This window comes from Arachis hypogaea, chromosome 19, assembly GCF_003086295.3.
Source record: "Arachis hypogaea cultivar Tifrunner chromosome 19, arahy.Tifrunner.gnm2.J5K5, whole genome shotgun sequence".
Classification (NCBI taxonomy): Eukaryota; Viridiplantae; Streptophyta; class Magnoliopsida; order Fabales; family Fabaceae; genus Arachis; species Arachis hypogaea.
In genome coordinates this window covers 119,723,658-119,784,605 of record NC_092054.1, presented here as the reverse complement: position 1 = coordinate 119,784,605, position 60,948 = coordinate 119,723,658, and the positions used below count along the sequence as shown (strand labels likewise).

General features: G+C 39.3%; 1 non-coding gene across 1 annotated transcript; it reads right to left on the bottom strand.

Annotated features, from left to right (window-relative positions):
- Nucleotides 1–11,449: 11,449 nt before the first annotated feature.
- LOC112781733 (small nucleolar RNA R71) lies at nt 11,450–11,557 on the bottom strand. The gene has a single exon (XR_003192492.1). It is a non-coding gene; the product is annotated as a small nucleolar RNA R71 (small nucleolar RNA).
- Nucleotides 11,558–60,948: the final 49,391 nt, after the last annotated feature.

The window sequence follows — 60,948 nt, the reverse complement described above, 5'->3', positions numbered from 1 at the left end:
TTTCCGGATGAGCAACTCTTTGCCATTCAGGAGGCACCATGGTTTGCAGACATTGCAAATTATAAAGTCGTGAGGTTCATACCCAATGAGTACAGCAGAGTACAAAGAAAAAAACTAATTTCTGATGCAAAGTACTACCTATGGGATGAGCCATACCTCTTTAAGAGATGTGCAGACGGAATGATCCGCAGATGTGTACCTAGAGAGGAGGCACAGAAGATCCTGTGGCATTACCATGGATCACAGTATGGAGGACATTTTGGAGGTTAGCGAACAGCCACTAAGGTCCTCCAATGTGGCTTCTACTGGCCTACTATCTATAAAGATGCCCGAGAGTTTGTGCGTAACTGTGACAGTTGCCAAAGAGCTGGTAACTTGCCTCATGGTTACGCCATGCCTCAACAAAGGATCTTAGAGATTGAGTTGTTTGATGTATGGGGCATTGACTTCATGGGTCCTTTCCCACCATCATACTCAAACACTTACATTCTGGTGGCTATAGACTACGTATCTAAATGAGTAGAAGCAATTGCCACACCCACTAATGATACTAAGACTATGCTGAAGTTCCTCCAGAAACATATTTTCAGCAGATTTGGTGTTCCCAGAGTACTAATCAGTGATGGGGGCACTCATTTCTGCAATAAACAGCTTTACTCTGCTATGGTCAGATATGGAATTAGCCACAAAGTAGAAACTCTGTATCATCCACAGATAAATGGGCAGGCCGAAGTCTCTAACAGAGAACTAAAGAGAATCCTGGAACGGATTGTAATTGCCCGTAGAAAGGATTGGGCAAAAAGCTTGGATGATGCTTTGTGGGCATACAGAACAGCATTCAAGACTCCTATAGGAACCTCTCCATACTAGCTTGTGTATGGCAAGGCCTATCATCTGCCCATGGAACTGGAACATAAGGCCTACTGGGCAACCAGATTCCTAAACATGGATGCTAAGTTAGCTGGAGAAAAAAGATTGCTCCAGCTGAATGAGCTAGAGGAATTCAGACTCAATGCTTTTGAAAATGCAAAAATTTATAAGGAAAAAGCAAAAAGGTGGCATGACAAGAAACTGTCATCTAGAGTCTTTGAGCCAGGACAGAAGGTTCTGCTATTTAACTCTAGACTTAGATTATTCCCCGGGAAATTAAAATCCCGGTGGAGAGGACCATATGTGATTACAAGTGTGTCACCATATGGATATGTTGAGCTTCAGGATATTGATTCTGACAAAAAGTTCATTGTTAATGGACAGAGAATCAAACACTATCTTGAAAGCAACTTTGAGCAAGAATGCTCAAAACTGAGACTAGAATAAAACTCAGTCAAGGTCCAGCTAAAGACAATAAAGAAGCGCTTGTTGGGAGGCAACCCAATTTTATTATATCTATTTATTTTCTATTATTATTTTATGTTTTCTGTAGGTTGATGATCATGTGAAGTCACAAAAACAACTGAAAAAGCAAAAACAGAATGAAAAACAGTATGAAAAATAGCACACCCTGGAGGAGAAGCCTACTGGCGTTTAAACGCCAGTAAGGACAGCAGAATGGGCATTAAACGCCAAGTCTGGCACCATTCTGGGCGTTTAACGCCAGAAATGCACACCAGACTAGCATTTAACGGCAGAAAAGGGCAAGAAACTGGCGTGAAACGCCAGAACTGGGCAGCAACCTAGCGTTTAACGCCAGGATTGGCAGCAAAGGGCGTTTTGCAAGCCTAATTGGTGCAGGGATGAGAAATCCTTGACACCTCAGGATCTGTGGACCCCACAGGATCCCCACCAACCTTAACTCACTCTCTCACCTCTTCACACCTTTTTATAATACTCTTTCCCAAATAACCTCCACCAATTACCTCCATTACTCTTCCAAAACCATCATACAACCCACCTACACCCACCAACTCAAATTCAAACCATCACTCCTTCCTTTTCCACATCATAACCACCTAAAACCCCTTGGCCGAATAATTCACACACCTCCATCTCCTCCATCTCTTCTTCTTCTCCTCCTTTCTTTATTCTTTTGCTCGAGGACGAGCAAACCTTTTAACTTTGGTGTGGAAAAGCTCAGCTTTTTTTGTTTTTTCATAACCATTTATGGCACCTAAGGCCGGAGAAACCTATAGAAAGAGGAAAGGAAAGGCAATTGCTTCCACCTTCAAGTCATGAGAGATGGAGAGATTCATCTCAAAGGTCCATCAAGACCACTTCTATAAAGTTGTGGCCAAGACTCCTCATTGAAGAGGACAAGCCCATCACTATGAAAAGGATGGAGCAAACAAGAGAGCCCACTCATGGACCTCAACAAGAGCATGAGGAAAATCCTCATCATGAAATCCCTGAGATGCTTCAAGGGATGCATTTTTCTCCACAAAACTATTGAGAGCAAATTAACACCTCCCTAGGAGAATTAAGTGCCAATATGGGACAACTAAGGGTGGAGCACCAAGAGCATTCCATCCTCCTTCACGAAATTAGAGAAGATCAAAGAGTCATGAGAGAGGAGCAACAAAGGCAAGGAAGAGACATTGAGGAGCTCAAGCACTCCATAAGATCTTCAAGAGGAAGAACTAGCCGCCATCACTAAGGTGGACCCGTTCTTTAATCTCCTTGTTCTTTATTTTCTATTTTTCGAATTTTTATGCTTTATGTTTATCTATGCTTATGTCTTTATTACATGATCACTAGTGTCTAAGTGTCTATGCCTTAAAAGCTATGAATATGAATCCATCACCTTTCTTAAATGAAAAATGTTTTTAATTGCAAAAAGAAAAAGAAGTACATGAATTTCAAATTTTAAAACAGATTAATTATTTTGATGTGGTGGCAATACTTTTTGTTTTTCTGAATGAATGCTTGAACAGTGCATATTTTTGAATTTGTTGTCCATGAATGTTAAAATTGTTGGCTCTTGAAAGAATGATGGAAAAGGAGAAATATTATTGATGATCTGAAAAATCATAAAAAGGATTCTTGAAGCAAGAAAAAGCAGTGAATAGAAAAAAAAAAGAGAAAGAAAAGAAAAAAAAAAGAAAAAAAAGGCAAGCAGAAAAAGTCAATAGCCCTTTAAACCAAAAGGCAATGGTAAAATAAAAAGGATCCAAGGCTTTGAGCATCAGTGGATAGGAGGGCCCATAGGAATAAAATCCTGGCCTAAGCGGCTAAACCAAGCTGTCCCTAACCATGTGCTTGTGGCGTGAAGGTGTCAAGTGAAAACTTGAGACTGAGCGGTTAAAGTCGTGGTCCGAAGCAAAAAAAGAGTGTGCTTAAGAGCTCTGGACACCTCTAATTGGGGACTCTAGCAAAGCTGAGTCACAATCTGAAAAGGTTCACCCAGTTATGTGTCTTTGGCATGTATGTATCCGGGGGTAATACTGGAAAACAAAGTGCTTAGGGTCACGGCCAAGACTCATAAAGTAACTGTGTTCAAGAATCAACATACTGAACTAGGAGAATCAATAACACTATCTAAAATCTGAGTTCTTATAGATGCCAATCATTCTAAACTTCAAAGGATAAAGTGAGATGCCAAAACTGTTCAGAAGCAAAAAGCTAATAGCCCCGCTCATCTAATTAAGACTGATCTTCATAGATGTTTTTGGAATTCATTGTATATTCTCTTCTTTTTATCCTACTTTGTTTTTAGTTGCTTGGGGACAAGCAACAATTTAAGTTTGGTGTTGTGATGAGCGGATAATTTATACGCTTTTTGGCATTATTTTTAGTATGTTTTTAGTATATTTTAGTTAGTTTTTATTATGTTTTTATTAGTTTTTATTCAAAAGTCATATTTCTGGACTTTACTATGAGTTTGTGTATTTTTCTGTGATTTCAGGTATTTTTTGGCTGAAATTGAGGGACCTGAGCAAAAATATGATTCAGAGGCTGAAAAAGGACTGCAGATGCTGTTGGATTCTGTCCTCCCTGCACTCGAAGTTGATTTTCTGGAACTATAGAAGCCCAATTGGCACGCTCTTAATTGCGTTGGAAAGTAGACATCCTGGGCTTTCCCGCAATATATAATAGTCCATAATTTACCCACGATTTGATGGCCCAAACTGGCGTTCCAAGTCAGCATAGAAATTCTGGCGTCAAAACGCCAGAACTGGCATAAAAGCTGGAGTTAAACGCCCAAACTGGCACAAAAGCTGGCGTTTAACTCCAAGAAAAGTCTCTACACATGAAAGCTTCAATGCTCAGCCCAAGCACACACCAAGTGGGCCCCCAGAAGTGGATTTTTACACTAAACACCCTAGCTTACTCATTTTCTGTAACCCTAGGTCACTAGTTTATTATAAAAACCACTTTTAGTGATTCATTTTGTACCTCATGACATTCTACACATTTCATATTGTATCTTCTACGGCATGAGTCTCTAAACCCCATTGTTGGTGGTGAGGAGCTCTGCTGTTCTTCATGAATTAATGCAATTACTACTGTTTTCCATTCTATCACGCTTGCTTCTATTCTAAGATATTCATTCGCACTTCAACCTGATGAATGTGATGATCCGTGACACTCATCATCATTCTCACCTATGAACGCGTGCCTGATAACCACCTCCGTTCTACATGCAATCAAGCTTGAATGTGTACCTCTTGAGTTTCTAATCTAAAATTGGAACCTTCGTGGTATAGGCTAGAATTACTGACGGCCATTCCTGAGATTCGGAAAGTCTAAACCTTGTCTGTGGTATTCCGAGTAGGATCTGGGAAGGGATGACTGTGACGAGCTTCAAACTCGCGAGTGTTGGGCGTGTGACAAATGTAAAAGGATCAATGGATCCTATTCCAACATGATCGAGAACCAACAGCTGATTAGCCGTGCGGTGACAGCGCATTTGGAACATTTTCACTGAGAGGATGGGAAGTAGCCATTGACAACGGTGATGCCCAACATAAAGCTTGCCATGGAAGGAGCCTTGCGTGTATGAAGAAGAAGACAGTAGGAAAGCAGAGATTCAGAAGACAAAGCATCTCCGAAACCTCAACCTGTTCTTTATTACTGCATAACAAGTATTTATTTCATGATCTTTTACTTTTTACAATTAAATCTGAGAATTATTGATATCCTGACTAAGAGTTACAAGATAACCATAGCTTGCTTCAAGCCGACAATCTCTGTGGGATTGACCCTTACTCACGTAAGGTATTACTTGGACGACCCAGTGCACTTGCTGGTTTGTTGTGCGGAGTTGCAAAAGTGTGATTGTAATTTCGTGCACCACCTATGCCCTCATACTCACCTCCTGGCGACTTCGATCATATTTTCAAGCCCACACCATCAGAGTACGGACTAATCAACCCATGAAAGCCATATTGCAGAAAACAGCCTTGGTAAGAAGAATCCTACAATAGGCAATCGAGTTGTCCGAATTCGACCTCAAGTACGAAGCTCGTATCGCTATCAAATTCCAGTACTTGGCCGACTTCATCGCAGAGTACACAGACACCCTGGGGACCCCGGTGGAATGGAACCTCTACGTTGACGGCTCATCGAACAAAGCCAGAAGTAGAGCAGGCATTATCCTAGAAAGCGACCAAGGGACCCAACCCGAACTCTCCTTAAGATTCGAGTTCCCCGCCTAAAATAATCAAGCAGAGTATGAAGCGCTACTGGCTGGTTTGAAGCTGGCTAGGGAGGTCGGAGCCCAAAAGCTTACCATATTCAGCGATTCACAAGTAATCACCTCGCAAATAGAAGGAAGCTGCCAGGAAAAGGATCCCACTATGAAAAAGTACCTAGACAAGACCAAAGAACAGCTCGGGAACTTTAGGGATTACGAGATCCGACATATACCTCGGGAGCAAAACACCTAAGCTGACGCATTTTCAAAACTTGCTAGCACCAAACTAGGGGGCAACAATAGAAGCCTCATCCAAGAAACCATACAGCACTCATCGACCTCAAGGGAAGAGAAGGTCTTAAGCATATCAGACCAGGACCAAGGATGGATGACCCCTATAATCAACTACCTCAAGTTCGAAAAGCTCCCTACAGAAAAGAAGGATGCAAAGAGGCTCGTACGGGAAGCACAATACTACACTTTGGTACACGATGTTCTGTACAGGAGAGGAGTTTCATCACCCCTCCTAAAATGCATCCCGATTTCTGCCATAAAGGAAGTCATGGAAGAAGTCCACAGCGAAATGTGTGGCAACCACCTCGGAGCACAGGCACTATCCAAAAAGATACTCCGAGCCGGCTTCTACTGGCCGACCTTACAAAAGGAAGCGACCGAGTTCATCAAAACGTGCCCTCCATGCCAGAAGCACACTTCCACATCACCCCACCCGAAGAGCTCATTTGCATCACCTCACCCTGGCCGTTCGCAAAGTGGGGGCTCGACCTCCTTGGATCATTCCCCCAGGGATCAGGACCAGTCAAATTCCTCATTGTAGGAATAGATTACTTCACAAAGTGGATTGAGGTAGAGCTATTGGCCGCCGCAACTACCCAGAGAAGTTGAAAGTTCCTGTATAAAAATATCATCACGAGGTTTGGGGTTTCATACTCCATCACCACGGACAATGGGACTCAGTTCACCGACAAGGGCTTCAAGAACCTGGTAGCTGATCTAAAACTCAAGCACCAGTTCACTTCGGTGGAACTCCCACAAGCCAACAAACAGGCGGAGGCCGCCAACAAAGTCATATTGGACAGGCTAAAGCGTCAATTACAGGATGCGAAAGGAGCCTGGGCTGAAGAGCTCCCCCAAGTCCTATGGGCGTACTGGACAACCCCACACTCCACCACGGGGGAATCACCCTTCCGACTTGCTTACGGAATGGAGGCAATGATCCCCGTAGAAGTAGGTGAAAGATTCCCAAGGGTAATCTTCTACAACGAGGACGCCAACTCCTGAGCACAAAAGGAACAACTCAACCTGCTTCCAGAAGTCCGAGAAAGAGCTCGGATCAGAGAGGAAGCCCTGAAGCGTCGAATGGCCTCAAGGTACAACTCGAAGGTAATCCAACGAAGCTTCGCTACCAATGATCTCATCCTAATCTAAAATGACATATGATCAGGATGGTCAGGAGAAGGAAAGCTAGCGGCCAACTGGAAAGGACTGTACCGGATTACAGAAGTACTAGGAAAAGGTTACTACAAGGTGGCTGACCTCCAAGGGCGTGAGCTCCCGAGGTTGTAGCACGCCTGTAACCTAAGAAGGTACTATAGCTAGAGAAAGGTCTTGAGCCAAGGTGTGTTCTTTTCCCACTAAAGGGTTTTTTAATGAGGCACCAGACTAAAACCTGAAGGTGGCCCGACTTGCAGGGTAACCCCATAGATGTATATTCTCTCATTTACCTTTTTCGATTCATTGCATTTTATTCTGATAAAAACAGAGATTCCTCAAAAAAAGTTTCCTTCCAAGGAGCATTAATTTACGCCCGAAAAAATGCAAAAATCATTGCCCGATCAAAAAAGGTCGGCAAGGTGAAGCGACGACGTCCAAATTAATGTGAGAAGTTATAAAAGCAACTCGTATAAAGCGACTTGACGAGGTCAGATAAAAAATGGGATTGCAAAAAATAACTTGAAAAGGCCTGACAGAGAAGTCGGACCATCTAAAGGATTACTAAAAAAGGAACAACACCTTCCTAACCATGCGAAGGTAAAAAAAAGGGGGTTGAGAAACCTAGTGTTAAAGTTGCTAAGTGATGAGCGGATAATTTATACGCTTTTTGGCATTGTTTTTAGGTAGTTTTTAGTATGTTTTAGTTAGTTTTTTATTATATTTTTATTAGTTTTTAAATAAAAATCACATTTCAGGACTTTACTATGAGTTTGTGTGTTTTTTTATGATTTCAGGTATTTTTTGGCTGAAATTTAGGGACCTGAGCAAAAATCTGATTCAGAGGCTGAAAAAGGACTGCAGATGCTGTTGGATTCTGACCTCCCTGCACTCGAAGTAGATTTTCTGGAGCTACAAAAGCCCAATTGGCGCGCTCTTAATTGTGTTGGAAAGTAGACATCCTGGGCTTTCCAAGAATATATAATAGTTTATACTTTGTCCAAGATTTAATGGCCCAAACCGGCGTTCCAAGTCAGCATAGAAATTCTGGCGTCAAAACGCCAGAACTGGCATAAAAGCTGGAGTTAAACGCCCAAACTGGCATAAAAGCTGGCGTTTAACTCCAAAAAAAGTCTCTAACGTGAAAGCTTCAAGGCTCAGCCCAAGCACATACCAAGTGGGCCCGGAAGTGGATTTCTGCATCATTTACTTATTTCTATAAACCCTAGGCTACTAGTTCTCTATAAATAGGACCTTTTGCTATTGTATTTTCGTCTTGGTTATTCTGGTTCCCCCTCTGGGGCCGAAGCCAATGAACACTATTTTCACTTATGTATTTTCAACGGTGGAGTTTCTACACCCCATAGATTAAGGTGTGGAGCTCTGCTGTTCCTCATGAATTAATGCAAAGTACTATTGTTTTTCTATTCAACTCAAGGCTATTTCTTCTCTAAGATACACACTCGTTCTTCAACCTGACGAATGTGATGATCCGTTACACTCATCATCATTTTCACCTATGAACGCGTGCCTGAAAACCACTTCCGTTCTACTTGCAATAGCTTGAGTGCGTATCTCTTAGCCTCTTGGTTCATGACGCATGGTTGCCTCGCCTGACAAACGAGCCTTCCATTCCGTGAGATCAGAGTCTTCGTGGTATAGGCTAGAATCAATTGGCAGCATTCTTGAGATCTGGAAAGTCTAAACCTTGTCTGTGGTATTCCGAGTAGGATCTGGGAAGGGATGACTGTGACAAGCTTCAAACTCACGAGTGTTGGGCGTAGTGACAGATGCAAAAGGATCAATGGATCCTATTCCAACATGATCGAGAACCAACAGCTGATTAGCCGTGCGGTGACAGCGCATTTGGACCATTTTCACTGGAGGACGGAAGGTAGCCGTTGACAACGGTGAAACTCAACAAAAGCTTGCCATGGAAAGGAGTATGAATGATTGGAAGAAGGCAATAGGAAAGAAGAGGTTCAGAAGGAACAAAGCATCTTCATACGCTTATCTGAAATTCTCACCAATGAATTACATAAGTATCTCTATCCTATTTTATGTTTTATTCATCTTTTAATTATCAATTCTCCATAACCATTTGAATCTGCCTGACTGAGATTTACAAGATGACCATAGCTTGCTTCAAGCCGACAATCTCCGTGGGATCGACCCTTACTCACGTAAGGTTTATTACTTGGACGACCCAGTGCACTTGCTGGTTAGTTGTGCGGAGTTGTGATAAAGAGTTGAGATTACAATTGTGCATACCAAGTTGTTGGCGCCATTGATGATCACAATTTCGTGCACCAAGTTTTTGGCACCGTTGCCGGGGATTGTTCGAGTTTGGACAACTGACGGTTCATCTTGTTGCTTAGATTAGGTAACTTTATTTTGTTTGTATTCTTCAGAATTTTTAAGAATGAATTCTAGAGTTTCAGATGATGTTTTTATCATCATAAAAGCTGATTAATTCTCATCAATTTGACTGTTGTATGTAATGTCCTGCTGAAGCTTGGCTAGCCATGTCTAATCTTTTTAGACTAAAGCTTTAGACTAACATTGCGTGATTCCTGGAATTATTATTAAGAATTTTGAAATCTTTATTTTCTTTTCCAAATAATTTTCGAAAAATTACAAAAAAATTTATAAAATCTTAAAATAAAAAATATTTTGTTTCTTGTTTGAGTCTAGTATCTAATTTTAAGTTTGGTGTCAATTGCATTCTTCTAATTTTCGAAAATTACATGCATTATGTTCTTCATTGATCTTCAAGTTATTCTTGATGATTTCCTTGCTCTGATCTTTAAATTCTCTTGTTTTGTGTCCTTTTGTTGTTTCTCATATGCATTTTCAAATTGTTATAGTCGTTAGTATACAAACTTCTAAGTTTGGTGTCTTGCATGCATTGTTGATTTAATCTTAGTTTTCCATGATTAGTTGCATTTTGATTATTTCTCATCATTAAAAATTCAAAATATCTTTAAAATTGTGTCTTTTCAAGTCAATAATACAGGAAATTGAAGATTCAGAACATGCAGCAGAGGAATTACAGAGAAAAAGCTGGGCGCTCAAAACGCCCAGTGAAGAAGGAAAACTGGCGTTTAAATGCCAGCCAGGGTACCTGGCTGGGCGTTAAACGCCCAAAAAGGTAGTATTTTGGGCTTAAATGCCAGAATGGATACCATTCTGGGCGTTTAACGCCAGGATGGCACAAGAGGAAAGATTTTGTTTTTAATTCAAATCTTTTTCAAATTTTCATAATTTTTCAAAATCAAATTTTTTCAAATGATATCTTTTCAATCATATCTTTTCAAAATCAATTTCTTTCCATTTTTTTCCATTTTCGAAAATCCTTGCTACAATTAATGATTTAATTCAAAATTTTCAAGTTGTTACTTGCCTATTAAGAAATGATCAAATCTTAAATTCTAGAATCATGTCTTTTAATTTCTTGTTAGTCAAGTAATCAACTTTAATTCAAAAACTTTCTTTTTTTTATTCGATTTTCAATCATATCTTCTCAATCACATCTTTTTCAAAATAATTTTCAATCATATCTTTTTTATTTCTAATTTCAAAATCTTTTTCAAAATCAATTAACTATTACCTCAATTTCAATTTTCGAAAATCATCAACCATTTTTTTTAAAATTTCTTTTAATTATTTCAAAATCTTTTTAATTTATTTTTGAAAATTCTTCCCCTCTTCTTACATCCTTCTATTTAAGGACTAACACTCCTTCACTATCGGCAATTCGGACTCTCTCTATAAGTTCGAATTCTCTCCTCTCTACCTCCTCCTTCTATTCTTCTTTTCCTATGACACCTCAAGGAATCTCTATACTATGACATAGAGGATTCCATACTTTCCTCTTCTCTCTTTCATATGAGCAGGAGCAAGGACAAGGGCATTCTTGTTGAAGCTGATCCTGAACCTGAAAGGACCTTGAAGAGAAAGCTAAGAGAAGCTAAAGTACAACTCTCTGTAGAGGACCTAATAGAAATTTTCAAACAAGAAGAAGCCATGGCAGCCGAAAAAAACAACAATGCCAACAATGCAAGGAAGGTGCTTGGTGACTTTACTGCACCTGTTCCCGACTTCTATGGGAGAAGCATCTCTATCCCTGGAATTGGAGCAAACAACTTTGAGCTTAAGCCTCAATTAGTTTCTCTAATGCAAAAGAATTGCAAGTTTCATGGACTTCCATTAGAAGATCCTAATCAGTTCTTAGCTGAATTCTTGCAAATTTGTGATCCTATTAAGACCAATAGGGTTGACCCTGAGGTCTAAAGACTTATGCTCTTCCCTTTTGCTGTAAGAGACAGAGCTAGGACATGATTGGACTCACAACCTAAAGAAAGCCTGAACTCTTGGGAAAAGCTAGTTAATCCCTTCTTGGCAAAGTTCTTTCCACCTCAAAAATTGAGTAAGCTTAGAGTGAAAGTCCAAACCTTCAGACAAAAGAAAGGTGAATCCCTCTATGAAGCTTGGGAAAGATACAAGAAATTGATCAGAAGGTGTCCTTCTGACATGCTTTCAGAATGGAGCATCATAGGTATCTTCTATGATGGTCTGTCTGAACTGTCCAAGATGTCATTGGACAGCTCTGCTGAAGGATCTCTTCATCTGAAGAAGACGCCTGCAGAAGCTCAGGAACTCATTGAAATGGTTGCAAATAACCAATTCATGTACACTTTTGAAAGGAATCCTGTGAATAATGGGACAAATCAGAAGAAAGGAGTTCTTGAGATTTATACTCTGAATGCCATATTGGCTCAGAACAAAATATTGACTCAGCAAGTCAATATGATTTCTCAGAGTCTGTCTGGCATGCAAGCAGCAACAGGCAGTACTAAAGAAGCCTCATTTGAAGAAGAAGCTTATGATCCTGAGAACCCAGCAATAGAAGAGGTAAATTACATGGGAGAACCATATAGAAACACCTATAATCCTTCATGGAGAAATCATCCAAATCTCTCATGGAAGGACCAACAGAGGCCTCAATAAGGCTTCAACAACAGAAATGGTGGAAGAAATAGGTTTAGCAATAGCAAGCCTTTTCTATCATCTTCTCAGCAACAGACAGAGAATTCTAAGCAGAGCCACTCTGACTTAGCAACTGTAGTCTCTGATCTAATTAAAACTACTCAAAGTTTCATGACTGAAACAAGATCCTCCATTAGAAATTTGGAGGCACAAGTGGGTCAGCTGAGTAAGAAAGTTACTGAACTCCCTCCTAGTACTCTCTCAAGCAATACAAAAGAGAACCCAAAGAGAGAATGCAAGGCCATAAACACGTCCCACATGGCCGAATGCATAGAGGAGGGAAAGGCAGTGATTTCCACTGAGGAAGACCTCAATGGACGTCCACTGGCCTCCAAGGAGTTCCCTAATGAGGAACCATGGGAATCTGAGGCTCACACTAAGACCATAGAGATTCCATTGAATTTACTTCTGCCATTCATGAGCTCTGATGAGTATTCTTCCTCTGAAGAGGATGAAGATGTTACTGAAGAGCAAGTTGCTAAGTACCTTGGAGCAATCATGAAGTTAAATGCCAAGTTATTTGGTAATGAGACTTGGGAGGATGAACCCCCCTTGCTCACCAAAGAACTGGATGACTTGACTAGGCAGAGATTACCTCAAAAGAGACAGGATCCTGGAAAGTTCTCAATACCTTGTACCACAAGCACCATGACCTTTGAGAAGGATCTGTGTGACCTAGGGTCAAGCATAAACCTCATGCCTCTCTCTATAATGGAGAAGCTATGGATCCTTAAGGTACAAGCTGCAAGAATCTCACTAGAGATGGCAGATAATTCAAGGAAACAGGCTTATGGACTTGTAGAGGATGTCTTGGTAAAGGTTGAAGACCACTACATCCCTGTTGATTTCATAAACCTAGACACTGGGAAGTGTATGGATGAATCCATCATCCTTGGCAGACCCTTTCTAGCCACAGCAAAAGCTGTGATTGATGTTGACAGAGGAGAATTGGTCCTTCAAGTGAATGAGGACTCCCTTGTGTTTAAGGCTCAAGGATCTCCCTCTGTAACCATGGAGAGGAAGTATGAAAAGCTTCTCTCAATGCAGAGTCAAATAGAGCCCCCACATTCAAACTCTAAGTTTAGTGTTGGGAGGCCATCATCATGCTCTGAGTATCTGTGAGGCTCCATGAGAGCCCACTATCAAGCTATTGACATTAAAGAAGCGCTTGTTGGGAGGCAACCCAATTTTATTATATCTATTTATTTTCCATTGTTATTTTATGTTTTCTGTAGGTTGATGATCATGTGAAGTCACAAAAAAAACTGAAAAAGCAAAAAACAAAATGAAAAATAATATTAAAAATAGCACACCCTAGAGGAGAGACTTGTTGGCATTTAAACGCCAGTAAGGGTAGCAGAATGGGCGTTAAACGCCCAGTCTGGCACCATTCTGGGAGTTTAACGCCAAAAATGGGCACCAGACTGGCGTTAAACCCCAGAAAAGGGCACAGAACTGGCGTTTAAACGCCAGAAAGGGGAGAAAAGCTGGCGTTAAACGCCAGAAATGGGCAGCAACCTGGCGTTTAACGCCAGGATTGGCAATCAAGGGGGTGTTTACACGCAACATGGTGCAGGGATGAGAAATCCTTGACACCTCAGGATCTGTGGACCCCACAGGATCCCCACCAACTTTATCTCTCTCTCTCTTCTTCACACCTTTCCATAACACCCTTCCTCAAATACCCTTCACCAATCACCTCAATACCTCTTCCCCAAATACCCCTCACCTATCAAATCCTATCCTCTTCTCCATAATCTCTTCACCAATGCACATCCATCTCCACCTACCTCACCATTCAAATTCAAACCAATTTCCCTCCCAAACCCACCCATACATGGCCGAACCTACCCCTCTCTCCACTCCTATATAAACCAATCTTCACTCCTTCATTTTCACACATCATACACCCTACTCACCCCCTTGGCCGAAACACTAACCCCCCTCCATCTCCTCTATTTCTTCTTCCTCTACTCTCTTCTTTCTTCTTTTGCTCGAGGACGAGCAAACCTTCTAAGTTTGGTGTGGTAAAAGCATTATTTTTTGTTTTTCCATAACCATTTATGGCACCAAAGGCCGGAGAAACCTCTAGAAAGAGGAAAGGGAAGGCAAAAGCTTCCACTTCCGAGTCATGGAAGATGGAGAGATTCATCTCAAGGGTACATCAAGACCAATTCTATGAAGTTGTGGCCAAGAAGAAGGTGATCCCCGAGGTCCCTTTCAAGCTCAAAAAGGGTGAATATCCAGAGATCCGACATGAGATTCGAAGAAGAGGTTGGGAAATTCTCACCAACCCCATTCAACAAGTCGGGAAATGCCTAAGAATTGGCTTACAATGGTTCGGAAAAAATTCCTAGATTTCAGTCCGGAAAATGTAAGGTTAGCATTCAACTTGCCCATGATACAAGGAAACGCACACCCCTACACTAGAAGGGTCAACTTTGATCAAAGGTTGGACCAAGTCCTCACAGACATTTGTGAAGAGGGCGCTCAATGGAAGAGAGATTCAAGAGGGAAGCCGGTTCAACTAAGAAGGCATAACCTCAAGCCTGTGGCTAGGGGATGGTTGGAGTTCATCCAATGCTCAATCATTCCCACTAGCAACCGGTCTGAAGTTACTATAGACCGGGCTATCATGATCCATAGCATCATGATTAGAGAGGAAGTAGAAGTTCATGAGGTTATATCCCTAGAACTCTATAAGGTGGCGGACAAGTCCTCTACTTTGGTAAGGTTAGCCTTCCCTCATCTCATTTGTCACCTCTGCAATTCGGCTGGAATTGACATAGAGGAAGACATCCTCATTGATGAGGACAAACCCATCACTAAGAAAAGGATGGAGCAAATAAGAGATCCCACTCATGGGCAAGAGCATGAGGAAATTCCTCATCATGAAATCCCTGAGATGCCTCAAGGGATGCATTTTCCTCCACAAAAATATTGGGAGCAAATCAACACCTCCCTAGGAGAATTAAGCTCTAATATGGGACAACTAAGGGTGGAACACCAAGAGCATTCCATCCTCCTCCATGAAATTAGAGAAGACCAAAGAGTCATGAGGGAGGAGCAACAAAGGCAAGGAAGCGACATTGAGGAGCTAAAGCACTCCATAAGATCTTCAAGAGGAAGAACTAGCCGCCATCACTAAGGTGGATCCGTTCTTTAATTTCCTTGTTCTTTATTTTCTATTTTTCGAAAATTATGCTTTTTGTTTTGTTTATGTTTGTGTCTTTATTACATGATCATTAGTGTCTTAGTGTCCATGCCTTAAAGCTACGAATGTCCTATGAATCCATCACCTTTCTTAAATGAAAAATATTTTTAATTGCAAAAGAAAAAGAAATACATGAATTTTGAATTTTAAAATAGTTTAATTATTTGATGTGGTGGCAATACTTTTTGTTTTCTGAATGAATGCTTGAACAGTGCATATTTTTTGAATTTTTTGTTTAAGAATGTTAAAATTGTTGGCTCTTGAAAGAATGATGGAAAAGGAGAAATGTTATTGATGATCTAAAAAATCATAAAAATTATTCTTGAAGCAAGAAAAAGCAGTGAAAGGCTTGCAGAAAAAAAATATATATGCGAAAAAAAAGAGAAAGAGAAAGAAAAAGCAAGCAGAAAAAGCCAATAGCCCTTTAAACCAAAAGGCAAGGGTAAAATAAAAAGGATCCAAGGCTTTGAGTATCAGTGGATAGGAGGGTCTACAGGAATAAAATCCTGACCTAAGCAGCTAAACCAAGCTGTCCCTAAGTGAAAAGCTTGAGACTGAGCGATTAAAGTCGTGGTCCAAAGCAAAAGAGTGTGCTTAAGAGCTCTGGACACCTCTAATTGGGGACTCTAGCAAAGCTGAGTCACAATCTGAAAAGGTTCACCCAGTTATATGTCTGTGGCATTTATGTATCCGGTGGTAATACTGAAAAACAAAATGCTTAGGGTCACGGCCAAGACTCATAAAGTAACTGTGTTCAAGAATTAACATACTGAACTAGGAGAATCAATAACACTATCTAAATTCTGAGTTCCTATAGATGCCAATCATTCTAAACTTCAAAGGATAAAGTGAGATGCCAAAACTGTTCAGAAGCAAAAAGCTAATAGCCCTGCTCATCTAATTAAGACTAATCTTCATAGATGTTTTTGGAATTTATTGTATATTCTCTTCTTTTTATCCTACTTTGTTTTTGGTTGCTTGGGGACAAGCAACAATTTAAGTTTGGTGTTGTAATGAGCGGATAATTTATACGCTTTTTGGCATTGTTTTTAGGTAGTTTTTAGTATGTTTTAGTTAGTTTTTATTATATTTTTATTAGTTTTTAAATAAAATCAAATTTCTGGACTTTACTATGAGTTTGTGTGTTTTTCTATGATTTCAGGTATTTTCTGGCTGAAATTGAGGGACCTGAGCAAAAATCTGATTCAGAGGCTGAAAAAGGACTACAGATGCTGTTGGATTCTGACCTCCTTGCACTCGAAGTGGATTTTCTGGAGCTACAGAGGCCCAATTGGCGCTTTCTCAATTGCGTTGGAAAATAGACATCCTAGGCTTTCCAGCAATATATAATAGTCCATACTTTATCCGAGATTTGATGGCCAAAACCGGCGTTCCAAGTTAGCATGGAAATTCTGGCGTCAAAACGCCAAAACTGGCATAAAAGCTGGAGTTAAACGCCCAAACTGGCACAAAAGCTGGCGTTTAACTCCAAAAAAAGTCTCTACATGTGAAAGCTTCAATACTCAGCCCAAGCATACAACAAGTGGGCCCGGAAGAAGATTTCTGCATCATTTACTTATTTCTGTAAATCCTAGGCTACTAGTTCTCTATAAATAGAACCTTTTGCTATTGTATTTTCATCTTGGTCTTTATGGTTCCCCCTCTGGGGCCGAAGCCAATGAACACCATTATCACTTTTGTATTTTCAACGGTGGAGTTTCTACACCCCATAGATTAAGGTGTGGAGCTCTGCTGTTCCTCATGAATTAATGCAAAGTACTATTGTTTTTCTATTCAACTCAAGCCTATTTCTTCTCTAAGATATACACTCGTTCTTCAACCTGATGAATGTGATGATCCGTGACACTCATCATCATTCTCACCTATGAACACGTGCCTGACAACCACTTCTGTTTTACTTGCAATAGCTTGAGTGCGTATCTCTTAGCCTCCTGGTTCATGACGCATGGTTGCCTCGCCTGACAACCGAGCCTTCCATTCCGTGAGATCAGAGTCTTCATGGTATGGGCTAGAATCAATTGGCAGCATTATTGAGACCCAGAAAGTCTAAATCTTGTCTGTGGTATTCCGAGTAGGATCTGGGAAGGGATGACTGTGACGAGCTTCAAACTCGTGAATGTTGGGCATAGTAACAAACGCAAAAGGATCAATGGATCCTATTCCAACATGATCGAGAACCAACAACTGATTAGCCGTGCGGTAATAGCGCATTTGGACCATTTTCACTGAGAGGACGGGAGGTAGCCATTGACAACGGTGAAACCCAACATAAGCTTACCATGGAAAGGAGTATGAATGATTGGAAGAAGGCAATAGGAAAGCAGAGGTTCAGAAGGAACAAAGCATCTTCATACGCTTATCTGAAATTCTCACCAATGAATTACATAAGTATCTCTATCCTATTTTATGTTTTATTCATCTTTTAATTATCAATTCTCCATAACCATTTGAATCTGCCTGACTGAGATTTACAAGATGACCATAGCTTGCTTCAAGCCGACAATCTCCGTGGGATCGACCCTTACTCACGTAAGGTTTATTACTTGGACGACCCAGTACACTTGCTGGTTAGTTGTGCGGAGTTGTGATAAAGAGTTGAGATTACAATTGTACGTACCAAGTTGTTGGCGCCATTGATGATCACAATTTCGTGCACCACTAAGCTAAAAGGTAGGAGTCCGAAAAGGACGCTACTTAAAATGGTAAAGGCAATAAATCAAAGCCAAAAGTCGTCCAATTAAACTAAAAAAGGTTCTAGATAAGAACACTACCTAGAAAGTTATTGGGAACTGACTAAAGGCCTGCAACACCAAACATCGAGATGCAAGAATGAAATAACCAAAAAAGCAGAATAAAGCAATTCGGGAATAACACAGCTAGAAGAAGTGCAGACCAATACTCGAAAGGTAGAAGTTCATAAAAGAACACTAGCTCAAGATCGTTAAGAAAGATGTTGGCTAGAAAAGACCAAAACCTAACTTTAACGCATGGCTAGGCTAAAAAAAAGCAGAAAATCCACAACAGGAAGAAGACCAGAAAAGCGGTGAAACAGCAACCAAAGGATAGAAGCATTTCTTAGAAGCCAACCAACACACTACCAGAATAGACAAAACAAAAGTTTCAAAAAATTAAAGCATTAAAAACTCAAAGGTTACCTAATAGCAACCCAAGAGTGAAGGTGTTTTGATTAAAAACTAAAGGTTACTGGGGAACAACTATAAGTGTCAGACAGTTATCCAAAAAATTACAATACAAAGAGTTCAAAGGTCCACAGTTCGGACCATACTAACACATAATCACAGGAGCAATAAGAAAGAGAAGTCACAAGGGGTCCAGTTTCGCTCCCGTCGCCGCATCCTGAGGAGCAGGAGGAATGACTGAAATCGGGACAGCTCCGACAACACCATCAGGGCCATTCAAGATCTCCACATCGGGGTTGGCCTCAGGTCAGGATGTCTCAACAAAAGGAGTCACAGAAGCCTTGACAGGATGATCCGGAGTAGGAGTCTCATCTTCATCAGGGGCTGGTACAATCTTACCATCCTCAACAACGTTATCCACACTGAACAAGGTAAGATCGGCGTCTAGAGCAAGCACCCGAGCTTGAGCCTTCAAGTTCTCGCACAGGGCGGTCATGCCATTTACTATGTGCCCCTGTAACTCAGCATAGTCATGATAAGAGGATTGAAGCTTTTCCTTCACCTCAAGAAGCTCCCCATAAGTCCGAGTATAACCCTCTTTAGCCTTCTTCACCATCTCCTCTGCCAAGTTGGCAGCCGCCTCTGCCACAGTAGCCCGGGCTTTCTCCTCCTTCTCCAAAGACAGTTCCAGCCCAACATTCTTTACCTCTAGCTCAAGCCTCAATCCATTTACCCTATCATAATCAGTCTTAGCTTTTCCAAGAAAGGGACTAGTAGCGTTGATCGGAGTTTTCTTGAATTCCCTCGACAGAGCAGTGCTAAGGTTAGCCATCCAGATACTGTTGCAGGATATAAAATCAAGATGGTGTAGAATGGACACATCATCAGTCGAAACAAAGCCATACAGAGCAATATGCTCCGCAGCAAAGGCCACACCGTCAAAATCCTTATCATTAAGATCATAACTCCAACAGTTCTTAGCCTCTTGGGAGAAGGCCCAGATGAAGAAGGGGAAGAGGCAGCACCAGAAGTCCCAAGAGGTGGATCAGTTGAGGCCACCCGAACTTGAGGGGTCGGAATAATCTTCCTCGGACCTTGAGGTCCCGAGTTCGGCTTCTTCGGTAGGACTTGGGAAGAACCCTCCCCCAACATCTTTTTTATGCAAATTATGGGCGGCCACTACCTTCTTGGTCTTGCGGAAGACCTTCATTGAATCAGAGCTGGAAACCATATCTGAAAAAGAAAAAACACAAAAACAGTTATATAGTGGATGACGACAAAACCATAACAAACTAAAAGAGAAGTCGGGCACTACCTAGCTTGGAACGGAGAAGAGCAGGATCCCCTAAAAACTTTTTTGTATTAAAATGAGGAGGCTCCCCTCAGTGCTCCTTCAAAACACCCACAAAGGCCCTCTCCACCTCATCAAAACTCTCTAAAGAATACTTAAGAACTACAGGGTCCTTTTGCCACCAAAGAGAAAAGGTGGGTTCATTGTTCTCATCCAGAAAAAAGGGGTGAGCATCCTCAATGGCCCGGACTTTGAAATAAAAGTTTTTTGAAATCGTGGAAGGAATCATCAAAAATAGAAAAGACTTTCTACCCTGGGTAGCCCAGAAAGAAATCCAAGAAGCCTTCTTCTTAGCCGCCTCAGGCTTGGTCAGCACGAACAAAAAAAGGAATAGATAGAGGGAAGGTCAGACACCTAACTCATGACACAATAGCTGGAAAATCTTCGTTAAAGCCTAAGAGTTGGGATGAAGCTGAGAAGGGGCAAGATTACAGTTCCAAAGGATGTCGGTCTCAAACTCAGTAAAAGGAAGGGTAACACCTAACTTAGTAAATAAGCAATCATATGCATAAAAGAAAGGGCGCTCTGCCCGATTTAAGGGGGGGGGGAACTGACCCTCTCCTCGGGGTCGGGCGACACCAACTCATAGTCCTTCTCATCCTCCCTATTCCCACAAACCTATGATACCTCCTAAATTTTTCACAATATTCCCGATCCGCTACAGTAGCACATCCTAATACCACAGAATCTAACCAGTCAGCCATACCAGGGGAAACCTTTGTAGACATTTCAACAATATTTCTATGAGTAGACATAGAAACTACACCTACAACAAGAAAACAAAAAGACGTCACTACCAAACAACTAGGCTAAAATAGGAAAAGAGAAGAAATAGCCATCAAACAGCAAAGGGCGCCCCAAGGTTCACAAAAAACAAAGAACACCATTGTAAGCTGGAGGCACCCTTTGAAGGCAGTACAAACACAGAAAGAAAGCACAAGGGGTTAAAAGAAAACCCAAAAGCCCTAGCATTTTCAACAGCAGTAAGAAGAAAGATCAAAACTTTAGAGGAAATGAAAACATGCAACGCCGGAAGCAAATCACAAAACAAAGAATCAGGAGAAACGCGAAATAAGTAAAGACAAGTACCAACCTGGGAAGAAGAAGCAACGGTGACAAGCGAACAGCAAATCCGCGGATGATCCATACCAACAATTGCCTCGAAGCTTTGAAGAGAAGGAAAACTTGGGGCAAAACTAAAGAACAAAACAAAAGAAAGTCCCTTCCTTAGAGAACAAAAGAAAGACAGATAGAAGCGAAAGAGAAGAGAGAAAATGCCCCCTACGATTTTTGAACAAAAGACTAAGAGGGAAGAGAAATGGAAAATGAATAAAATGCCCAAATTAATAGGCATTAAAGGCGCTCGCACAACTAAGAAAACTGCTACGCTTGAAAATGACGCGGTATTTAAAGGCGAAACGCTTCGTGTTCTGAAATAAAATTAAATACGCAAAACCCACCCGAAAAGAAACAGCCAGGACGTAACCAGACAATGCTTGAGCATAACTTTTCCAAAAGATGTTGAAGCTTGAGATAAGCATGACCTCATGAAAAGGATGAAGCTCAAGCAGGGGCACTGTTCATACACTATTCCGAGTTGTAGGGTCGGGACGACTGAAGACAAAAGGGCCGACCTCCTGAAAGGTTGGCCTGCTACCAACCTCTTTGACTAGAGCTCGGACAATCTCCCCAGAGGGCAAGGAAGCCCAAAGAGAAGAACCACCACCTACTAAAAGGCGGTTGGCCAATGATACGATCTCACCCACAGAAGATAAGAAAAGATAACAAACTTATCTCAAAGGAAGATCGTCAAACACCACTATAAATACAATGGAGCACCCAGGTATAACTCATACTCTAATTTTACAAAAAACCTGCCTAAAGCCCGTACTGACTTAAGCATCGGAGTCTCTTGCAGGTACCACCATCCTCCGGTGAATGAAGATCGGCTACACCACACACTCCGGAAAGTCGGGAACGACAGGTTCAATCAAACCAGAAGATCTCGTTCGAGATCGACCTCAACGTTTCAGGTAACCCTCGGAACAGGGCGCTATACAGAAACGTGAAATTCAGGCTCGTATGAAACATAGAGGCGGGTCCACAGCGTGCTCCATATGAAGACTCTGTCCCGCGTCGGGTCCTCATCTCTCAAGATAAGACAAAACTCGTAGAACTCCTCTACCAATCCCATCTGGGGAGGGGGAAAAGAAAGAAAATAAGGGTGAGAACCTAGAGTTCTCAGCAAGGTAAAAAGAGAACCTAAGGTTTTTGTCTCTAAGTTGTCATGAAACAGAAAAAGAACAAACACAGAAACACCGGGCACAAATATATATACAACAAGTAAATAGTATAAACAATTAGGAAATGGAAATAAATAATTCACAGGAAGTTCATATGCGCAAACAAGATAATGCATGCCTGTCCCTAGCGCAGGCCATGAGCTCATGCGTCGGTTGTCTACCCGCAACCGTACGTTACTCGGGGCGAACCCCGAATATGGTTTCTTTACCGTGTCAGTCAGGCACAATTATCATCATGGGCGAACCTATGTCAGTTAGGATATCTTGGCATCACAATAAGAAATAGGATGTCAATTAGGCGAACATTCCTACATTAGCAACCTTAAGCTATCAGTTAGGCAGGAACTTTCGCATTAGCAATTGGCACAAGGCCCATTCAATATACAATTCTCAATTTTTTGTTTCATTCATTGTTTCTCATTTTATTTTATTTTCATTATACCTCCACATCACCAATTACATACACACACCTCCGCATCGCCACTTTATTATACGTACCTCTGCATAACCATTTAATTACACAACCCTCCACATCACCATTTAACGTTAATTCTTTTAGAAAAAGTCTACCCTTTTCTTTTCATTTAACTATGGTCATGTATGCTGCCAAATCTGGACATACCGCTTTGGATTGAAATAAAAGTTTTACCATATTTGGATTAGAATTAGATTTGATAACAAACTTAATAAAAATCTGCTGCTGCACCTAAGAAGATTCAGGAAAATATTGCAGGCAGCTCTATTTTTGAAAAATCTATGATAAATTCAATTCTAATCCGTTTCTTCTAGATTTTGGTGAGGATACAACCAACACCCCTAAGTTTGTTTTAGGTTCATAGAACCTCATTTGGTTAATTAAATATCAATTGGAAATGATGTCCTGTTTCTTTAAACTGGTTTTGAATTTCCTGCGAACAGCCTAACTTCCAAGAGACATTACTAAATCTACAAAATAGCTATGGATATGAAATTTATAATCACTTAAATTGGGCTTATAGATCTTTAAATTCTCTTTGAAATCAACTCAAAATGTCAAATAAATCAAAAGTTATAGTGGCCGGAAGTTGATACTACAGAACCAGAAAACCAGAAAATTCTACAGCAACCACTAAATTGCAAAAATTCACATCTTCCAAACCACTTGACCAAATACCATGAAATTTTTATAGAGAAATCTTAACTTCTTGAAGTTTGATAGAAAAATAATTTGGATCGAAAATCATGCCTAAATTGCTCCCTATTTTTATTTTAAGTTGCTGCCAAATATGTAGAAAATTCTGCACTATATCAAACATAACAATTTTATATACACTGATCATCATTCAAACACTTAAAAAAACTATATTTATTATCAATCAAGCATATGATAATTCATCAATTCTCATCAGCAGGCACAGTCACAAGAATAACAATCTAACTGTCCTATCCCTTACTTGGTGGTGTCGAAAATCGAAGGGCTTTGCTCTTAAGCTCACTTGCTCGGCTACAACACCTAATGCATCATAATTTAATTTTATTCATCATCATCATTTTGGCTTTGAGGCCGAACCCATGATCATAGGAAGAGGAAAGATGAAGCACTCACCTCCTCAAGCTAGATGGTTCGGTGGTTCGAGGAGTTAGAAAAAATGCCATTGAGCTACACAAACTGGAAGAAAAAATAAGGTTGGGCTGCCTGGTGATGGTGAAAACCAAATTGAACAAAGGAAAAGAAACCGAAGCTAGCTTACCTAGTGAAGAATTCCAAAACAACAAAGGTTGATAGGAAGGTGTGAACTATATTGCTTTAAGCTCCTATGGAGGTCGACAGGGTTGGAGAAGGTTGCATGTTGACTGTGTTCTTCTGCTGAGTCACTCTCGGTCTTCTCTCTTTCTCCCATCTTTGAATTAGATGATATGTTTTGTAAGTGGTGGTATGAGTTAAAGGGGGGATAGGTGTGGGCTCTATATACGTTTCAAATCTCAGGGGAAAAGATGAAGTAACACATGTGCTTAGGATTAGTGACTAAGCATTCACTAAGTTAATTGACCATGAGGTGTAATCATGGTTTGGGAGGGGATGCTATACGTCGGAACCAAAATAAAAGAAAGAGTAATGTTGTTTCTAATCATGGTTAAACTATAGTTGGATTAGGTGAGCTAATGGTTTGGTTGTTCTTGGGATTTTATACAAAGATGACTAAAGCTTTAATTTGATTTATCCTATAGTAAGAGTATTTTGGGTTAAGAATAGAAATTGTGATCATGTACTAATTGTTGATTGATGATGCATCTAGAGTTGTTCCTCTGCTAATTTATCATTCAGTGAACTTAATAAATTAATAAATAAACAAAATTTAATTATAGCGGTAATTATTTAATTACTCAAAACTTGTCGTTTGGAAAGCTAAAAAGTTTTAGTGCCACGGGATACAATTCTAATTTACCATCTATACCGTATATACATCTAAACCTATGCATATCGATGAACGTTGTAAAGAATGAGAAATCACAGGTTTCGTGGGGGTAGGATGGTTATACTTTCCATCTTTGAACACTCATCCCTCTTCTTACAATCCACCATCCGCATCAACAACAACCACTCACAAATATATTTTAACAGATTAAATAACAAAATAGTATATAGAAGAATTTGACGAGGACGAGTGAAATGGTAGATGCGAAAAAAGTTATTGTGGTAAGTGGTGAATGAAGTAGGGGTGGTCATGGCAGCGACAAATGGTAGAGGAGATATATGCAGGGGCAGCACATGTTAGAAGAGGAGATAATAGTTACAAGAATGTTGGAAAAAGCAGATAAAGTGGTATTGCATGGTTGATAAAAACGGTAGATGAGGAGATGATGGTTGCAACAAATGATGAAGGTGGCAGAGTTGATTGTGACAGGGACAAGTGATGTAGAAAAAAAAAAAGGAGATGATGATAAGGTAGGTATTGGTGTTGGTGTTGTGTGTGGATGTGGGATTTGAAAAGAGAGTAAGATTTTTACGATAGAAGGTGAGGGTTGTGGAAAGAAAGGAATTATGGAAAATGAGTTTTTTTTAATAAAATTGAAAAAGAAAAAAAAAGAAAAAAGAGTTGACTATTTTTTTACTATAAAAAATTTAACGATATGAATAAAATTGAATTTATTGAAAGTGTTAAAGTAAAAATAAAATAAATTGAAAATCCACAAATTAAAACTAACTTATTGAATTAGTAAAAGATTATCATTACTAGAAATAAGATTAAGTAATATCTCTAAATTATCAATCAACTTGAATATTAATAACTCAAGTTCAGCCAAATTCACAACCCAATCCAAGAATGGAAATCTACTCTGTAACTAGTTTAAGCATTTTATCAAACACCTAGAATGTATAAACATAAAACTTCACATAAATTTCAAGAATTAGTAAAAACTACAACTACCTGCTACAAGAATTTAATAACATGAACTCAAGTAAGTAATAATGAAGCATAAAACATCAAATTCATTCACGAAAAAATATAAATTCAACAAAAAGTCATAAACTAAATGACATAACAAGAAACTAACAAGAAAGTACTAATGAAATAAGATGGTAGAATAGGAAAATGTAAATAAAACTAAATTAAAACGAGATTAAAAACTAAAACTAAAAACAAGTTAATAAGAAATTAACTAAATTTATCATAATTCCAGACAGAAGAGAGGGGAGAGAACTTCTCTCTCTAGAAACCTAAAAATATCATACTAAAACTAACTTTAAACTCTCTCCCCTTTCTTCCTTCATATTTTCTCTTTAAAAACTTAAAAAATCTGAAGTTTGGGTGATCTTGATTCGCAACGCAAAAATTAGTTGCTTGCGTGACCCAAATTCATTGTGTACTATACACATATGCATATCATTTTAATGTTTCGAATGTTAGTTTTCTAGTGCCACTAGAATCGCCTGCATTTGTACCTCTATATCTCAAGTTATGATCAAATTAGTACGAAGATGTTAGGATTGACAACATCCGAAATATTCTTGACGCTAATGTTTATTATGAATTACACCTAGAATCGTTGAGAATTCGAAAAAGTATTCAATATCAAAGTTGTAGAACTTGAGTTGTTCTTTCTAACAACTCTAAGGTTGCTCCAATCAAATCACGGTAACTTTTTGTGATGCATTTTTCTTAAACAATATTCTGTAATTTAATACGAAAACTCAAACAAAATTTGTTATAGACGCCAGTTGGATATCAAACCAATTATGCTCAAATCAAAGACAAAATCATTCAAATTATCAATTATCAAAATTAGAAGAGAGAATTCAAAACTAATTAAAATTGCATGAAAAATAAAAAAAAATTTGATTAAAACCCAAGTAAATTTATGCATTTTCTAGTCAATAATTTGAGTTCTATCACAATAGAAGAGAAAACATAAAGGAAAAATGAAGACTAATAACAGTTACTTACAAAGAAAATTAGAATGTAGAGGGTGATGCAACACAAAATTTAAAAATAAATGAAATCCCAATGAAAGAACCAAATGACAATAACAAGAATGAAGCTGAACCGCAACCACTAGACCTAGGAGAAAGCAAAGCAAACAACAAAGATCCCATAGAAATTAAAATGAAAAAAGAGATAGATATATAGCCTTATATATAAAAAGGACAAGAAATTATAGGCCAAGCCCATAACTTTTTTTCCTTTTCCTTCCACTCCAATGGCTACACACACCCCCTCAGCAAGATACACACATATTACATCACTCCATTCTTCCTCACCGCCAATGCTACTCTCCCCCCTTTCTCATGTTGTTTTGGTCAACAATAAATTTTTATACACTTTTATTTTGATTATTACACTATTCTTTTATTCTAACTCTATTATCCCCTATTAATTATTGTGTTCTCCTATATTGGTTCTTATTTCAAAACTCTATTGAAGTAACATAAGTTTGAAAAAGAGAAAAATTACCTTTAATTCAAGTGTTACCAATTATTAAGGTATAAGGTGACTCTTTAGTTTGATAATTACCCATATCTTTAATTTTTTGTCATGGTTATAGTAATTGGGTATTAATAAATTCAAAAATTTAGGATTAGAGTAGAATAGAATTTGAAACTTTTGGATATATAGGTTCTAGTATATTATTGATGCCAAGATTAACTTATTAGAGTTATTATTGTTATGTTTGTGATATTAGATTCTCGAAGGAACCATTTTCCTTGTCTATTAGAACATGTAGAATAGAAATCTCTCACTTGAATCTTAATATGTGAGTAAACTTTGTATCTATAATTAAATTTTAGTATTGTATTATTTTTACAAGTATAGAGAATAATTTTAAAATAAATTATTTAGTGATTTACTAACTTATTTGTTAACATGACATTTATGTTAAATATTTTACAAAGAAAATCTCATCTGAGACATAATAGTTTGTGTTGAAATTAATTAAGTTTGTCCTTTGTGAAATTAAATTATAATTTAAATATTATCTTGCATTTACACTTTGAATATAAATTTAGTATTGAAGTTGGGTAAAGTTATCATATGGATTATTATTGGATTGATGATGCACTTATTGAACTATTTGACAACTATTAGCTTGGTTATATTTTGTATGCCAAAATATTTTAGAAGATTCTATGATAGAAACTGCAGCTAGTGGCAATAGGCTCTAGACTTGGTGCACCTTGTCAACATATAATTGTATTTTCAAGATTATATCAAATAGAAAATAGTACATGTCTGTTTCATGTCTACACAAGATCAGTGGAACATGTCTATTTCAGAATTTACACAAAGAAAAAACAACTTAAGTATGATTTCTGTATGTTTTAATTTTTCTGGATTAGATATCATTCCGTTCATATTTTTTTATAAAATAAAAGAATTTGAATATTTGATATTTATAATTAATTATCAATATATTTGAGTACATTTCTGTTATTATAATTGTTATTATTATTAAAGTGGATTTATTTTAACTAAGAGTTTAATATTTATATAATTGTCTCTTGTAGGGTTATAGATGCTCTATTTGCCACTGAGTTATAAAACTCACTCTGTTGTCCCTTGTTTTCTCCGATATGGGTGATGATACTAACCCCGCTTTGTAAGACCTAGAACTCTTGAAAAGTCTTATTATGATCAAGTCTCAAATCATATAGTTACTTATAGTCTTAATTTCAGAAATTATTTTATTAAAGATAATTAAAGAAATTTTTTATTAATTGAATTTGAAATAAATTAAGATTATTATCCAATTTTACAATTATTGGATTATCTTCTATATTCAAATTGTAAAGTTGGTAGTTGTGAAATAATAAGAATTTTATATGATTTGGATTAAATAATTAATATTTTAAAATATTAATACCACTGTTTTAGAAAATATAGAAATTAATTATATTATTTAATATTTTTGAATTTGAACATCTTATTGAAAATAATTTGTAAAATTAATGAATAAATAGTATTTTCTATATATAATTAGTGTTGGATTTAATTTGGGTTTCCATTACCATATTGTTCCTATTTTTATTTGCAATTACTAAAATACCCATAACCCTAATTTTTGAAAATGAAACCCTAACTCTGTGACCCGGTTACCTTCTCACCCAACCCAGTAGCAGCAACACAAACGCTTCCCCCATTTTCCTCAGACCAATACACAGCAACAGGAGTAGAACGGAGAAGGAGTGGGGAAGAGTGGAAGGACGATGATGGCTGGGCCTCACTACCGCCACCGTCCAGCTCAACGCCGCCGTCCTATCTTGTCGCGCCGTCGCGTCACGCCTTGAGGGCTGTCACGCAAGGGAAGAGAGGAAAGAGCATGCCGCCGCGCCCCGCCGCCAGATTTCCGCGCATGAGGAGCCCTACCATCGCCGCCATCGTCGTCCCGTCCCTGGAGCCATAGTCGCGCCCCTGTCACCGCGAGGAAGAAGGGAAGGAGAGGAAAAGGACTGTGCCAGCGTCGCGCCTCACCGCCACGCCGAGGGTCCCATTCCTGCTAGATCTACCACTGTCAAGCATGAAGGGAAGAGGAAATAGCGTCGCGGGTTGGGGCTGATCCTTTTGCTGCCGTTTCATCATTGTTGTGGCTGAGTTACGGCCGTTGGATCTGACCAGAGAGGGAGGTGGTGACGGTGATGGATGTTGATGCTGGGTTAGCGCCGCCATTGCTGCCAACTCCGGGGTGCCGTCCAAGCGGCTGTCCAGCCACCGTCAAGCCAAGTCCACCTCGCTGTTGTGACGAGCCAGGAGGAAGGCAGCCTGCGGATAGGAAGAGAGATGCGATGGGCCTGTCCTGAGCTGCTCCATTTTTGTTCCTCATTGCGGTAAGAGTTACATTTCCAGAACCCTTGAAAATATGCACCTTGTTATATTTGGGTAGAAATCCTAAGATTTTGATATCGTAGGGCAGAGTTTGAGTTATTGCATGTCGCGGTTAGAGCTGTTGTTGCTGTTACGAGTAGTTGGAGCTGAGGCTGCTTCTGCCACCGGAGAACGCTCTATCGGTAATGGTTTTAGATTTGTGGTTTCTGTCATTTTGGGTTTTGAGAAGGTTTTGATGTTGCGTGGTTATTATAGTTGATCCACCGGAGCTTCTGGCCGCTACCAGAGCTATTGCTGGGTCGGTTCGGAATCGCAACTGCTTCATTTTGTTATTTCGGTAAGTAATTATGTTTCGAAAGCCCTGCGTTAGTGTCCTGTACGTGTATTAAAGCCTTTACGATATTAATGTTCTTAGGACTTAGTAACTGAGATTACTTGTTGTAATTAAGAGCTATTTATGCTGCTGCGAAAATGTGTGGGGCTGTGCTTTGAAGCTATCGTTGGTTTTGGGTCGAGAAGAAAGGATTTCTGAGAGGCGTTTGGATTATAGTTTCAATTTTTCGAGGTAGGGGCTCTTTCAAAAAACCATATTTTATGAATTAGAATTACTATATATGGATATTGATATGAGAAAATGTATCTGAGAGTGATTGTATAAGTCTTATGTGATTGTTGATTGCCTTGAACGAATATGAATGTTTGATTGGCTGTGTTATGGTTCGGTTTTGTGAAATGGACCGTTCTTGAAATGCTTCTTTAAAGTTAATTTTTAAAAGCTTGAAATCGGGTTTATCCTGTCAAGAATTGATTTGAACTTGATTTGGTGTTCTTGAAACCTGAACATGATGTATCTTTGGAAACAACTTGATTTTGAATTGATTTGGTTTTGGACCCAGAAAGGGTGGCAAAGTCCAAGTTTTAGGGGAGATACTGCCGAAATTTCTATAAAATTTGAGTCTTTATTTGAAATTTCATTTGGGGAAATTATGAGACTGATGCCTTTCCTATTTTACTTGGGGGATTGTGAATTTAGGGCTTCTTTTATTATCTTTACTTAGATCAATTATGAAAGCGATGAAACTATGCCTTGAAAGAATTATTGAAAAGAGAATTATGATTTCTCCTTATTTCCCAAGAAAAATAGTATGTCTTTGTGTGCAAGTCATCGAAAGAGAATTTTGCTTGAGGCTGTTTTAAAAACGTAAACAGGGTTTATGTTTTTCTCTATTTAACATAAAGATTGTCACTTGGAGGAGTTTTTGTGACTTTAAAAGAATTTGGGTTTCGGTTGTTAAATCTCATTTTCTGACGTTTTAGGTAAGCTTTAGAATATCCTTTGGATTTTGGTTTAGCAAAACAAAAATGATTTTTGAACAGTCTAAAACACTTTAGATTTAATCATGGAGTTGAAACTGGTTTTGTTTAAGTAAAGAAAACGGCTGCGAAAGGAGTAATTGATTACATGACTCAGTTTGGCTTAGATCCTATTTTATTACTCAAATCAGGAAGCCAATGTTTTAATGGTTTCAAGTGAATTTGACGAAATGAGTTATGTTACTCTTCCCTAAAGACTTGAGACTCTGCTGAGGAACTTTTGATATAAAATCCCGTCGTTGGATGGATGATTTTGAACATTTCAAATAAATCTTTAATCTCCATGGTTTTGGAAGTTTTGGAAAGAGGATGCCGAGAGTGGCTTTGTTTTGAAAAGGGAACTTACCTTGAGAAAAAAGGGGCTTATGAGCCTGAGATGATTTGAGAAATGGGAACTTTAAAGCCAAGGCTGAAAAGAGTTAAAATTTGATTTCAAAGTGAAATGAATTGAGAAAAAGTGATTTATGGCTTAAATATCGATTTTATGAATTTGATGATGTTGAATGGTGGAAGTGCTATTTTGTTATGAGCCGGAATGGCTGTGTATGATAATGAATCATAGCTGATTGCGAAATATGTTATGAGCCGGATGGCTGACTATGAATTATGAATTTTAGCCGGATGGCTGAGATGAATGTTGATTCATGGCTGAGAATGAATGCATATATGCTGAAATATTGATAATTGTGATTTTGCACTTTCACTATCTGAGATACGAGTTTCTCCGAGTAGTAGCAGTGGCTAGCCACTACGTACTCCAGGTTGAGACTTGATACTCTACTGATCCTATGTCGTAAGTGTGGCTGGGCACTGTGAAAATCCCGATGAGCTCGCCCCCGTGGATATACACCAGTGAGGGTGTTGGATATGGATTATGATTATGATCACGATGATGATCGAGAATAACTCGATTTGGGGATTCACGACAGAGGGACAGTCCAATGGTTAGCTACCAGGACTTGTCGGGTTGGCTATATAACCAACAGATGATATCATCTGCCATTAGGACAGGCATGCATCATATGCATCTATGTGACATTGTTTGGGTGGGTATATTGTACTTGGTTTGCCTTTGTGATTACTTGTGATTATCTGTTAATTGTTCTACTTGCAGTAACCGTTTGTTTGTGCTTGAACTTTCCTACTCGTGATTGTGACTGGGATTCTGTTGGACCGTGGTGATTGGTTGTTAGTTAGACTGTTTGGGCCTGGGGCCGTGGTTGATCATGATTTGAGCCGAAGGCCATGTTGGTTGGTGTTTCTGGTTTAGAAAGGCATGAAAGGCTATTTTGGTTCAGCTTAGATAAACCCTTTTGAAAGGTGATGACATGTCATCATGTCATATTTTTCTAAGCTTTTTCATACAAGAAATTGATGATTAGTGCTTAAATATTGCATTCTTTTGTGCTTAAATAGTATATTTCCTTGATCTTTTGATTTTATAAATTTTTTAGGAAATAAGTGGAAAAAGAAGCAAAATAGCACAAAATCAGCTCAAAAGAAGAAAAGAAGAATTTTGTGGCATGCTTTGAAGATTGAGCACGCTTTGGACCTTAAGTCGTGCATTCATGAATGGACGCTACATTGGCTTTGGAACCTTAATGCCATCATGAACCGTGCAGTATTAAAGCATTGGCATTACTAATAAAATGAAAGATGCATGAAGCTTTAATTTCTAAGCTTTAATTTCTAATGCAATTGGCAATTCAAAGCTTTATGTTAATGCATTATAAATTAAAGCATGCATTTCATTATTAATGCCATTAAAGCCAATTGGCCAAAGAACATGTCATGCTTTAACGTAATGCATTAGCCTTTAATTAATAAAACAAATGAAAGCATGCATACATTAAGGCTAAGGCATTAATAAAAGCCAATCCATGAATGAACGCTAGCATTCTGATGATTTATATTTGATACAATTTACATTCCTTGTTCTTTAAGGTTCTATCAATTACTTCCTACAGGTTAGATCTGATGCAATTTTACTTTTCTTGTCATTTAAGTTTCAACTAATTTACATTCTGCACTTTACTTTCACTGCAATTTACTTTCTGTATTTTAAATTTCCTGCAATTTACTTTCTGTTGATCGATTCTCACTCAATTCACCAATGTTAGCTTGACTAAACTAATCACCCACTAAAATTGCTTGATCCATCAATCCTGTGGGATCGACCTCACTCTTATGAGTTATTACTACTTGATGCGACCCGGTACACTTGCCGGTGAGTTTTGTGTGGAATCGTTTTTCCACCCATCAAAAGGCTTTTGAGTTTTTAAGAATTGAACGGTTCTTCTTTCAGAAAAGATTTCAGACTTCTCTTTTATAATAAATCGTTGTTTTTGAAAAGATATATAAGGCGGTTATAAATCACTGTAACGATTTTATCTCTCATATCCTATTATAGTAATTCTGCAACCCTACGGTGGGAACCCTTTCGAGGATGATGTTCTCACCCCCTACAATTTCCCCTTTCAGGATTGGGGCAGAAGTCACGAAGAGATTATCTAGTTGTTGTCGTGATGCTTTGTATTGCTTTAGTTATTGTTTATTGTTCCCTCGCCTCTATCTTTATACTTTCTATAAGAGGGATAGGAATTTATTGATTAATGCTTGTAAAGTTATTTAATATATGTATGTATGTATGTACTCTTTGAGAATTTTTGTAAGTTGTATTGTATGTATGGATGTACGTTACATAATAAAAGTACTTTGGAGCGGTGTTGCGGTTTAAAGTTTTAAACAGGCTCATATTTTGGTATTAAAAAGTATAAGAGTCGTCGTAATGTCCGAGCCATCAGAGTCGCGCAGCCGAAAGCATGAGCTTTGGTAGTTAGGGTGTTACACGCTTCATCAATTTTGTTCTAGTTTTGATTGAGTTGGTAAGCCTTTTATTATTCAAGGGCTTGATGTTTTATGTAAATAACTTGAAAGCTATTTAGACTTGTTAAACTACTTCATGTGATACAGGCAGGATCTGACCCTAGTGACTTGAAGTAGGTGATTTTGTAAATATTCTAGTAGATAAAACTAATAGACTATGCTTGCTGTAAATATTAAAGTATAATTTTCTGTAAATATGCTAAATTTATATTAAATACGATGCCTGAACATGTGTTGCCTTTTAGTATTATTAGAAATTCTATTTGTTTCTATTTTTTATAATATTGATTTTTGAGGCTTATTGAGAAGAATTTCTCCTAAGCATCAATCATGGCTGGATTGGATCTTGACAATAGAAGAACTTATAAGGGGAGTGGACGTCGACTTACCTATGAATCTTGTGCTGGAAGAAGCTGATGCTGAAAATATGCAGCTAAACGGAAACCCATCTCTCATCCAATGATTATCATGTCTTGGATCATTAGAGGAGCAGCTAGTTGCACTTAAGACGCACCTCAAAAGAATACTTGAACTAATACCAACCAGATATCATCATTCTTAGTGAAACCAAAAGTAAGGGAGAAAATGCCAAAAGAAAAATAAGAAGCTGTGGTTTTGAAAATATCATTATTGAATATGTTAAAGGTTTTAGTGGGAGAATATGGTATGCTGGAAAGGGAACAACTTCTCTATCACAGCCGCTGAAGCTAATCAGCAATACATATATACAAAAATAAATTATAGTATAGGGATAACTGGTAACTGGATGCAGTGTATGCAATCCTGTGAGATCACGTCATAAGAACTTTATGGCCTATTTTAAAGAACATGACATGATTGACATTTTGCTCATCGCAGACGATTTCAATGAGATCAAGACTAGTTCAAAGAAGAAAGAGGGAAGCCCAACAAATAACAAAGCATGTAAAATCTTTGATGCTTGGATTAATAGATGTGGTCTTTGTGGGAAGGATACGAAAGAGTCTTTAAAAGTCTTGCTAGAGCACTCTCCATCCCTTTATAAAAAACCAAATTCCAAGAGGTTGTGGTCAAGATTCTTCCAAGAACCAACTCAAATCACCACCTACTGCATATTATGGATAATGGTTAATTACAATCAAAATAAAGAGGAAAAACTTTTTAGATTTCAAAACATGTAAACCTACCACCCTAACTTCAAATCGTTGCTCTAATACAATTGGAGTAATGACCAGAGACTACCAAACAACCTTAACAACTTAAGAAATGAGCTGGTAAAGTAGAAAAGAGTACTTTAGGAACATTTTCATATCAAAGAGGTGAATCCTTAATAGACTTAGGAGAATTTAAAAGAGTAGAAGTTATAGAAAAAAAATCCCTTTCTTGAAGATCTAGAGAAATCTCTCAACAATGAACTCAATGACATTCTTGACAAAGATAAAACACTCTATCTTCATACGTCCAGAGAACAGTGGATTGTGTAAGGTGAGAGAAACATGAGATTCTATCACACTATGACTATCATTAGAAGAAAAAACAAAATTCTCAAACTTACAGGATTGGACGGAGATTGAATAGAAGATGAACAAGCTCTTAAAGATCATGTCATCGACTTCTACAATGATCTATATCGTAAATACCTATCCCTTCATCATTGAAAATATGTCTTCATCTAATTTAGGCTTTTCAAATTGCAACTTGCTTAAATGAGTCTCTACAGATGTAGAAATTAAAAAAAAAACTTTTTTAGTAGTATTGGCTCACTTAAAGCACCTGGAGAGGATGAATATCCAGTAGCGTTCTTCAAGAAAAATTGAACAGGATTTGTGATCATACGAAGGAGTGCTTGAGGTACTCAGAAGGCATAAAAGAGTCAAATAATACTCTTATAGCTCTCATTTTCAAGATCCAACATCCAGAATTTGTCAACGAATTGAAACCTATAGCCCTTTGTAACGTCAGACTAAATCTTAACCAAAATCTTGGTTCAGAGATTAAAGTCTAATTTGAATGAAAGAATAAGCCCCCCATCAGTCAAGCTTCATACCAAGATGAAAGATTCAACACAACATTCGTATTGCCAAGGAGAAATGCACTCTATGAAAAAAATGAGAGGGAAAAAGAATTACATGGCGATCAAGATCGATTTTGAAAATGCCTATGATAAAATTATTTGAGGTTCATGGAAAAACAACTTTAGGATATAAAACTACCAACCAAAGTCATCAACATCATTATAGAAGGGGTTATATCAGTTAATTACAGCATCCTTTGGAATGAAGTAAAACTGACAATTTTTAACCTACAAGAAAAATTAGACAAGGAGACTCCATATCTCCCTACTTTTTTGTCATATGCATGGCTAAGCTCTCCCAATACATAGAGCAACAAGTGACAAAAGAAAATTAGAATCCTATAAGCATTGAAAATAATGGTCTAAAAATTGCACACCTCATGGTTATAGACATTTTTCTTCTTTTCGTAGAAGCAACCGAACAACAAATAAAAAAGTGAATAAGGTGATGGATATTTTTTGGAAAGTAGCTGGTCTAAAGGTCAATACGGGCAAATTATCTATTATCTTTTCAAGAAACACATCCAATGGAACTAAACAGAACACCTTAGAGAAGTTTGATTTCAAAGGAAATAGAAATCTGGAAAGATACTTAAGAGCAATGATCAACAATAATAGAAGAGGAAAAGAGAACTTAAAAGTGGCTCTAGAGAGAGTTCAAAGAAAATTGAAGGGATAATAGAATAAATGTCAATAACCCTAGTTTAATTAGTGATTACTCCTAGCATCAATTTTGATATGCAACACGAAAGAATTTCTAAATCTATTTGCAATGATTTAGAAAAACTCCAAAGGGATTCATTTGGGGAGATGATAAAAATAAAAATAAGAAAAAAAATACATGTCATTAGTTAAAAAATTATTTGCACACCTACACATGAGGATGATTTGGGATGTAAAAATCAACATGGATGAATGATACCTTTCTTTTGAAAGTTATATGGCAATTGAGAGAGAATCTTAATACACTATGGGTAAGTATATTTTACCAAAAATATTGCAATATGGATAATGTCAATTTTCAACCAATAGCAAGAGACACAAACTCTAACCTATGAAAAGACCTGGTAAAAATCTGACCAATATTTCAAAAGCATAACACCAAATTTATAGGGAACAATAAATCTACACTCTTTTAGAGGGACTATTGGCTTGAAGGAAGCAGAACCTTGATAAGCCACACAACACAAAATTAGATTGATTTAAAAAGAAAAGTCAATGACTTGGGAACAACATCAAGGGATTGGAATAGAAAAAAAATTGAATCAACATCTACCTGAAGACATCTCAATAAAAGTACAATCTCTTCCTTCAACCAGAGAAGAAAACGACAAGGACAGAATAAGATAGAGACATTATGAAGATGGAATTTTTTTTTGAAAGTAAAAGAGCTTAACACACTAAAGTGGAGCATATAGTATCAAACAACACAAATAGACAAGCAACTCCGAAAAACTCCTAAACCAAAGAAAAGAAATCCCCACGTCATCTTTGGCATATCCATCAACAACCCTAGGGATGTATATGACGATCGAATTTCTGCTAGTAAAGAATTTCACAAATAAGTCCTCGTTGCTAGTATAGTTTCTAGACCAACAGAGAATCCTTTCGTACAAAGTTTGGTTGTCACTTAAGCAAACCCAATAAAATTTATAACCAAAGTATTCAAACCTCGGGTCTTTTCTCCAGGAATTGTAGGGAAGTATGATTTATTATTGGTTATAGAAAGGTATCGTTTGAATTTTTTGAAATAAGGAACAAGTAATTTAAATGTCAAGCAAATTAAATTAATAATTAGAAAAATTCTTGGCAAGGTATGAGAACTGGAAATCCCATCCTAGTTATCCTTATCAGGTGTGATGAGAATTGTTTATTGCCCCCACTTAGTTAACCCTTACTAAATAAAGGAAAGTCAAGTGGACTAATCAACTTGATTCCTCAAGTCCTAGTCAACTCCTATGGAAAGACTAGCCTTAGAGGGATCCAAATCAATCAGCAATTTCCAATTTTCAATCAACAGCTGAGTTTGACAACTCAAGTGTCACCAATTACTCAACCAAAACCAAAAGAAAAAAAATCCAAATTATTTATATAACAAATAAAAGAAAGCAATCATAAATATGAAATACCTCAATGTGTATTAATTAAGAAAATCAATCCTAACATGAAGTTCATAAACCAACATTTGGGAAAATAAATGAATTAAGCAATAAAGTAAATAAAAGTAGAAGAGAAAATAAATTAAAGAACATTGAACCTGTGATTGAAGAAATAATCATAAGCTAAGAGGAATCCTAATTCTAAAACCTAAGAGAGAGGAGAGAGCCTCTCTCTCTAGAGAACTACATCTAAAACCTAAAATTGTGAATAATGAATATTGTCTCTATTGATTCTCTCATTCTCCAGCCTCTATTATGTGTTTCTGGGCTTAGATATGGGCCAAAAAGGGGCCCAGAAATCGCTGAGGACGTTTTCTGCAGATTCCTGCACGTAGCGTCTGTCACGCGTGCGCGTGGTTCACGCGTGCGCGTCATTTGGAGATTTTCCTTTCCACACGTACGCGTCGGTCATGCGTACGCATCGGTTGTGTTCTGCTCTAGGCACGCATCCGCGTCGTCCATGTGCGCGCGTCGCTGCCATTTTCTTCAAAACTCCAATTTGTGCGTTCCTTCCATTTTTGTGTGTTTTCTTCCTGTCTTCTAAGCCATTCCTGCCGTATGAAGCCTGAAATTACTCAACACACAGATCACGACATCGAATGGTAATAAAGGTTAATTAAAAATTAATATTTTTAAGGCATAGGAAACATGTTTTCACATATATCATAGAATAAGGAAGGAATTGTAAAATCATGCAATTCATATGAATAAGTGGGTGAAGAATTGATAAAAACACTCAATTGAGCACAAGATGAATCATAAAATAGTGGTTTATCAACCTCCCCACACTTAAACAATAGCATGTCCTCATGCTTAATTCAAGAGAAATGGAAAAAGAGTGAAGGTAGAATGGTGGAATCTTATGCAATGCAATCTATTCTAAATGCAAGCTACCTAAATGAATCATGCAATTCTAATATATATATATATATATATATATATAGCTTACATGTGGTTAAATTGAGTCAAATTTTTCAAGGAATCAATTATGCACAACAAAGGGTTAAGCCATGTTAAAATATGTTCACAATTGAGTTGAGTTAACCAAAAGATTTGACAAACTTGCAAGATAAGCAATAATTAAACATGGATATATGGAATTGAGCTATTGAACCCTCATTGGATTGTGTTTACACTCTAATCTCTCAGTGTTTGGGGTTAATCTCTCTATTCTTCTCTAGTTATGCTTTCTAAAACTTTGTTCTTCATCTAACCAATCAACAAATATTTAATGTATACATGCAAACATTATGAGGTCTTTTTCCAGGTTGTAATGGGGCTAAGGTAAAGGTGGGGCATATATATATAAGGCTAAGTGAGCTACAAATTGAATCCTTGATTAATCTAAGATCTCACCTAACATATACATACTCTATACAATTAAAATTATGCTTAGCTTCCCATAATTTTCACACTTTTGTATCACACACTCATGCATAAACTTATTTTTAACTTTATTCCATGTGCATTGATTTTTTCTATTAAACTTGATACTGGGGTAATTTTGTCCCCTTATTTATTTACTTATTTAAAAGGAAATTTTTTTTTAAAGTAAAACATGACTTTATCAATGCACATGGCTTCTTTTAATTATTTGAATTTCACATGAGCATGCTCCCAAATTATGATTATTTTATTAATTTAATCCTTTCCTATCAACCCATATTCCCACAGTTCCCCACACTTAATTGATACACAATCTCTATCTTAAGCTAACCAAGGATCCAAAGTTGGGATATTTAATTTGTTTTTCCGCTTAAGGCTAGTGATGTGGTTATAGAACAGAATAAATGGGGGTTAAAAGACTCAAGGTGGCTAACAAGGGTGACAAAAAATGGTAGGCTTATTTGGGATAAGTGAGAAAAAATTCAAATAATGGCCTCAATCATATGCAAGTATGTAAATACATTCTATATTGGATATATAGACTGAAACAAAGTAAAGATTGCAAGCATAGAAAAGAAGGGTGAAACACACAGGAATAAAAATTATGGTTAAATGTAACCATGTAATTAAGCTCAAAAACTCATGGGTTGTGTGTTGTTTGGCTCAAAAACCATATATCAGTTATGTGTATCATGCAAGTAGAAATCAAGAGTTTCCATTCAACTCAATGTGAATCTTTGAATGGCTCTTATAAAAATAAGTATTTTCTTTGAAAAATATTGTCAATTTATCAACATTTATTGCTATATATATATATATATATATATATATATATATATATATATATATATATATATGTTGGGTGGATTGTTGTGATTCTGAAAAATTAAAGTTTCTAGTTTACTCTTTATTTTCAATTAAACCAAATTATCATATGCTAAAAGGTAAACTAAACTAAATAATCCATATTTTTTATATCACAACTAATAAGCTAAAAGTGCAAATTAATCTAAATATCTAAGATATATATAGCCCAAGTGCAAAATGCAGAAATAAAGTAGAAATACAGCAAAAGAAAATGTGCAAGTACTGAAAGATAGATAAGATAAGATAAGATAAAAATACAGAAAATAAACAAAATAGGATAAAAAGAGTCTGAAAGTAGTTCACCAAAATAAGATTCGCTAGAGATGGCGACCTCTCCACACTTAAATAATAGCATCGTCCTCAATGCTCAATCAAGCTGCGTGTGAAGAAGTGTCATCTCCGGAAGGATGTGCTGCTAGTGTCTCTGTGGGCTCTGGTAGTGATAGTGCCTGAGGCTCTACCTGTATCGGTGCCTGTGGGTCTGATGGCTATGTCTGCGGAGGCTCCTCATACTGGGGCTCTGCCTGCTGGGATGCTGCCTGCTGGTGCTCTGCACGTGCCGCCTCCTCATGATCATCCGCCTCCTCCTCAGATGGCTCCGATGGTGTGTCAGGCTCGGAGGGGATGTCTGATAAACCCCAATTTTGTGGTTTATATTGTGTAGAATTTAGGGGGTTTTTGTCTATATTTTTCGCACTTATTCACAAGAATTGCATGGTTTTGTGTTCTCTTCTTAATATTGCTTCACGATGAAAAACATGCTTCTTTTACCTTAAAATTGCCATAATTTAATTTTCTTTTGTTGCCATTCGATCTCGTGATGTATTTGTTGAGTGATTTCAGAATTTATAGGGTAAGAATGGCCTAGAAGAGAGAAAGAAAGCATGCACAAGAGGAAGGAGCATGAAGATATGGATTTTGGGAACTTCAGCATGGGCGCGCACGCACACTTCACGCGCAAGCGTGCATGAGGATAGCTGGAAGCGGCGCGCAAGGATGGACACATCCGCGTGGATCAGAAAAAGTCCATCGACGCGCACGCGCACATGGCGCGCACGCGTGGATCACAAAAGCAATTGGCGCGCACGCACGCACGGAAAGCTGCACGTGACCTCATTAAAAGAAATCGTGCCTAGCGATTTCTGAGGCTGAAGAGGCCCAATTTCAAGCTGGTTCTGCATGGAAAAAGACCCAAGGATGCTAGGGGAAAGGGGGGATCATTCATTCACACTGAGACATAGTTTTTAGCTAGTTTTTGGTTCTTTGTTCTTCTAGAGAGAGAGACCTTTGTTCCTCTCTAGATCTAGCTTTAATTTGATCTTCCCTTGTTGAATTTTGCTTGTTGATTACTAGTTTTAATTGCTTAAATTGAATCCCTTAGTATAATTTTGCTTAGATCTTGTGTTAGTTTTATGAATTCTTGTCAATTGTCATTTTATACCCATTTTATGAATGTTGTGAATCTTGACTTGCTAATGTTACATTGATTATTTTTATGATTAATTTTGTTGTTTGAGTGATTGTATGTTGATAATTGTTAGTGGGTAATTGTTAATTTCAATTTAATTGCTTTTTTGGAAATGTCTTTTATTAGTGCTTACCATGTGTTTGATGAAATGTTTCCTTTAATTTTGGAGTAGTTTTCTCTATTCTTGGCATAAGCTAAGGGAATTGAGTGACCTTGAGTTATTGGGTCTCACTGAATTGGTGATTTGAGAGCCCCTGGTGATCAATTTGATACCTATTGATACTAACCCACTACTAATCTAATTAGTAGATAGATTGGGATTTATGGGTTGATGTGATCAAACCTACTTGACGTACTTCAAGCCTAGGAGTAGACAATACGTACTTAAGGCTTTTGAGAAGTAGACTTAGTGGGTTGGCACCTCATAATTGTCAATGTTTAACATGGAGACAAGGATGGCGATCTCAACTCCCATGCTTAGCCAAAAGTTGCTTTTATCATTCTTATTTGAAAACCCAAAAGTCTTGATTGCTTTGTCTTAGTTATAGTTAGTTGTTTAGTTTGATGTAGAATTACATTGGATGTTATCTTATTAGTTTGGAATTGCTCCCATCTTGCTTTAGTCATTTGAATTAGTTTCTTGCACCTCAAGATTACTTGCTTGTTAGGATTCCTAGTTTAATTTCTTGCTCATGATTTGCAACCCTGGATTTCTAACCAATGTTGATGCATATGTTTGCCCATTCCTTGTGAGACGACCCGAGGTTTGAATACTTCGGTTTTTTCTATTTGGGGTTGAACTTGTGACAACCAATTCCTTCTAAATTTGATCTGCGGACTATTTGTCGGTTGAGGACTATACTTACAACACGAATTTCTAGTGAATTTCCTTACCGACGGTACCTGTGGCCAATCAAATTTTTGGCACCGTTGCCGGGGAATGGTTGCAACATATGTCTAGATATTGGTTATGTGAATATGTGAATATTATAGATAGTTTACTTGCTTTCAATACTTAGCTATAGTTTAGATTTCTTTTGTACTTGTGCTATGACTCTCAAGTTTGATGACTCGGTCTCAACCGAATTCTAGCTTAGCCGAGTTTGACACTAAGATTGAAAGAACTTTGTTACACACTCGGCAAGCTAGACGGCAGTTGGACTATACGGCTAGTACTTCGGCGTCTCTTGAGGAACATACCGAATCACTAGACGGTACCGAGAGTGACTTGGAGTCCGTTACTTCTTATTCTTCTGTTGGCACTACTAATACATCTTTGCATCCTACAGGTGAGTCATACATGGAGGAGCCATGACGGAGCACTTTGCATGAGCAAGGAGCTCTGGATATCATACTTCAACCTTTGCAAGCAAGGTATCCTAACCTTGATCCAAACTTTGAATTGAAGAGTAGCTTGATAAATCTACTTCCTAAGTATCATGGGTTACCGGGTCAAGATCCCATCCAACATCTAAAGGATTTTCAAGTTGCTTGTTCTACGGCTCAAAGGCATGGAGCCGATGAGGTGGTTATCATAGTTTTTGCCTTCCCTTTCTCTCTTGAAGGGCAAGCAAAGACATGGTTTTATTCACAACCGGATGAGATTGTGACCAATTGGGATTTCTTGAGAAGAGAGTTTCTTGATAAATTCTTCCCACCAGAGAAGACCGACTACATTTGGAAGGAGATATCGGGTATAATGCAAAAGGACCAAGAGAGTTTGTATGAGTATTGGACTCGGTTCAAGAGGCTATTGGAATCTTGTCCACACCATGGATTGAACACTCACTTGCTCATTAGTTACTTCACTGGAGGTCTTTGTGTGGAAGATAGAAGATTGCTCACCGCTTCTAGTGGTGGTTCCCTTTCAAAGAACAAGACGGAAGGAGAATCTTGGAGTTTGATAAATGATGTTGCTGAAGCTACACAACATTTAAGGGTGAGAAGTAATCCTCTCAAGTGTGTGATAGAACCATCACCATCCGAAGCAAGCTTGACTAAAGCGCTTGGGGATATGACTACTATCCTCATGCAAATACAAAAGGATCAAAAGGAATACTACTCCATCCAAGCCATTCAAGCTCCACCCCAAGTTGCTCAACTTGAAGGCCCTCCTAAGATTTGTGGTTTGTGCTCTAGCACCACACATTACACCGATCAATGCCATCAAATTCAAGAGGAGCATGCCCTTGTTGTGGCCAATGTGAATTATAACAACCGTCCGCCCTACCCTTCTCAAGGCCAAAATAACTACTCGCACGGTAGTAATCAAAATCAAGGGTGGAGGGATAATGCACAAGGGAGCAACCAAAACCAAAGATGGAACAACTCTTCTTCTCACTACAACAACATCCAATCTTCATCCCAATACCACCAAAATAACAACAATTACCAAGCCAACCAAAATCACCACAACCACAACTAAAACCAAAATAACTACACCAAATACCAAGCACCACACCATAGACAACAATCTAACTAATTCTCTTCATCTTCCACCAACCAATTTGATGAGCTTAGAACCGCTATGGAGAAATGGGACGAGAGCTACAAGGCTCAATTTGATACCATGGGCGCTCAATTGGCCAATCTCACTGACATGATTTCGAAGATGTCCATGTCCTCCAACAACACCAACCAACCCTCAAGCTCTTCTAGTCTTCCTTCCCAACCCCTTCCAAACCCCAAGGACGGTCTCAACGCCATCACTCTACGATCGGGAACTACATTGGAGGAGATACCTCCTAGGGTCATGGAAGACATACATGAGAAACAGGTGGTCGTTGAAGCTCCACATGAAGAAGAGGTGGTAGATAAAAGGCATGAGGAAGAAGGATTAAACCTCAAGGAACCCAAGAGGAAAGCCATAGTGGATGAATCCATTCCAATCCCATTTCCTTCCTTGGTGAAGAAAGCAAAGACGACTCCGGAATTCGATTTAAACATGCATCAAGTGTTCAAGAAAGTTGAGGTAACTATACCACTTCTTGATACTATCCAACAAATTCCGAAGTATGCAAAATTTTTGAAAGACTTATGTACTCACAAGGATAGGATAGGAGAGTTGGAGACATTATCCTTGGGTAGTTCAATATCTTCCTTGATGGAACCTATTCCAAAGAAATATGGTGATCCTGGACCTTGTTTGGTGTCCTGTTGTATTGTGGACGCATTTTTCATGATTGTATGTGTGACCTAGGGGCTTGCATAAGCATCATGCCGCTCTCCATTTTTGTGCGGTTGAATTTAGCTCCATTGAAGAAATCAGCGGCGAAGTTTGCCTTGGCCGATAAAAGTATGATCACTGTGATAGGAATAGCAGAAGATGTACTTGTGGCGATCAAGGACTTGGTCTTTCCGGTTGACTTTTACATCCTTGAAATGCCTCCAACTGAAAATAGAAGCTCATCCTCCGTTATACTTGGTAGACCCTTCCTCAAGACCTCTAAATTCAAGTTAGATGCCTTCACCGGCACATATTCCTTTCAGGTTGGAGACAAAACTATCAAGTTTAATTTGGAAGAAGCCATGAAGCATCCTCTCGAAGGACATTCTGTCCTCCGATGTGATGTAATTGATGAAGTGGTAGCAGAAGTGCAAGAAGAAGACCACAACAGGTTGTGCTACCCCATTGATGATGAGACGAATATCCAAGAGGATGAACAAGAGAAAGTTGTTGAGAATGAACTCCATGAGCTTGATGAAAAGGAACCTCAGCTTGAGGCAAAGAGTGAACTGAAGCCTCTTCCATCTCATTTGAAGTATACTTTCTTAGAGGACAACCAAAAGTCTCCGGTCATTATTGCTAGTGAGCTTTCTAGTGAAGAAGAAGAGAAGCTCCTAGATGTTCTCAGAAAGCACAAGAAGGCAACTGGTTGGAGCCTAGCAGATATTGTGGGGATTGACCCCGACAAGTGCATGCATCGGATATTTCTCCAAGAGGGAGCTAGGCCGGTTAGGCAACCGCAAAGGAGGCTCAACCCGACCATCCTTGATGTGGTAAAGAAGGAGGTCACTAGGCTACTCGATGCGGGTATCATATACCCAATTTCTGACAGTGAGTGGGTGAGCCCGGTCCAGGTCATTCCAAAGAAATCGGGCATCACTGCGGTTAAAAAGGATGATGGTAAAGTGATCACCAAGAGAGTGCAAAATGTGTGGCGCGTGTGTATCGACTATAGAAGATTGAATGCCGCTACAAGGAAGGACCACTACCCTTTGCCCTTTATCGATCAGATGTTGGACCGTTTGGCGGGTAAATCCCACTATTGCTTTCTTGATGGATTCACTGGTTACTTCTAGATTCACATTGCTCTTGAAGATCAGGAAAAGACCATATTCACTTGTCCGTTTGGCACCTTTGCCTATAAAAGGATGCCATTCGGACTATGCAATGCACCTGCTACTTTTCAGCGGTGTATGACAAGTGTCTTTTCCGATCTAATGGAGAATTGTCTAGAATTCTTTATGGATGACTTCAGTGTTTATGGAACCTCATTTGATTGTTGCCTAGAGAACTTGGCCAAGGTCTTAGCTAGATATGTTGGCACTAACCTTGTCTTGAATTTTGAAAAATGTCACTTTATGGTAAGACAAGGTATAGTGTTAGGGCATGTAGTATCTCATGAAGGCATTTCTATAGACTCGGCTAAGGTCGATGTTATCACCACTTTACCTCACCCCTCATCTGTGAGGGAGGTCCACTCATTTTTAGGACATGCAGGATTTTACAGGCGCTTTATCAAAGATTTCAGCAAGATTGCTTTGCCATTGTCGCGCCTCCTCTAAAACGATGTGGACTGAGTTTGACAGTGCATGTGTGAATGCGTTTGAAGAGTTAAGGAGAGTTTTGACCACAGCACCGATTGTGCGAGGCCCTAACTGGACGCTCCCATTGGAGATAATGTGCGATGCGTCAAACCATGTTGTGGGTGCCGTGCTTGCACAGCGCGATGGTAAACTCCCTTATGTCATTGCATACTCCTCTAAAACATTGGATGCAACACAATCCAACTATACCACTACGGAAGAGGAACTCCTAGCTATTGTTCAGGCTTTAGATAAATTCATATCTTATTTGCTAGGATCCAAGATAGTGGTATACACGGATCATGCAGCTTTGAAGTACCTATTGACAAAGAATGAATCAAAACCTAGACTCATACGTTGGATCTTGCTTTTGCAAGAATTCGACATTGAGATTAGGGATCAGAGTGGATCTTAAAATTTGGTTGCGGATCATTTAAGCCGCCTTGAGAATTTAAAATTTGATCCATTTCCGATCAATGACTCATTCCCATTGCATAGTTTCCATGCTGTGTCGGATAGTTTTCCTTGGTTTGCACCAATGGCGAACTACTTGGTTGCAAGAATCTTCCCTCCCAACTTTTCTAAAAACCAAAGGGACAAGTTGAGGAGTGATTCCAAATAAAAAAAGAGAGAGATCAAAATGGCATATAAAAAAAAGAGAGAGAGATCACCCCACGCGAGCGCGCAGGCCACGCGTGGGCGTGAAATGGAATCGGCATAAAGATCCAACGCCCAGAAAGTTGGGCTGGAATCGTGCGGCTGGTGTGCGTTTAGCACAAAACGGCCCATGTGTTCGCGTCCCTGACGCGACCGCGTCACTAGCATTACGCACATCCCACGCGAAAACGTGAGCGACGCGTCCGCGTCGCGTGGATATTTTGGCCCCCTAAATGGAAACAGAGAGTTGCGCTGAAACGACGCTGGAAGTGTGCATCTAGCACAATTTACAGCGACGCGGTCGTGTGCCTTACGCGTCCGCGTCACCCATCTTTTACCCAACCCACGCGAGTGCGTCAATCACGCGACCGCGTCAAACCCATTTCACCCTAGTCACGCGATCGCGTGCCCCACGCGTTCGCGTGGATTCAAAAATACTAACCCCCTTACCCACGCGAACCCTAACCCCATCGCGTCCCCTAACCCCCCCTCCACTCCCTCCGCCTATGTAACCTCCCCCTCTGGAACTCCCTCCCTCCTCTGCAACCATCTCCACCGCGGCCACCACCCCCAACCACCCAGAACCACCGCCAACCCCCTCGCCCCCCTTCTTCTCCACCATCACCACCCTCCCTTCTTACCCACTCCCCCCTCCACTATTAAACCCTACCCGAGCCTCCCCTCTGCCATCGAAGAGCCACCACACCGCCACCTCCCACCGCCGACCCACCACCACAGCCCCCACAACCGTCGCCCCCTTCTTCCTTCCTCTCCCCCTCGCCCAAACCAAACCCGAACCCCCTGCCACCGCCCCTGCTCCACCACCGCGCCGCCGTGCTCCCTCCCAGCACCGCCGCATCACCGCCACCATCTCTCTGCCCTCACCTCTGTTCACACGCATACCAGGTTCCGCCGAACACCGATTTCTCTATCACCGTAGTTAGTTGCATTTTTTTCAGATTCCGTTCAATTTAGGATAGTTAGAGATGCATGTTTGTCATGGATTCTAGGTGGTTAGGTAGCTAGGATGTGGTTAGTGGATTTAGGCCTGATAATTACGCCGTTCGTGCTACTTGTTTTATCTATTTCGCAATTTTGATTTTGCTGTGATGATCATATTGTTCATATATTGTTCTTCCTTGTTTCTTGCTGCTGTTACACTACTCTTTCATGTTCATGTTATTTGTGCAGCTTTATTTACTTTTATATGAACTGTTTTTCTTGCTGTTTATTACCCGAGAACATCCAATTTTAGCCGGAATGCTGCCCAATTTTCTGAAAATTATTTCATTTTTTTTCATTCATGAATTGGTTTTGGCAATTTTGAACTTTGCACTACTTAGCTACCCCCAACCAATGCATGAATGCACGGGATAGTATTCTTATTCCTTTTTGTTTCCCTGGCTAGTAAATTGCATTATTGATGATTTCATTTTAATTTTTGCTACTCTTGTATCTATATGAATTATCATCAATAACCTGATATCCTTGCTTGAATATGAGTTGACTGTTCTTTAAACTTGTGAAATTTATCGTTAACTAGGAAACCATTATCATGCCCCTTACTTTAACTATCTTTTTCCTAACTCACTGCTTTCCACTTTCTAACCTCCTTTTTACCTACTAACCATTTTAACTTTCTGACTTCCCTTTTTACCTGACTACTTTAACTTTCTAACTCAGGGCATAATCTTTGTTTTTCCTATTTAACTTGAATTCCGCTTTTCACATATTTTGGATTGCATCTTTTTTTTATCATTTCACACTTTTTCACTCGAATACAATCCAAAGTGCATATATATTCAACTCATTTCATGCTTCTCTTGCTCTTTTGCCACTCTGTGCTTATATTGCCATTATTCTATTTGCCTACTTGTTTTCCTGCTTTTGTTCTTCAATTATATCCTGGAATTTCTGCTTTTCAGGATGTCTGACCTTTAACGCAAAGGAAAAGGCAAAGCAACCACTGGTAAAAGGAAAAGAGGCAAATCCTCTATGTCCATCCTTGACATTTTGCATGACGACTCCTGGCGGGAAAAGCACTTCACCCCGCAGGAGAAGGCTGACTAGCTTCTCACTGCCACAGATCCAGTTAAATTTGCAAACAGATACTGTGAGCTGAAGTATCCAGTGTTTGCCACTTCCAGGAACCTGTACCTGGAAAGAACTCTAAAAATTCCAGAAGAACTACAGCAGTACACCTCTGAACAGATCAAACACAGAGGCTGGTTCTTCTTGGAACGACACTTGACAGAGGTCAATGCTTCCTGGGTCAGTGAATTTTACTGTAACTATTTCAAGACTTACCTGGATGCAGTGCACCTCAGAGGGAAACAAATTTTAGTCACTGAGGAAGCTATTGAGGACATCCTCCACCTTCAGCCTAAATCTGATCAGCCTGACGTCTACCAACAGGCTGAAGAGGATATGAGATTCATGAGATTTGACTGAGATGCTGTCAAGCAGAGAATATCCCTTGATCCTACTGTCCCATGGGTCATGGGTAAGAACACAGTGATGCCTAAGGGAATCAAGCTGATATATCTGAATGATGAGGCTCGGCTCTGGCACCAGAATCTGAGCAACTATGTGATGCCGAGCACTCATGAGACAGAGTTGCACGCTGCTATGATCACCCTCATCTGGTGTGTGATGGAGGGTAAGGACCTGTATCTTCCATGTTTCATCAGGCATTACATGGCCAGGGTCCATGTCAGAGGCACTCTCCCTTTCCCTTATCTGATCACCCAGCTCGGCCGTTGGTGTGCGAAATCGTAATCATTCCATTTCTTGGTAACGGCGCTAAAAACTCAATACGCACGTTCATGATCTTATATCTATTTCACAACTTCGTGCAACTAACCAGCAAGTGCACTGGGTCGTCCAAGTAATAAACCTTACGTGAGTAAAGATCGATCCCACGGAGATTGTCAGCTTGAAGCAAGCTATGGTCACCTTGTAAATCTCAGTCAGGCGGATTAAATTGTATTAAGAAATTATAGTGGATGAAAATAAATAAAATATAAAATAGGATAGTGGTACTTATGTAATTCATTGGTGAGAATTTCAGATAAGCGTATAGAGATGCTTTCGTTCCTCTGATCTCTGCTTTCCTGCTGTCTTCATCCAATCAATCCTACTCATTTCCATGGCAAGCTTTATGTAGGGCATCACCGTTGTCAATGGCTACATCCCATCCTCCTGTGAAAATGGTCCAATGCGCTGTCACTGCATGGCTAATCATCTGTCGGTTCTCGATCATACTGGAATAGGATTTACTATCCTTTTGCGTCTGTCACTACACCCAGCACTCGCGAGTTTGAAGCTCGTCACAGCCATCCCTTTCCAGATCCTACTCGGAATACCACAGACAAGGTTTAGACTTTCCAGATCTCAGGAATGGCCATCCATGGGTTCCAACTTATACCACTAAGACACTAATAACTCGGACTCGGTCCCCTGTATTAGATATCCAAGAGATATCCATTCAATCTAAGGTAGAACGGAAGTGGTTGTCAGGCACGCGTTCATAAGTTGAGAATGATGATGACTGTCACGATCATCACATCCACCATATTGAAGTGCGAATGAATATCTTAGAAGCGGAATAAGTTGAATTGAATAGAAAAACAGTAGTACTTTGCATTAATCTTTGAGGAACAGCAGAGCTCCACACCTTAATCTATGGTGTGTAGAAACACTACCGTTGAAAATACATAAGTGATGAGGTCCAGGCATGGCCGAATGGCCAGCCCCCATTATCTAAGAACTAAACGTCCCAAGATGTAAATACAATAGTAAAAAGTCCTATTTATACTAAACTAGTTACTAAGGTTTACAGAATTGAGTAATTGATGCAGAAATCCACTTCTGGGACCCACTTGGTGTGTGCTTGGGCTGAGCTTGAAGTTTACACGTGGAGAGATCATTCTTGGAGTTGAACGCCAATTTGTAACGTGTTTCTGGCGTTGAACTCCAATTTGCAACTTGTTTCTGGCGCTGAACGCCAGACTGCAACATGGAACTGGCGTTCAATGCCAGTTTGAATCGTCTAAAATCGGGCAAAGTATGGACTATTATATATCGCTGGAAAGCCCTGGATGTCTACTTTCCAACGCAATTAGAAGCGTGCCATTTGGAGTTCTTTAGCTCCATAAAATCCACTTTGAGTGCAGGGAGGTCAGAATCCAACAACATCTGCAGTCCTTCTTCAACCTCTGAATCTGATTTTTGCTCAGGTCCCTCAATTTCAGCCAGAAAATATCTGAAATCACAGAAAAATACACAAACTCATAGTAAAGTCTAGAAATGTAAATTGTATTTAAAAATTAATAAAAATATAATGAAAACTAATTAAATCATACTAAAAACATACTAAAAACAATGCCAAAAAGCGTATAAATTATCCGCTCATCAGCCGTCGAGCTGACGTGCCTTGGGAGCTTGCTGATGAGAAGCCACCTGCTACAGACTACAAGAAGATTATCCCTCACAGCAGAAAGTTTTAGGCTTTAGGTTACAGACCCCCATTCCTCACCGCTTCTAATGAGACAGCCACACCTTCAGCTGTCCATTCTTTATCCACTGCTGCACCAGCTACCACCACTGCACCTCCACCTGCCTCAGAGTCCATTTACCACCTCGTGCACCACCTATTTCAGTAGCTAGACCAGATGGAGCGCCGCAACCAGCGGCGATATGAGAGATCTGAGCGTCGCAACAAGTGACGCTATGAGCACCTCAAGTTGATGATCCGATCCGGCGGCGACATCCCCTCCGAGCCTGACACCCCTTCTGATACATCTGAGGTGGAGGAGGATGATCATGAGGAGGAGGCACCTACCCAGGCTGAGCAGGCAGGACCAGAGCAGGCTGCGCCACATCATGAGGAGCACTACCAGCTACAGGTCGCAGATCCGGAGATCCCTCTACAGTCAGCGCCTCCACTGCAGTGGACAGATCTTCCTACACTTATCCAGCTTGCAGACCCTCAGGCCACCACAGAGACTCCAGCAGCCCATCCTTCTGGTGATGACACTTCTTCACACCCATCTTGAGTGAGCATTGAGGACGATGCTATATTTTAAGTGTGGGAAGGTCACCATCTCTGGCTTATCTTTTTAGTGAACCACTACAGACTCTACTATCTTATTTTGTTTATTTTTCTGTATTTTTATTTTTATTTTTATTTTTCAGTACTTGCACATTGTTCTTTTGCTGTATTTTTACTTTATTTCCGCATTTTGCACTTTAGTTTATATCTTAGACATTTAGTTTTAGAATATGTGGATTAATCAGTATAGTTTACCCTTTGATCATATAATAGTTTGATTTAATTGAAAATAAAAGGAGTAAACTAGAAACTTTAGTAAATTAAAACAATCCACACACCTTGTATATATAGCATTACATGTTAGTTAGTTAACAACATTTCTTCAAGGAGGAACACTAAGATTTTAAGGGCCACCCTAAGAATTACATTGAGAATAATGGGAACTCTTGATTTCTACTTACATGACATGTATAACTGATATATGATTTTTGAGCTGGAGAAAACACAGCCTGTGAGTTTTGAGCTTAATTGTATGGTTACATTTAAACCATAAATTTCATTCATGTGTGTTTTGCCCTTCTTTTTCATTCTGGTGTTCTTTACTTTATTTTAATCTATATGTCCAATATAGAATATAGATACATACCAAGAGATGATTGAGGCCATCGTTTGAATTTTTCCTCACTTATCCCAAATTAGCCTACCTTTTACATCATCCTTGTTAGTCCCCTTGAGCTTTTTAATCCCCTCTTGTTCTATAACCATATTACTAGCCTTAAGCAGAAAAACAAAATTAAAATCCCAAGTTGAATCCTTGGTTAGCTTAAGATAGATATTGTGTACAATTTAAGTGTGGGAAATTTTATGGGAACATGGGATGATAGAAACAAAGTAGGAATTTAAAATGAATATGTTATTTCAGAAATTTGGGAAGCATGCTCATGTGAAATCAAAATAACTAAATTACTATGTGCATTAAAAAAATTATTTTCAGTATTTGAATAAAGGGATACAAAAATTCCCCAAATGCAAAATAAAAAGAATCAATGCACATGGGACAAAATTTCAAAATTAAATGCATGAGCTTGTAATCCAAAGTGGGAAAATTTGGGTAAATAGGTGAAGGAACTTTAAATTATATAAGGTATGTATGTTGGATGAGATCTTAGACTAATCAAGGATTCACTTTGTTAGCTCACTTAGCCTTATACATATACCCTTACCTTTACCTTGGCCCCATTACAACCTTGAAAAAGACCTCATGATTTTTGTATGTTTGTATTCTATAATTGTTGATTGGTTAGATGAAGAACAAAGTTTTAGAAAGCAAAGATAGAAAAAGAATAGAGTAATTAACCCAATAAACACTGAGTGACTAGAGAGTAAACACAAAATCCAGTGAGGGTTCAATAGCTCATCACCATATATCCCTGCTTAATTGCTAATTGTCTTGCAAGTTTGTGAAATACTTTTACCCATCTCAATTGTAAAAGTGCTTTAACATCATCTAGGATTTGGCTATGCATATATGATTCCTTGAGAATGTGAATTAATTTAACTACATGTAAGCTTTATACACAAGTGAATAAAAACTAGAATTGCATGACTTTATCAATGACCCTCACTTGTGGAAGAGGGGAGTAGAGCAAGTAATTCAAAGATGCATCCCGGAATCTGAAATTCAACCCATTCTTGAAACTTGCCATTCGTCCGAATGTGGTGGCCACTTTGGCCCACAGAGGACAGCTAAAAAGGTGTTGGATTGTGGATTCTAGTGGCCAACCTTATTCAAGGATGCTAACCGATTCTGTGTGTCTTGCCATCAGTGTCAGAAGTCGGGAAACACGTCCCAAAGGGATGAGATGCCTCAGCAACCTATGTTATTCTGTGAGATATTTGATGTATGGGGCATTAATTTTATGGGACCGTTTCCCAACTCAAGTGGGTATCTGTATATTCTGTTAGCCGTTGACTACGTGTCAAAGTGGGTAGAAGCAATACCTACCCGCCTTGACGACGCCAATACCGTCGTTTCTTTCATTAGGAATAACATTGTATGCCGTTATGGGTCGCCACGAGCAATCGTGAGCGACCAAGGATCCCACTTTTGTAACAGAAAAGTAGAGGCATTGCTCAAGCGCTGTGGGGTATCGCATAAGGTTGCCACTGCTTATCACTCGCAGACCAATGGACAAGCAGAAGTGTCCAACCGCGAGATCAAAAGAATTCTTGAGAAAGTGGTAAATCCACAAAGGAAGGATTGGAGCCTCCAGTTGGGAGATGCACTATGGGCGTATAGGACGGCCTACAAGACTCCGTTAGGGATGAGCCCTTTCCGGATCGTCTATGGTAAAGCATGCCACCTTCCGGTGAAAATTGAGCATAGAGCCTATTGGGAGGTAAAGCAGTGTAACATGGATTTCACTAAGGCAGGTGTGGCCAAGAAATTACAACTAGAGGAGCTCGAGTGCTTGAGGATGGAGGCATATGAGAATGCCTGGATATACAAAGAGAAGACTAAAGCCTTTCACGATCACCACATCCGAAGGAAAGATTTTCAAGAAGGTGATGAGGTTCTCCTCTACAACTCGAGGCTTAGATTTATGCCTGGCAAGCTTCGTTCTAGATGGGAAGGACCCTTCAAGGTGAAAGAGATAAAGCCCTATGGAGTAGTGGAATTGTTTGACCCTCAAAGTGACACAACTTTCAAAGTGAATGGACATAGAGTGAAGAAGTACTAAGGCTACAAGTCACCAAGAAAAGTGGAAGTGCTCCTACTTGAGGATGCACCAAAGGGAGAGGAAGCTTAATCAAAGGACCGTCCAACTTAAGGACGTTAAAGAAAAGTGCTTGGTGGGAGGCACCCCACAGTGGTAAGATCTTCCTTGTGTATACCTTCTTGGTTTTAGCTTTAGATTCTTGTGAATTTTGTGACTTCTTGATGTTGTTAATTGCATAGGATTGCTAGTTTTGTTGATCTTGTTGAATAATTAGGATATTCATATAGATTTCATCATTTAGGTTTGGATGAATTGTTGAAGTGGAGAGAATGCTATGTTTTGAATAGTGCATGAGTTTGTAGATTGTTCTCTTGCCTACTAGCTTAAACACCTACCAAGAATGTGTTAGAATAGCTCTTGCTATGCTTTAAAAAAAAGGGAGGGGGGAAAGTAAAAGGGCATCCACGCGCGAGCGTACTATGCACGCACACGCCGGAGGTGTATTTCTTACTCTTGGACCAAAAACCCAAGACTCATGCCCACTTTGTGCCCATTTCGTGCTAGGCACCCACGCGCTAGCGTACGTGCTGCCTGCGCACCCCTTGCAAATTGGCCATCGACGCGTAAGCGTACTGTGCGCGCGCGCGCCGATGGCGCTATAAGAACTCCCTGGTACAAAAACCAGAGAGTTGTGCCACACTTGTGCATAGCCTATGCCCACATTGATGCGCCCGCGCACTGCGCGCGCCCGTGCCGGTCTCCAGTTCACTCAGGCATGCATCCGCGCACTGTGCGCGTCCACGCGCTTGTGCTGTGTGCCAACTCTGGTACAATTCACCCGAGACTTAGGCCTACTTTGTGCCAACCTTGTGCCAGGAGCTCCACTACCCTCGCGCGTCAGCTCCCTTGACGCATACGTGTCCCTCGCTCCACCTTCACCGACGCGCCAGCGCACCGTGCGCGCGCCCGTCGGTCGCGCGAATCAGTTTTAAAGATGTGTGCCCTGCTTCTATCCCTCTCCCACCTTCTTTCGTGTTTCTTTCTTCTTCTTTCTCCATCACCTCTCTTATCTTCCTCCTCTTCTTCCATACTTCACCACCGTCTCCGGCCACTCACCGGTGACCACCACCACTTCCGGTGGGACTACATGTTTTCTATTTCTTTCTCATCTTCACAAAAGAAAATTCAACCTTATTCTTTTACACTTCTCAAGGTTCTACTTCTTCTATATCTCTTTTCTTGCTCTCTTTGCATAATCTTCTTTCTTGTACTTAGATATTTCTTGTTAATTTCCTTATTTTCTCTTTTAGTTTCATGTTTATACTACTTGCTTTTGCTTGTTTATTTTTTTCCTTTTTCTTGCTTTTCCATGGATGTTGAACTTGACCTTTGATTTGTTTTGATAGATCTTCGTGTTATTTTTCATTATCTTTGTAAGTAGGTGATGTTATATGTTGATTGATATTCCATTTTGGGACTCTAATTGATTGAGTTTTCATAATTGCTCATTACTTGTTACTTGCACACCAAGTGTTCGAGGAAATGCACAAATGCCATTTTGGTTTATTTTAGTCATATACTTTCAAATTGGTGCTCCCTCCTCATTCACTTTCTCTCTTCTACGTGTGATGAGTTCATTTTGCTTTATGCATGCCATTTAGATACTCATTGCATATGACTTGATCTTTGTGATGGATGCTTGAGCTTATACTTCTCATGCCATATCCCATGCTTTACTTACTCTTATAATTGTTTTGTTAAATAACTTCTTTTGGGCACTGCTTCTCACTTGCATGTTTTAATTGAGATGATTCTTTGGGTTTAATGTTTTCCTTCTTCTCCTTCTTTTTTCAGGATGGCCACTAAGAAAGGTAAGGAGAAAGCTCCAAGGAGACCGGCCACAAGAAGGGCACCCCAAAAGTCAACCTCTAAGGCGTACCCTACACTAGGAGCCAAACCCCTATCTAAAAAGGCGAAGGCACCCGCTCCTATTGATGAAAAAGAGAAGAGCAAACTGGCAAAAGATTCTTCAAGGTTCCCCAACCGCTTCTGTGAACTTGTGTTCCCCTCCATGGTTGTGAGGAACTATCACCCTGAGCATCTACTCGCTCCGCCAGACAAGGTTGCTCCTTGTATTTTACCCCGCATTGAAAGATGAGGATGGAAGTTTATTTTGAGAAAACCACGGGAGATCAACCTCTCTTGGGTGGTAGAATTCTACACTAACTACCATCTTCCCTCTCTTCAATCGGTATACGTGCGCCAGAAGCAAGTCTCAGTTTCAGAAGAGGCTATTCAGCAAGTGCTTAATGTCCTACCGGTATCAAGTGACATGGATAGCTACCAAGAAGTCTTACGTCAGCGTGAAGAGTTTGGGTTTGATTGGGACTCGATTCTCTGAGTCATTGCTGAGCCAGAGACATTTTGGACCCAAGGTCGACTCCGGATGCGGCCCAAGTGCATTGACGCACGTTCCCTTGCTGTAGAAGCTAGAGCTTGGGCCCAGATCCTATTCCACTATGTGCTACCTAGCACCCACAAGTCGTCCTTCACGGCGGATCTCGCCTTGCTTGTTTGGTGTGTTCTCACGGAGAGACCAGTGAACATTCCACTTCTTGTCAAGCAAGCGATGAGTCAAGTCCACGCCCGGGGTAATTTGCCATTTCCAGCATTGGTATCCGATTTAGTTGCTACTGCGGGTGTTCCTTGGGAAGCCACGGACACAAAGGCTATAATTCCGGCTAAGGGCGATGTTGTCCCAAGCGGGAAATATTTACAGCTTCCCATGAACAACCCTAGCCTTGACATGGCCCCTCCACTCATTTTTCCTTCTACCTCATCGTCACCACCACCGTTAAGATCCATCCATCAATGAATAGAAGATCTACACCGGAAGATTGATGATATGTGCGGCGCAACCAACGCCGATACACTTACATCAAGAAGCTTTTGCATTGTGTTACCCCTAGCATGGAGGAACCTGTGATATTCACATCCACCTCAAACCCAAGTGATGGGAGCTCTGATGAAGGGGATAGTGAAAGTTTTGGTCCCGACCGCCCTTTGTGCATTGTTAGTAGCACGGAGGACCCTGCTAAATTCTAAGTGTGGAGAGGTCGTTCGACCGATCTCCATGGGTAACAATCTCTTCCTTTCAACACCCATGGATTTACCTTTTGCTTAGTAGTTAGTGTATTGCATGTGTAGTTAGTCTTGCTTGTAAATATTCCTTGCATGATAGCTAGTCTCTATAGAGTTACTTGGTCAAAATAATGACTTCTTCCCTAAGAAACTGTGATTTCGGGGTACCCTACCAAATTTTTTGAAAAATTTTTGTGGTAAACTTGCTTTAAGAATGTATTTTGGAACATAGTGATTGAGCTAAGAACACAAGCATGTAAGTTTTGAGCCTATTGTATGGTTATATCTTCTAACCACTAATTCCCATTCTTGTGTGCATTATTCTTTCTCTATGATTGTAATCCTTGCTTTGTCTGATTCTATATGTCCATTACTTGTGTATGAATGCATTTACATGATTGAGGCCATCATTTTAATAGTCACTTTTCCCAAACGGCCTTAACCCTTTTTTCTACCATTGCTAACCAATTTTTAAGCCCATGATAAACCCTTTTTGTTCTTAAATAAAGCACATCAACAACCTTAAGTGAAAAACAATGAATGTCCCTAAATTTGGATCCTTAATTAGCTTAGGTAAGTTAGGATGTGTATCATTCAAATGGGAGGGTGTACTTGGGAACTTGGGTAAATATAAAGAGGTGTATTTGTAATTGTAATTGAAAATTTTAGGATTTGGGAACATACTCATGTATTGAATGATTAAACCATATGCATTGAGACTTTTGTACATAAAACCCCAAGGAAAAGGGGACCAAAAAGAAAACTTTTTATACGTGTATATATGAAAAAAAAAAGAGAAAGCAATGAAAGGGGACAAAATGCCCCAAGACAAAGTAATAATAACAATGCGTATGGGATGTGAATTGAAAAGAATGCATGAGTATGGAAAAAAGTGAAACCCATGGGTAACTAGGTATTGCATTATAGTTGTATAGGTTGTTCTATGTGTTTAGTGAGAACTTAAGTTAATCAAGGATTCGAATTTTGAGCTCACTTGACCATATACATCCTTACCTTCACCCTAGCCCCGTTACAACCTATAAACAAGACCTCATGATACTTGTAAGCATGCATTAAGTAATTGTTGATTGTTAGATGAAGGACAAATCTTGGAAAGCATGATTAGGAGAGGATTGAGTGACGAACCCTATACACTTGAGCGAATAGAGCGGATACACTTCCGGTAAGGGTTCGATGCTCTACTCCTTGTTCCCGGCTTTCACGAGCGTTCATCTAGCAAGTTATATGCACTTCATGTTGATATTCAAATCGGTAGGATTCATGAACTACATATCATTTTCACCATGTGTGCTCATATGTGTTCTTGGAGGATAGATTTACCCTTGACCAAGTAGATAGATATTTTTACATTAGTTGCATGCATTCACTTAGGTAGTTTGCACTTCATAAACCCTTTCTTACCATGATCTCTGGTCTTTTTATTTTTTTCTTAAGCATGAGCACATGCTTGGTTTAAGTGTGGGGAGGTTTGATAAACCCCAATTTTGTGGTTTATATTGTGTAGAATTTAGGGGATTTTTGTCGATATTTTCCGCACTTATTCACAAGAATTGCATGGTTTTGTGTTCTCTTCTTAATATTGCTTCATGATGAAAAACATGCTTCTTTTGCCTTAAAATTGCCATATTTTAATCCTCTTTTGTTGCCATTTGATGTCGTGATGTATTTATTGAGTGATTTTAGGATTTATAGGGAAAGAATGGCCTAGAAGAGAGAAAGAAAGCATGCACAAGAGGAAGGAGCATGAAGATATGGATTTTGGGAGCTTCAGCATGGGCGAGCACGCGCACTTCACACGCAAGCGTGGATGAGGATAGCTAGAAGCGGCGCGCAAGGATGGACGCATCCGCGCGGATCAGAAAAATCCCATCGACGTGCACGTGCACATGGCGCGCACGCGTGGATCACAAAAGTAATCGGCGCGCACGCACGCCTGGCACGCACGCGCGGAAAGCTGCACGTGACCTCATTAAAGGAAATCGTGCTGGCAATTTCTGAGGGTAAAGAGGCCCAATTTCAAGCTGGCTCTGCATGGAAAAAGACCCAAGGATGCTAGGGAAAAAGGGGGAGATCATTCATTCACACTGAAACATAGTTTTTAGCTAGTTTTTGGTTCTTTGTTCTTCTAGAGAGAAACCTTTGTTCCTCTCTAGATCTAGCTTTAATTTGATCTTCCCTTGTTGAATTCTAAATTGGATCTTTTTTATTACTAGTGTTAATTGCTTAAATTGAATCTCTTAGTATAATTTTGCTTAGATCTTGTGTTAGTTTTATGAATTCTTGTCAATTATCATTTTATACCCATTTCATGAATGCTGTGAATCTTGACTTGCTAATGTTACATTGATGATTTTTATGATTAATTGTGTTGTTTGAGTGATTGTATGTTCATAATTGTTAGTGGGCAATTGTTAATTTCAATTTAATTGCTTTTTGGAAATGTCTTTTATTAGTGCTTACCATGTGTTTGATGAAATATTTCCTTTAATTATGGAGTAGTTTTCTCTACTCTTGGCATAAACTAAGGGAATTGAGTGACCTTGAGTCATTGGGTCTTATTGAATTGGTGATTTCAGAGCCCTTGGTGATCAATTTGATACCCATTAACACTAACCCACTAATAATCTAATTAGTAGATAGATTGGGATTTATGGGTTGATGTGATCAAACCTACTTGACGTACTTCAAGCCTAGGAGTAGACAATACGTACTTAAGGCTTTTGCGAAGTAGACTTAGTGGGTTGGCACCTCATAATTGTCAATGTTTAACATGGAGACAAGGATGGCGATCTCAGCTCCCATGCTTAGCCAAAAGTTGCTTTTATCATTCTTATTTGAAAACCCAAAAGTCTTGATTGCTTTGTCTTAGTTATAGTTAGTTGTTTAGTTTGGTGTAGAATTACATTGGATGTTATCTTATTAGTTTGGAATTGCTCCCATCTTGCTTTAGTCATTTG